Source organism: Vigna angularis, chromosome 11 (genome assembly GCF_016808095.1).
Source record: "Vigna angularis cultivar LongXiaoDou No.4 chromosome 11, ASM1680809v1, whole genome shotgun sequence".
In the NCBI taxonomy this organism is placed as follows: Eukaryota; Viridiplantae; Streptophyta; class Magnoliopsida; order Fabales; family Fabaceae; genus Vigna; species Vigna angularis.
The window spans coordinates 17,160,980-17,233,068 of NC_068980.1; the positions used below are offsets into that span (position 1 = coordinate 17,160,980).

A 72,089-nucleotide genomic window follows, 5' to 3' on the forward strand; every position below is an offset into this window, starting at 1 on the left:
CAACTTCGTCCACTTTGTCCACTTCTTCAACTTCGTCAACTTCATCCAATTCGTCCATCACTTTGTCCACCACTTCGTCCAATTCGCCGATTTCATCCACTTTGTCAACTACGTCAACTTCGTCCCCTTCGTCCACTTTGTCCACTTCGTCCACTTTGTCCACTTCGTCCACTTCGTCTACTTCGTCCACTTCTTCCACTTCTTCCACTTCTTCTTTTTCTTCTTCTTCTCCTTCGTCCACTTTTGTCCACTTCGCCCACTTCCTCCACTTCGCATACTTCGCCCTCTTCGTCCACTTCTTCCACTTCTTCCACTTATTCCACTTCTTCCACTTCGTCCAATTCGTCCACTTAGTGCCCTTCGTTCGTCCACTTCGTTCATACACTTCATCCACTTCGTCCACTTCTTCTACTTGTTCCACTTCGTCAACAACTTCGTCCACCACTTTGTCCACCACTTTGTCCAATTCGTCCACTTCGTCAACTTCGTCCACTTCGCCCATTTCTTCCACTTCTTCCACTTCTTCTTTTTCTTCTTCTTCTCCTTCGTCCACTTCGTCCACTTCGTACACTTTGTCCACTTCTTCGACTTATTTCACTTCGTCGACCACTTCGTCCTCCACTTCGTCCACATTTTCCACTTGTTCCACTTTGTCCACCACTTCGTCCAATCCGTCCACTTCGTCAAAAGTAACAAAAAATCGGTCCAAGCCCATTACAATGGCGCTCAGCGCTATTTTACCGCTGAGCGGTACTAGCGCATGATCCATTTTGCCCCCCAGCTGCTGTTTTGCCCCTCAGCGGTGATTTCGGCACCTAAAAGCTGCCGCTCAGCGCCACTCGGTCACACTTTTTCTGCGTTCTGGTTGATTTTTCAGCATTCTGGTTGACTGGTTGACTTTTCTGGTTGACTTTTCTAGTTTCTGGTTGACTTTTCAGCACTCCAATCATTTGGTACTTCAACTCTTCTTTCAAATCATTCAATTAGCCTACAAAATCAAGGGAATCTTGCACAAAACCATTAAATTCACTTTCAACTTTCTTATTCACAAAACTAAAGCAAAAATATGAGTTCAAGCTAGTTTCTAAGTCTTAGAGGTTGCTTTTGGTATCCATTTTAAGCATAAAAATAACGGTTTTTCAACCGTTATCACAACCCCAAACTTAAAACTTTGCTTGTCGTCAAGCAAACAAGATGTAACTCAATCTTCTTCCAATCAATACAATGGTTCACTCCATTAAAAATGCTCTTTTCAAGATAAGTAAAAACTTCAATTAAACTCATGACAAAGATTTTAATCAAGACATGCACATGCTTTGGGTGTTCACTAAATCACTTAATATCCAACAAATGCTATTTTTCATGAATGATCAATCAACTAAGCAAAGATGTTCATGTGCTCATGGAATCTTTCCTCACTAAGTAAAGTGTTTCACTCAAACACAAGTGTATAAGAGGTAATCACTCATTCACTCTACTATCACAATGTCACATGAATTGACTTTGCCTTTCATTTAACCATAATCAAATACATTCACAAGCATGCATCATCACAAGGACTTTTCAATGGCTTATAATGTGGCTGGGCTAACAAGAAAATTGGTTTTTTCTAGATCACAAAACCCTTGAGTTAAGAGAATCATATCGACACAATCATTCTTATTTATTCCCAACTTTCTTTTGCATTGAGCTTTGCTTTTTCTTTTCTTTTCTTTTCTTTCTCTTTTTCTTTTTCTTTTCACATTCTTATTTCTTAGCTCTTAGCTCAATGCTTTCAATTTCCCTTTCTATTTTCCAACAACCCCAAACTTGAACATTTATCAATACCACAAAATATTTTATACTTAACTCAAGGTAAAGATTTTTACAAGGGTTTTCAAATTATGTTCAAGGCTAAGGGTTCAAATGATGGAACACAAAGTGCTCTCTTTTAGTGGACTAAATTCATGAATTTGGCTAATAAAAGGGTTACCAATAAATGGCCTTGATCATATGATGCAAAACAAGCAATTGATTCAATCATAGAAAACCTGGGCAAAATCATTCATGCTTTCAAAGTAATAGCATTCAATCTCAAAAACTCTGGAGCTCAAAACCTCACAAATAGGCTCATTCTCATTCCACATACACATCCTGCTTAGCATCATAATCACAATCACAACATCTTGCATTTGTTCACAAAGCTTGTGAATCACCTGTATAAGCATCTAATGTGCACATCTCAACATCAATCAATATCAAAGCATCATCGGGCATTACTTATCAAACAACAATCATAAGCAAACCATCATAACAGACAAAGTTTCCAATTGAGTACATTAAACCCTATTCTAAAAACAAAAATGATTCATAAAACAAATCATGCTCTAGTGCTTTGAAAAACTCAGCCAGCCCCATCAATGATGCTCTCTCCCAACCCCAAACTTAGATGGAAAACTAGTGAGAAAGTGAGTGGAAGGGAGATTTTCTAAAGAGGAATGAAAGGAAAAGTGTAGAGAACCTTTGGAAAAGTGTTTAGGAGTGTGTGTGCATAGAAGAATATGAAAATAGAGGCCAAAGCGTGACTTAGGGTATAAAAATACCCCAATTGGCTCGGGTTCTGCTAAGGGGCAATCCTAAGCCCAACCTGCGATACCACCGCTCAGCGGCACTTTCGTGATGTGCTTTTCTTCTTCCTAGCTTGACCTAGGTGCCTTCTACTCATACCCCTCACTTGCTCCCTGCAATTAAGGTCTCAGATTATGATAACAGTTGAAAAACTGTTATTTTCATGCTTAAAATTGATACTTAAAGCAACCTTTAACACTTAGAAACTAGCTTGAAATCATGCTTTTGGTCATATTTTTAGAAATAAGAGAGCTGGACAGGTTTATGCTTGATTTTAGTGTTTTATGCAGGTTTTAAGGTGAATTTGGTGAAAGAAGTGAAGAAGGATAGAGATGGAATCAGAAAAGACATCAAAAAGTGCAAAAGGAGAAGCCGCAACTACCGCTCAGCGGCAGTTTACCGCTGAGCGGCACTCAACAACCCACGTTGGCTCCGCTGAGGGGTGAAAAGGCCGCTGGGGGGAGGAAAACAACTCACGCACTTACCGTTGAACGGTAGTTTACCGCTGAGCGGCACTATTTTGGGCTTGGGCTCACTTTTATGTAATTTTACGAGTAATATATAAGCTTTAGGTGTTCCTAGGGTTTGTATCTTTGGCGGGGACGAAGCAAACACTCTCTTTTCCACCCCTTGAAGGAAGATCTAGGATGCTCAGGCTACCTCTTCACCTTTCTAGGGTTTTATCTTTCATTCTTTCATTATGTTCATCTAGATTCACCATGAAAATGGTGAACTAAACCTTGTATTTTTGTTGGAGAATCAATGTAGTCTTATGAAACTCTCATATATGGAATTTGTGTTTTAACATATTATTTTAAGATACATGCTTTCTTTCATCATTAGTTAGGGTTTTTCCTCTTTGCTTAATGCTTGCTTTGTTTAACTCATTCATTGCCATGATTATTGATTTTGTCGATATGGGAACGTACGGGGAAATCTAGATCCGGGGAATTTCTCCCAATAGCATATTGGTTGCCTTTAAGCTTCTCCACTTAAGAATTAATTACTAGGAATGTTAGGAATTGTATGAACTCGTAATTAAGGATAGGCCTTCTTGCAAGGTGATTTAGAGAGTGGCATTAGCATTGATGAAAAGAATGATGAATTCCTATAGTATATGAGAGTGGATAAGATGAAATTGATAACCCCAACAACATACTCATCCATCTAATTCATTACGTGTTTGTTTTACTCTTTTCCATTGATCAAATTCATGCATACATGTTTAATTATTGTCTTTTGCATTTAAAACCTACAATCAATTGTTCACAAGTCTTAAATAATCAATAAATCATATAGCTAACTAGGCCATGAGTCCTTTGGGAAAACGATACTTGGTCTTACCTAGTTTTATTACTTGATACGATTCGGTCACACTTGCCAATTGTTAAACATGTTTGTGGCGCCGTTTTTCGGTGTTCATAAATTTGTCATCAAGTTTTTGGTGCCGTTGCCGGGGACTCGTGGTTTAACTAGTTTATTTGTGTGATTATTGATTATCTGAGACTTGAATTTTGAATTTTGAAATTTGAATTTCTGTTTTTATTTTTTGTTTTTATTTTTCGGTTTTTATTTTATTTTATTTTATTTTATTTTCTGTTTTTATTTTTCGGTTATTATTTTTTTCTGTTTTCTGTTTTTATTTTTCTGTTTTTATTTTATCTTCTCATCTCTGATCTTATATCTTCTTTTATATCTTTTTGTGTTAACCAATTCTTTTAGGGATTTGTTTTCTTGTGTATGCAGGAAGCAATCCGAACTAGGAGCAAGAAAACTGCAGAACCTCTTCTTGAAGGTTTGGACGAGAGTAGACGGAGGAGAAGAATCTGTACATCTAGAGAACTATTTCCTTCTCCGGAAACTCTATTACAACCATCACCACAAAGTTCTGACCATAGCATTCAGGAGATGGAGAATAATAATATCAGAAGAACTCTTGCTGATTATACTAATGTAGCTGGACCTCAGCATTTCAACAGCATAGCAAGACCAAGGGTCAATGCGGCTAATATGGAGGTGAAACCAGCACTAATCCAATTGGTTAAGAGTAACCAGTTTAATGGGTTGTCTCACGAAAGCCCATATGAACACCTCACAACGTTTAACGAGATTTGCAACACAGTAAAGATAAATGGGGTGTCGGACGAAGCAATCAAACTTAGCCTGTTTCCATTCTCACTAGGAGGCAACGCTAAGATTTGGTTGAACTCTTTTCCAGAAGGAAGCTTTACAGAGTGGAAAGCGGTGGTAACAAAGTTCCTAAACAAATACTTTCCACAATCAAAGGTAAATAAAGGAAAGCAAGAGATTTCATCTTTCAAGCAAGGCATGGAGGAATCACTAGGTCATGCATGGGACAGATATAAAAACTTACTGAGAAAAACTCCCACACATGGTTTTGGCGAAGTGGAAGTAGTCTTGGCCTTACTTACAGGTCTTGGTTCCCAAACCAAGATGATGCTTGACGCCACAGCTGGAGGAAATATCAAATGGAAGACTCTAGAGGAAGCTACAGAAATAATTGAAAACATGGCTACTAGTGATAATGAGCTGAACAGTGAAAGAGGAGCTCCTATACAACAAAAAGGAGTTCTACAGTTACAAACCCATGATGCCTTGCTAGCACAGAACAAGATACTAACTCAACAACTTGAGACTCTTACAAAAACACTTGCACAACTGCCGAAAGAGTTAAAGACTGTTGCACAGGTTCAATCACAATTATGTGAATTATGTGGAGGTGACCATATCAATGGTCAATGCACTTTTCCAGCAGAAGCCTTAGAGGATGTTAACTTCATGGCCAATCAATACCGTCAGGGGAATTTTAATCAAGGGTGGAAACCACACCCAAGCATTGGTCACGGACAAACTGGGCAAGCTGGACAAACTGGGCAATTCAATAAGCAACAGCAAGAACCAACCTTATGGCAACAGATTTCTATACTTAACGAAAGGTCAATAAGGATGGAAGAAACTCTTCATCAGTTCATACCGAAAACTGAGTCTACTCAAAAGAGCACTGAAGCTGCTATTAAGAATTTGGAGATTAAAATGGGTCAGATTACCAAGCAAGTGGAAGAAAGGCCTGACAAAATTTTTGGGGCTAATACTGAGGTTAACCCCAGGGAAGAATGTAAAGTGGTGGAGAGTACAAATGATGAGAGAGTTGAGTTAGAAGAAGGAGAGCAAGAAAAAGAAGAGAGAGAAAAGAGAGAAAAATAAAAAGAAGAGAGAAAAGAGAAAGGAGAGAGACAAGAGATAAAAAGTAATGATATTTTTGCTTTTCCAATAAATCAAGAGAAACAATTTGATTTTACAGAATTATTCAAGATGGTGGACAATGATGTACCTTGGAATCAGATATTACAACAAATTGTAGTTTATATTAAACCTGAGGAAGAAATCTCTACAAAGAAAAGACGTAGAGATGATGATACAAAGAAGTATAAAGCTGTTAAAAAGGAGCCATTCCCTCCAAAAGCAAAAGATCCAGGAAGCTTTTCCATTCCATGCACAATAGGGAAGAAAAGGATTAAAAAAGCTTTACTTGATTTAGGATCAAGTGTTAACTTGATACCTTATTCTTTACTGGAGCAAATCGGTGATGTTGATGTGAAGCCTATAAAAGTTAATTTAGTAATGGCAGATGGATCTTCAAAGGAACCCTATGGAATAGCAGAGGATATTATAGTTTGTGTAGGCAAACTATAGTTCTTGGCAGACTTTGTGGTGATGGAGATGGAGACTGAAAAGATACCCATTATTCTCGGAAGACGTTTATGAAAACGACCAAAGCCATCATTGATGTGAACAAAGGTATAGTGGTGCTCCAAGACCGAGAAGAAAGGGTTGTTGTAGATGTCTTCAAAGAAGAGAGACAGATGCAAGAGGAAGAAGCTAGTCATAAAGCTGCATTTCAAGATGTACTCATGACTAGCCCTGAAGATGAAAAGCTCAAGGTTAAAGGTAAACATTGTTTGTTGTTTCAGGTACATGAAAAAGAAAAGATTGGCAAAGGAAGAAAAGTTCCTGATGACTGGATGAAAGAGCAACTCCAACTTGGTACACCTGTGAGATTCAAAAACAAGTTGTGGGTTGTGAAAGGCTACAAAGAAAAGGAGATGATAGAGATAGAGTCTCCATATTCTAGAAGAGTCAAAACAGTACACCGGAAGCAGTTGAGGAGTTGGTGGGATACGAACATCAACCATGAAGAAGGAACTTGAACTTTATTGAGTCAAGCTAGTGACGTTAAAAGAGCGCTTGCTGGGAGGCAACCCAGTGATTTAAGAACTCTTTAATTTTTAGTTTGGTGATGTAATTTTGAACTTTTGGGTATTTTTGTTCTTGTTATAAGTTTGTTACAGGGTTTACATCTACTGATGGATGTTAGGCGAAAGAGTATCTACTGAAGGATACTATGTTTGTACACACCTACTGATGGGTGTTGGTAAGAAAGATTTGCATCTACTGAAGGGTGCTGGAGGATTTTGGGTCAGGCTCGTGACGTTAAACAAGCACTACCGTGGAGGCAACCCAGTTGATTGATTTTATTTGTATTGTTTGTTTTGATTCTACTTTAGTTGCATGATAGGGACTGAATATATGAGTGATCTGAGAATTTAATTGCAGGGAGCAAGTGAGGGGCATGAGTAGGAGGCACCTAGGTTAAGCTAGGGAGAAGAAGAACACTTCCCGAAAGTGCCGCTAAGCGGTAGTGTCGCAGACTGGGCTTAGGCTGCCCCTTAGCGGAACCCGAGCTCATTAGGGTATTTTTATACCCTAAGCTACGCCTTGGCCTCTCCTTTTAGATTCTTCTCTGCACACACACTCCTACATACTTTTCCAAGGTTTTCTACAACTTTTCCCTCATCCCTTTTGAGAAAATCTCTTTTCCACTCACTTTCTCACTTGTTGTCCATCTAAGTTTGGGGTTGGGAGAGAGCATCATTGATGGGGATGAGTTTTTCAAAGCACTAGAGCAGGATTTGTTTTATCATTCATTTTTGTTTTTAGAATAGGGTTTGATGTACTCAATTGGAAACCTTGTCTGTTATGATGGTTTGCTTATGATTGTTGTTTGATAAGTAATGCCTGATGATGCTTTGATATTGATTGATGTTGAGATGTGCACATTACATGATTATACAGGTGGTTCACAAGCTTTGTGAACAAATGTAAGTTATTGTGATTGTGATTGTGATATTAAGCAGGATGTGTATGTCAAATGTGAATGAGCTTATATGTGAGGTTTTGAGCTCCAGAGTTTGTGAGAATGAATGCTATTACTTTGGGAAGCATGAATGACTTTGCCCAGTTTTTATATGATTGAATTAATTGCTTGTTTGTATCATATGATCAAGGCCGTTTGTTGGTAACCCTTATATTAGCCAAATTGCATGAAATAAGCCACTAAAAGAGAACACTATGTGTTCTATCATTTGAACCTTTAGCCTTGAACATGACTTGAAAACCCTTACTGAAAAGCTTTACCTTGAGTTAAGTAGAAAATATTTTGTGGTATTGATAAATGTTCAAGTTTGGGGTTGTTGGAAAATGGAAAGGGAAATTGAAAGCATTGAGCTAAGAGCTAAGAATTAAGTATGTGAAAAGAGAAAGAAAAAGAGAAAGAAAAGAAAAGAAAAAGCAAAGCTCAATGCAAAAGAAAGTTGGGGAAAAGTAAGAATGATTGTGTTTATATGATTTTCTTAACTCAAGGGTTTTGTGATCTAGAAAAACCAATTTTCTTGTTAGCCCAGCCACATTATAAGCCATTGAAAAAGTCCTTGTGATGATGCATGCTTGTGAATTTATTTGATTGTGGTTAAATGAAAGGCAAAGTCAATTCATGTGACATTGTGATAGTAGAGTGAATGAGTGATTACCTCTTATACACTTGTGTTTGAGTGAAACACTTTACCTAGTGAGGAAAGATTCCATGAGCACATGAACATCTTTGCTTAGTTAATTGATCATTCATGAAAAAAATAGCATTTGTTGGATATTAAGTGATTTTGTGAACACCCAAAGCATGTGCATGTCTTGATTGAAATCTTTGTCATGAGTTTAATTGAAGTTTTTACTTATCTTGAAAAGAGGATTTTTGAATGAGTGAACCATTATATAGATTGGTAGAAGATTGAGTTACATTTTGTTTGCTTGAGGAAAAGCAAAGTTCTAAGTTTGGGGTTTTGATAATGATAACAGTTGAAAAACCGTTATTTTCATGCTTAAATTTGATACTAAAAGCAACCTTTAACACTTAGAAACTAGCTTGAAATCATGTTTTTGGTTATATTTTCAGAAATAAGAGAGCTGGACAGGTTTATGCTTGATTTCAGTGTTTTATGCAGGTTTTAAGGTGAATTTGGTGAAAGAAGTGAAGAAGAACAGAAAGGGAATCAGAAAAGACATCAAGAAGTGCAAAAGGAGAAGCCGCAACCACCGCTCAGCGGTACCGCTGAGCGGCACTCAGAAACCCACGTTAGCTCCGCTGAGGGGTGAAATGGCCGCTGAGGGGAAGAATCGAGCTCGCGCACTTACCGCTGAGCGGTAGTTTACCACTGAGCGGTACTATTTTGGGCTTGGGCCTAATTTTCTGTAATTTTACAAATAGTATATGAGCTTTAGGGTTTCCTAGGGTTTGTATCTTTGGCTGGGACGAAGCAAACACTCTCTTTTCCACCCCTTTGAAGGAAGATCTTGGATGCTCAGGCTACCTCTCGACCTTTTTAGGGTTTTATCTTTCATTCTTTCATTGTTATTCATCTAGTCTCACCATGAATATGGTGAACTAAACCTTGTATTGTTGTTGGGGGATCAATGTAATCTTGTGAAACTCTCATGTATGGAATTTGTGTTTAAACATCTTATTTGAGATCCATGCTTTCTTTCATCAGTAGTTAGGGTTTTTCGTCTTTGCTTAATGCTTGCATTGTTTAACTCATTCGATGTCATGATTATTCATTTTGTCGATATGGGAACGTACGGGGAAGTCTAGATCCGGGGAATTTCTCCCAATAGTATATTGGTTGCCTTTAAGCTCCTGCACTTCAGAACTAATTACTAGGAATGCTAGGAATTGTATGAACTCGTAATTAAGGATAGGCCTTCTTGACAAGGTGATTTAGAGAGTGGCATTAACATTGATGAAAAGATTGTTGAATTCCTAAAGTATATGAGAGTGGATAAGATGAAATTGATAACCCCAACAACATACTCATCCATATAATCCATTACGTGTTTGTTTTATTCCTTTTTGCCATTGATCAAACTCATGCATACATATTTACTTATTGTCTTTTGCATTTGAAACCACAAGAATTTGTTCACAAGTCTTAAATAATCAACGAATCAAATAACTAACTAGGTCGTGAGTCCTTTGGGAGAACGATACTTGGTCTTACCGAGTTTATTACTTGATACGATTTGGTCACACTTGCCGAGGGTCAAACAAGTTTGTGGCGCCGTTTTTCGGTGTTCATAAATTTGTCATCAGATAACAGTTGAAAAACTGTTATTTTCATGCTTAAAATTGATACTAAAAGAAACCTTTAACACTTAGAAACTAGCTTGAAATCATGCTTTTGGTCATATTTTTAGAAATAAGAGAGCTGGACAGGTTTATGCTTGATTTCAGTGTTTTATGCAGGTTTTAAGGTGAATTTGGTGAAAGAAGTGAAGAAGGATAGAGATGGAATTAGAAAAGACATCAAAAAGTGCAAAAGGAGAAGCCGCAACTACCGCTTAGCGGCAGTTTACCGCTGCGCGACACTCAGCAACCCACGTTGGCTCCGCTGAGAGGTGAAAAGGCGCTGAGGGGAGGAAAACAACTCACGCACTTACTGCTGAGCGGCTCTATTTTGGGCTTGGGCTCACTTTTATGTAATTTTACGAATAGTATATAAGCTTTAGGTGTTCCTAGGGTTTGTATCTTTGGCGAGGACGAAGCAAACACTCTCTTTTCCACCCCTTGAAGGAAGATCTGGGATGCTCAGGCTACCTCTTCACCTTTCTAGGGTTTTATCTTTCATTCTTTCATTATTGTTCATCTAGATTCACCATGAATATGGTGAACTAAACCTTGTATTCTTGTTGGGGAATCAATGTAGTCTTGTGAAACTCTCATATATGGAATTTGTTTTAAGATCTTACTTTAAGACTTATGCTTTCTTTCATCATTAGTTAGGGTTTTTCCTCTTTGCTTAATGCTTGCTTTGTTTAACTCATTCATTACCATGATTATTGATTTTGTCGATATGGGAACGTACGGGGAAATCTAGATCCGGGGAATTTCTCCCAATAGCATATTGGTTGCCTTTAAGCTTATGCACTTAAGAATTAATTACTAGGCATGCTAGGAATTGCATGAACTCGTAATTAAGGATAGGCCTTCTTGCAAGGTGTTTTAGAGAGTGGCATTAGCATTGATGAAAAGAATGATGAATTCCTAAAGTATATGAGAGTGGATAAGATGAAATTGATAACCCCAACAACATACTCATCCATCTAATTCATTACGTGTTTGTTTTACTCTTTTACATTGATCAAATTCATGCATACATGTTTAATTATTGTCTTTTGCATTTAAAACCTACAATAAATTGTTCACAAGTCTTAAATAAACAATAAATCATATAGCTAACTAGGCCGTGAGTCCTTTGGGAAAACGATACTTGGTCTTACCTAGTTTTATTACTTGATACGATTCGGTCACACTTGCCGATTGTTAAACAAGTTTGTGGCGCCGTTTTTCGGTGTTCATAAATTTGTCATCAGATCACTCAAACATTCAATCCCTATCATGCAACTAAAGCAGAATCAAAACAAACAATACAGATAAAATCAATCAACTGGGTTGCCTCCCAAGTAGTGCTTGTTTAACGTCACGAGCCTGACCCAAAATCCTCCAGCACGCTTCAGTAGATGCAAATCTTTCTTACCAACACCCATCAGTAGGTGTATACAAACATAGTATCCTTCAGTAGATACTCTTTCGCCTAACATCCATCAGTAGATGTAAACCCTGTAACAAACTTATAACAAAAACAAAAATACCCAAAAGTTCAAAATTACATCACCAAACCAAAAATTAAAAGTTCTTAAATCACTAGGTTGCCTCCTAGCAAGCGCTCTTTTAACGTCACTAGCTTGACCCAATAAAGCTCATGTTCTATCTTCTTTTTCTTCTTTCTACTGAACTTCTTCAGAAATTTGATCAAACCAGGAACTTGTTGCAATGTCTCAATCATAGGAACTTTAATCTCAAATTTCTTGAAGATTTCCATAAAACGCTCAAATTCCTTCTTCCTATGATACTTCTTTGGATGAGGAAGAGGTTTTTCATATGATTCTTTCTTTTTTTCTCTCATCCTCTTTTTCTTTTCTCTCACTTTCTTTTTCTTCACACAAATTTTCTCTTCTTCTTTCTCTTCTTCTTTCTCTTCTCTCTCTTTTCTCTCTTCTTTTTCCAACTCAACCTTTTCAACATTTACACTCACTAGCACTTTACACACTTCCCTGGGGTTAACCTCAGTATTAGCCCCAAAATTCTTGTCAGGCCTTTCTTCCAACAGCTTATTAATTTGACCCATTTGAATCTCCAAGTTTGTAATAGCAGCTTTAATTCTCTTTTGAGTGGATTCAGTTGCCTGTATGAATTGTTGAAGAGTGTCTTCCATCCTTATTGATCTTTCATTAAGTGTAGACATTTATTGCCATAAGGTTGGTTGTTGCTGTTGCTTGTTAAATTGCCCTGATTGTCCAGCTTGCCCACTTTGTCCTTGACCAATACTTGGGTGTGGTTTCCACCCTTGATTGAAGTTTCCCTGACATTATGGAAATTGATTGGCCATGAAGTTAACATCCTCTAAAGCTTCCACTAGAAAGGTGCATTGACCATTGATATGGTCACCACCACATAATTCACACATATGTGGTTGAACCTGTGCAACAGTCTTTAACTCTTTTGGCAGCTGTGCAAGTATCTTTTGTGAGATTCTCCAATTGTTGAGTTAGTATCTGGTTCTGAGCTAGCAAGGCATCATTGGATTGCAACTGTAGAACTCCTTTTTGTTGAATAGAAGCTCCTCTTTCACTGTTCAGCTCATTATCATTAGTAGCCATGTTTTCAATTATTTCCGTGGCTTCCTCTAGAGTCTTTCATTTGATATTGCCTCCAGCTGAGGCGTCTAGCATTAACTTGGTTTGTGAACCAAGACCTCCAAGTAAGATTAGGACTACTTCTACTTCGTCCAATCCATGCGTGGGAGTCTTTCTTAATAAGCTTTTGTACCTGTCCCATGCATGACCTAGTGATTCCTCCATACCTTGCCTGAAAGATGAGATCTCTTGCTTTCCTTTGTTTACCTTGGATTGTGGGAAGTATTTGTTCAAGAACTTTGTCACCACATCTTCCCACTCTGTAAAGCTCGCTTCTGGAAAAGAGTTCAACCAAAACTTAGCGTTGCCTCCTAATGAGAATGGAAACAGGCTAAGTTTGACTGCTTCGTCAGGCACCCCATTTATCTTCACTGTATTGCAAATTTCATTAAATGTTGTGAGGTGCTCATATGGGCTTTCATGTGACAACCCATTACATTGGTTACTCTTCACCAGTTGGATTAATGCTGGTTTCACCTCCATATTAGCTGCATTGACCCTCAGTCTTGCTATGTTATTGAAATGCTGAGGTCCAACAACATTAGTATAATCAGCAAGAGTCCGTCTGACATTATTATTCTCCATCTCCTCAATGCTATGGTAAGAACCTTGTTGTGAAGGTTGTAAAAGGATGTCCATAGGAGGAAAAAGTTCTCTAGATGTACGAATTCTTTCCTCTGTCTACTCTCGTCTAAACCTTCAAGAAGAGGTTCCGAAGTTTTCTTGCTTCTAGTTCGAATTGCCTCCTGCATACACAAGAAAACAAATCCCTAGAAAAATTTGTTAGCACAAAAAGATATAGAAGAAATAATATAAGAAGATAAAAACTGATAATAGAAAAATAAAAACAGAAAACAGAAAAATAAAAACAGAAAACAAAATAAAATAAAAACTGAAAAAAACAGAAAATAAAATAAAATAAAAACAGAAAATAAAATAAAATAAAAACCGAAAATAAAATAAAATAAAATAAAAACCGAAAAATAAAAACAGAAAATAAAAACAGAAATTCAAATTTCAAAATTCAAAATTCAAGTAAAAGATAATCAATAATCACACAAATAAACTAGTTAAACCACGAGTCCCCGGCAACGGCGCCAAAAACTTGCTGACAAATTTATGAACACCAAAAAACGGCGCCACAAACTTGTTTAACCCTTGGCAAGTGTGACCGAATCGTATCAAGTAATAAAACTAGGTAAGACCAAGTATCGTTTTCCCAAAGGACTCACGGCCTAGTTAGCTATATGATTTGTTGATTATTTAAGACTTGTAAACAATTGATTTTAGGTTTTTAATGCAAAAGACAGTAATTAAACATGTATGCATGAATTTGATCAATGGAAAAGAGGAATACAAACACTTTAATGAATTAGATGGATGAGTATGTTGTTGGGGTTATCAATTTCATCTTATCCACTCTCATATACTTTAGGAATTCATCATTCTTTTCATCAAATGCTAATGCCACTCTCATATACTTAATTACGAGTTCATACAATTCCTAGCATCCCTAATAATTAATTCTGAAGTGCAGAAGCTTAACGGCAACCAACCCTCATATTCCTATGTCTAGGCAATATGCTATTGGGAGAAATTCCCCGGATCTAGATTTCCCATTACGTTCCCATATCGACAAAATCAATAATCATGGCAATGAATGAGTTAAACAATGCAAGATTTAAGCAAGGAGGAAAAACCCTAACTAATGATGAAAGAAAGCATGTATCTTAAAATAAGATGTTAAAACACAAATTCCATATATGAGAGTTTCATAAGACTACATTGATTCCGCAACAACAATACAAGGTTTAGTTCACCATATTCATGGTGAATCTAGATGAACAATAATGAAAGAATGAAAGAGATAGAAAACCCCCAGAAAGAGAAGAGGAGAGTCGTCACCATCTCCCAATCTACCCCCAAGGGGTGAAAAGTGTGTTTCTGCTTCCTCCTAGCCAAAGATACAAACCCTAGGACATCCTAAATCTTATATACTATTCTAAAAAATACAGAAAATTAGGCCCAAGCCCGTAAAAGTAACAAAAAACCGGTCTAAGCCCATTACAATGGCGCTCAGCGCTATTTTACCACTGAGCGGTACTAGCGCATGATCCATTTTGCCCCCCAGCTGCTGTTTTGCCCCTCAGCGGTGATTTCTACACCTAAAAACTGCCGCTCAACGCCAAATTACCGCTCAACGCCACTCAGTCACACTTTTTCTGCGTTCTGGTTGATTTTTCAGCATTCTGGTTGATTGGTTGACTTTTCTGGTTGACTGGTTGACTTTTCTGGTTGACTGGTTGACTTTTCTGGTTTCTGGTTGACTTTTCAGCACTCCAATCATTCGGTACTTCAACTCTTATTTCAAATCATTCAATTAGCCTACAAAATCAAGGGAATCTAAACAAAACCATTAAATTCACTTTCAACTCTCTTATTCACAAAACTAAAGCAAAAATATGAGTTCAAGCTAGTTTCTAAGTCTTAAAGGTTGCTTTTGGTATCAATTTTAAGCATAAAAATAATGGTTTTTCAACCGTTATCAGTCCACCACTTCGTCCACGACTTCGTCCACTTTGTCAACTTCGTCCACCACTTCGTCCACCACTTTGTCCGCTTTGTCCACTTCGTCCACTTCGTCCACTTCGTCAACTTCGTCCACCACATCGTCCATAACTTCCTCAACAACTTCGTCCAATTCGTCCACTTCGTCCACTTCTTCCACTTCGTCAACTTCGTCCACTTCGTTCAATTGGTCCACTTCGTTCTCCACTTCGTTTGTCCACTTCGTCCACCACTTCGTCCAATTCCTCCATTTCGTTCACTTCGTCCACTTCGTCAACTTCGTCCATTTCGTCCTCTTCGTCCACTTCGTCAACATTTTCCACTTTGTCAACTTCATCCACTTTGTCCACTTCATACACTTCGTCAATTTCGTCCACTTCGTCCACCACTTCGTCCACTTCGCCAACTTCATCCACTTCGTCCACTTCTCACCTTCGTCAACTACGTCAACTTCGTCCACCACTTCGTCCAATTCCTCTATTTCGTCCACTTCGTCAACTTTGTCCACTTTCTCAACTTCGTCATCTTCAACCACTTCGTCAACTTCATAGAGAAACCCTAATCCAGCAGAACCCTAGCCGCCAATGCCGTCAGCCGCCGTTCCGCTTTCGCCGCTCCCGCCACTGCCGCAAGTCGCTGCCACGGCATGAACACCATCTCCTTCGTTTCTCGCCGGGGCATCAATGGACCACCACGGTGCCTCAACCAAGACGCCGCCACCATCTCCAACCTTGCCGTTAACCTCCACCGCGACCATCGCTCCACCATGTCGCGCATCTCCTCGCGGGACACCTTGCCGCCTCCTATGAAATCACCACCATCAACCACCTTCTTCCACGGCCAATAACCACAGCAACCGCGCAACCACCAAGGCCGCCGCCATCAAACCAGCGAGCTCCTCCTCCATTCGCGAAAGGGCCGCCGCTTTTGAAACCACCATCTCCAAGTCGCGCCGCAGATCGCAACCTTCAACGCAGATCACCATCATCAGACCACGCTTCTCGACGCCACCACAACGCCTCTCCACCCAAAGCCGCCACCACCAAACTACGATTCATGTTCATCACCATCAACACCATTGCGAGTTCTTCATTGCCCCAGCAATCGCAATCGCGATTCCGCCCTGGACGCCATCAATGAGCATCATCGCCGCAAGACCTTCATCTCGGATTTTCATTCGCAACCGGACCACATAGCAAAACCCAATCTCCTCCATTGACGCGCACCTGCAAACAGCAAACGCAGAAAAACCACAGCAGCGGAAGTGGGAACGGAGGGGCAAGCCCTTTCCTCAAATCTGAAACCCTAATTGGGGAAGGAAGAGGGCAGCCACGTGGCGAGCTCCCATTGGTGCGTCCTTCTCTGGTCAAAGCTGGTCAATAAGCCTTCTCTAGTCAAAGTCTGGTCAACTGAGGGGCTTTCTTGCAATTTCAGAAACTCAGAAGGGGCTAAAGTGCAGATAGAGACAATTTCAGGGCATTTTGCAATTTTGGAAAGTTAGAAAAAGCTAAAAGATAAAATTCAGTTGTTGAATTAATTTGATTTGGGAATATCAACAGAAAATATCTTCCAAATAATGTTATAATTATCTAAATCTTTTAGTTATTTGGAAGATATAAGTAAAAGATTTTGTCAACTGAATACTCAGAGTCCAAGCCCAATCAAGCTCTATATAAAGAGACCTAGAGGACTTCACTTAAAAAAATTCATTCTCTCATACTCCTCTCACTTTTCTTTCATCTTGTATTCAACTCCATTCATGGAGAACTAAGCATCTAGGGCTATTCTGCTGTAATTCCATGATGGATTCTGAGGTTACGTTTAGTTAATGCAATTGTTTATTTTGATTATTAGTTTAAGTTGTTCTTTCTCTATGTCTTTCATCTCTCTATCTTGTTAAAAGTAAAGATTGTCGCATCATAATGTGTTTGAATCTACATGCATATTGATTATATGAGTTCTAGGGTTTCTAGGTTTAATTGAGAATTTACTTTGATTTAATTTAGGAACTTTCATATGATTAAATGGTTTTTACTATCAATTGAGAATCTACTTTGGTTGGTAGTAATAATTTCAACTATAATCAATTGAGAATTTACTTTGATTGATTAACTTTTAACTTGATTAGGAGATTTAAGAATAGACATGATTAAACATAATAGAATTTGATTGAGAATGTACTTTGGTTGAATTTATTGTGAATAATCTAGAAAGGTTTTGCATTTGATTGAGAATTTACTTTGGTTAAATGCATGATCGCCCTCAAATCAATTAAGAATGTACTTTAATTAATTTGAAACTTAAACAATAATCAATTGAACAATTATCCGTGAATAACCGATGATGAATCTATCTTGGAAAAGCAGTGGAATTAGCCTATTTCATCGTAACTGTTTTTAAGTTTCTTATTTATTCTTTAAACACTCTTCAACCATTACTTTTATTCATAAGCATTGCATAACATTCGTAAGAGTCAAAGATATTCAAAAGCAATTTCGTGTTCGTTGGGAGACGACTCAGGGTTACTTTAGCCCTATCTACTTTCTTAGATACTACTTGGCAATACTGAAGTTTCCTTGAAAAGTAGTATTAATTTGATAGCTTCAACGATAGCTTATCAGTCCACTTCGTCCACTTCGTCAACTTCGTCCACTTCGTTCACTTCGTTCATCCACTTCGTTCATGCACTTTGTTTGTCCACTTCGTTCGTCCACTTCGTCCGTCCACTTTGTTCACCACTTCGTCCACCAGTTCGTCCAATTCGTCCATTTCATCCACTTCGTCCATTTCGTAAACTTCGTCCACTTCGTCCACCACTTCGTCCACCACTTCGTCCACCACTTCGTCCACAACTTCGTCCACGACTTCGTCCAATTCGTCCACTTTGTCCACTTCATCCACTTCGTCAACTTCGTCCACTTCGTCCAATGGGTCTACTTCGTTCGTCCACTTCGTCTACTTCGTCCACCATTTCGTCCAATTTGTCCATTTCGTCCACTTCGTCAACTTCGTCAACTTCGTCCATTTCGAACGCTTCGTCCTCTTCGTCCTCTTCGTCCACTTTGTCAACTTTGACCACTTTGTCAACTTCGTCCACTTGGTCCACTTTGTACACTTTGTCAATTTCGTCCACTTCGTCAACTTCGTCCACCACTTCGTCCACTTCGTACACTTCGTCAACTTCGTCCACTTCGTCAACTTCCTCAACTACGTTAACTTCGTCCACGTCGTTAACTTCGTCCACTTCGTCAACTTCATCAACTTCGTCCACCACTTCGTCCACCACTTTGTCCACTTCGTCCACCACTTTGTCCACTTTTTCCACTTCGTCAACTTCGTCCACTTTGTTATCTTTGTCCACTTCATCAACTTCGTTCACTTCGTCCACCACTTCGTCCACCACTTCGTCCACTTTGCGAACTTCGTCCACTTCGTCCACTTCGTGAACTTCGTCCACTTCTTCAACATTGTCAACTTTGTCAACTTCGTCCACTTCGTCCTCTTCGTCGACTTTGTCAACTTTTTCTACTTTGTCAACTTCGTCCACTTTGTCCCTTTCGTCCACTTCGTCAACTTCGTCCACTTCTTCCACTTCATACACTTCATACACTTCGTCCACTTCGTCCACTTCGTTCGTCCACTTCGTTCGTCCACTTCGTTCGTCCACTTCGTTCGTCCACTTCGTTCGTCCACTTCGTTCGTCCACTTCGTTCGTCCACTTCGTTCGTCCACTTCATCCGTCCACTTCGTCCACCACTTCGTCCAATTCGTCCACTTTGTCCACTTCCTCCACTTCGTCAACTTCGTCAACTTCGTCAACTTCGTCCACTTCGTCCAATTGGTCCACTTCGTTCGTCCACTTCGTCTACTTCATCCACCAATTCGTCCATTCCGTCCACTTCGTCCACTTCGTCAACTTCATCCATTTCGTACGCTTCGTCCTCTTCGTCCACTTCGTCAACTTTGTGCACTTTGTCAACTTCGTCCACTTGGTCCACTTCGTACGCTTTGTCAAATTCGTCCACTTCGTCAACTTCGACAACTTCATCCACTTCGTCCACCACTTCGTCCACCACTTCCTCCACTTCATCAACTTCGTCCACTTCGTCAACTTCCTCAACTACTTCAACTTCGTCCACTTCGTCCACCACTTCGTCCAATTCCTCCATTTTGTCCACTTAGTCCATGTCGTCAACTTCGTCCACTTCATCCAATGGGTCTACTTCGTTCGTCCACTTCGTCTACTTCGTCCACCATTTCGTCCAATTTGTCCATTTCGTCCACTTCGTCAACTTCGTCAACTTCGTCCATTTCGAACGCTTCGTCCTCTTCGTCCTCTTCGTCCACTTTGTCAACTTTGACCACTTTGTCAACTTCGTCCACTTGGTCCACTTTGTACACTTTGTCAATTTCGTCCACTTCGTCAACTTCGTCCACCACTTCGTCCACTTCGTACACTTCGTCAACTTCGTCCACTTCGTCAACTTCCTCAACTACGTTAACTTCGTCCACGTCGTTAACTTCGTCCACTTCGTCAACTTCATCAACTTCGTCCACCACTTCGTCCACCACTTTGTCCACTTCGTCCACCACTTTGTCCACTTTTTCCACTTCGTCAACTTCGTCCACTTTGTTATCTTTGTCCACTTCATCAACTTCGTTCACTTCGTCCACCACTTCGTCCACCACTTCGTCCACCACTTCGTCCACTTTGCGAACTTCGTCCACTTCGTGAACTTCGTCCACTTCTTCAACATTGTCAACTTTGTCAACTTCGTCCACTTCGTCCTCTTCGTCGACTTTGTCAACTTTTTCTACTTTGTCAACTTCGTCCACTTTGTCCCTTTCGTCCACTTCGTCAACTTCGTCCACTTCTTCCACTTCATACACTTCATACACTTCGTCCACTTCGTCCACTTCGTTCGTCCACTTCGTTCGTCCACTTCGTTCGTCCACTTCGTTCGTCCACTTCATCCGTCCACTTCGTCTACAACTTCGTCCACCACTTCGTCCAATTCGTCCACTTTGTCCACTTCCTCCACTTCGTCAACTTCGTCAACTTCGTCAACTTCGTCCACTTCGTCCAATTGGTCCACTTCGTTCGTCCACTTCGTCTACTTCATCCACCAATTCGTCCATTCCGTCCACTTTGTCCACTTTGTCAACTTCATCCATTTCGTACGCTTCGTCCTCTTCGTCCACTTCGTCAACTTTGTGCACTTTGTCAACTTCGTCCACTTGGTCCACTTCGTACGCTTTGTCAAATTCGTCCACTTCGTCAACTTCGACAACTTCATCCACTTCGTCCACCACTTCGTCCACCACTTCCTCCACTTCATCAACTTCGTCCACTTCGTCAACTTCCTCAACTACTTCAACTTCGTCCACTTCGTCCACCACTTCGTCCAATTCCTCCATTTTGTCCACTTCGTCCATGTCGTCAACTTCGTCCACTTCGTCAACTTCATCAACTTCGTCCACCACTTCGTCCACCACTTTGTCCACTTCGTCCATTTCGTGCACTTCGTCCACTTCATCAACTTCATCCACTTCGTCCACTTCGTCCACTTCGTCCACCACTTCGTCCACTTCGTCAACTTCGTCCACTTCGTCCACCACTTCGTCAACTTCATCCACCACTTCGTCCACTTCGCCCACTTCATCAAATTCGTCTAGTTCGTCAACTTTGTCCACCACTTCGTCCAACACTTTGTCCACTTCTTCCAATTCCTCAACTTCGTCCACTTAGTCCACTTCGTCCACGTCGTCCACTTCGTCCACTTCGTGAACTTCGTCAACTTCGTGAACTTCGTCCACCTCTTCGTCCACTTCGTCCACCACTTCGTCCACTTCGTCAACTTCGTCCACTTCGTCAACTTCGCCACTTCGTCCCCTTCGTCCACTTCGTCCACCACTTGGTCCTCTACTTCGTCCACAACTTCCTCCACCACTTCGTCGAATTAGTCCACTTCGTTCTTCCTATTCGTTCGTCCACTTTGTCCACCACTTCGTCCAATTCGTCCATTTCGTCCACTTTGTCCCCTTCGTGATCTTCATCCACTTCGTCAACTTTGTCCACTTTGTCAACTTCGTCCACTTTGTCCATTTCGTACACTTCGTCAACTTCGAGAACTTTGTCTACTTCATCCACTTCGTCCACCTCGTCAACTTCAACCACTTTGTCCACTTGGCCCACCACTTCGTCCAATTCGTCCAATTCGTCGACTTCGTCCACTTCGTCCACTTCGTCAACTTCTTCAACTTCTTCAACTTCGTCCACTTCATTGATCCACTTCGGTCGTCCACTTCGTTCGTCCACTTCGTCCACCACTTCGTCCATTTCTTCCACTTCGTCCACTTCGTCAACTTTGTCCACTACGTCCTCTACTTCTTGCACAACTTCCTCCACCACTCAATCGAATTAGTCCACTTCGTCCAATTCGTCCACTTCGTTCTTCCTATTCGTTCGTCCATTTCGTCCACCACTTCGTCCACCACTTCGTCCATTTCTTCCATTTCGTCCCCTTCGTCCTCTTCATCCACTTCGTCAACTTTGTCCACTTTGTCAACTTCGTCCACTTTGTCCATTTCGTACACTTCGTCAACTTCGAGAACTTCGTCCGCTTCGTCCACTTTGTCAACTTTGTCCACTTGATCCACCACTCCGTGCAATTCGTCCAATTCGTCGACTTCGTCCACTTCGTCAACTTCTTCAACTTCGTCCACTTCGTTGATCCACTTCGGTCGTCCACTTCGTTCGTCCACTTCGTCCAGTTCGTCCATTTCTTCCACTTCGTCCACTTCGTCAACTTTGTCCACTTTGTCATCTTCGTCCACTTTGTCCACTTCGTCCACTTCGTGAACTTCATGCACCACTCCGTCCACTTCCTCCACTTTGTCAACTTCGTCCACTTCGTCAACTTCGTGAACTTCGTCCACGTCGTCCACCACTTCGTCCAATTCCTCCAATTCGACCACTTCCTCCATTTCGTCCTCTTCGCAACTTCGTTAACTTCGTCCACTTCCTCCATTTCGTCCACTTCGTCAACTTTGTCCACTTCGTCAACTTCGTCCTCTCCATCCTCTTCGTCGCCTTCGTCAACTTTGTCCACTTTGTCAACTTCGTCCACTTCGTCAACTTCATCAATTTCGTACACTTCGTCAACTTCTCCACTTCGTCCACGTCGTCCACTTCGTCAACTTTGTCCACTTCCTCAACTTCGCCCACTTCGTCCTCTTCGTCGCCTTCGTCAACTTTGTCCACTTTGTCAACTTCGTCCAATTCGTCCACTTCGTCAACTTCGTCCACTTCGTCCCTTTCGTCCACTTTGTCCATTTCGTCTACCACTTCGTCCAATTCCTCTAATTCGTCCACTTCGTGCACTTCGTCAACTTCGGCAACTTTGTCCACTTCATCAACTTCATCAATTTCGTACACTTTTTCAACTTTGTCAACGTCTACCCTTTGTCTATGTCGTCCTCTTCCTCCACTTCGTGAACGTTGTCCACTTCGTCAACTTTGTCCACTTCGTCAACTTCGTCCACTTCCTCCACTTTGTCAACTTCTTCCACTTCGTGAACTTTGTCCACTTTGTCCATGATGACAAATTTATGAACACCGAAAACAGCGCCACAAACTTGTTTAACATTCGACAAGTGTGACCGAATCGTATCAAGTAATAAAACTAGGTAAGACCAAGTATCGTTTTCCCAAAGGACTCACGGCCTAGTTAGTTATCTGATTTATTGATTATTTAAGACTTGTGAACAATTGATTGTAGGTTTTTAATGCAAAAGACAGTAATTAAACATGTATGCATGAATGTGATTAATGGCAACAAGAGTAAAACAAACACGTAATGAATGATATGGATGAGTATGTTGTTGGGGTTATCAATTTCATCTTATCCACTCTCATATACTTTAGGAATTCATCAATCTTTTCATCAATGTTAATGCCACTCTCTAAATCACCTTGTCGAGAAGGCCTATCCTTAATTACGAGTTCATACAATTCCTAGCATTCCTAGTAATTAGTCCTGAAGTGCAGGAGCTTAGAGGCAACCAATATGCTATTGGGAGAAATTCCCCGGATCTAGACTTCCCCGTACGTTCCCATATCGACAAAATCAATGATCATAGCAATGAATGAGTTAAACAAAGCAAGCATTAAGCAAAGAGGAAAAACCCTAACTAATGATGAAAGAAAGCATGTATCTTAAAATAAGATGTTACAACATTAATTCTGTATATGAGAGTTTCACAAGACTACATTGATTCCCCAACAACAATACAAGGTTTAGTTCACCATATTCATGCTGAATCTAGATGAATAATAATGAAAGAATGAAAGATAAAACCCTAGAAAGGTGAAAAGGGAGCCTGAGCATCCAAGATCTTCCTTCAAAGGGGTGGAAAAGAAAGTGTTTGCTTCGTCCCAACCAAAGATACAAACCCTAGGAAAACCTAAAGCTTATATACTGTTCGTAATAATACTGAAAATTAGGCCCAAGCCCAAAATAATGCCGCTCAGCGGTAAACTACCGCTCAACGGTAAGTGCGTGAGTTGGTTTCCTCCCCTCAGCGACCTTTGCACCCCTCAGCGGAGCCAACGTGGGTTTCTGAGTGCCGCTCAGCGGTAAATTGCCGTTGAGCGGTGGTTGCGGCTTCTCCTTTTTCACTTTTTAATGTCTTTTCTGATTCTATTCCAATCCTTCTTCACTTCTTTCACCAAATTCACCTTAAAACCTGCATAAAACACTGAAATCAAGCATAAACCTGTCCAACTCTGTTATTTCTAAAAATATAACCAAAAACATGATTTCAAGCTAGTTTCGAAGTGTTAAAGGTTGCTTTTAGTATCAAATTTAAGCATGAAAATAACAGTTTTTCAACTGTTATCACAACCCCAAACTTAGAACTTTGCTTGTCCTCAATCAACCAAAATGTAACTCAATCTTCTACCAATCTGTACAATAGTTCACTCCATTCAAAAATCCTCTTTTCAAGATAAGTAAAAACTTCAATTAAACTCATGACAAAGATTTCAATCAAGACGTGCACATGCTTTGAGTGTTCACAAAATCACTTACTATCGAACAAATGCTATTTTTCATGAATGATCAATCAACTAAGCAAAGTTGTTTATGTGCTCATGGAATCTTTCCTCACTAGGTATAAAAGGTAATAAAAGTGTTTCTCTCAAACACAAGTGTATAAAAGGTAATCACTCATTCACTCTACTATCACAGTGTCACATGAATTGACTTTGCCTTTCATTTAACCACAATCAAATAAATTCACAAGCATGCATCATCACAAGGACTTTTTCAATGGCTTATAATGTGGCTGGGCTAACAAGAAAATTGGTTTTTCTAGATCACAAAACCCTTGAGTTAAAAGAATCATATAAACACAATCATTCTTACTTTTCCCAACTTTCCTTTGCATTAAGCTTTGCTTTTTCTTTTCTTTTCTTTTCTTTCTCTTTTCACATACTTAATTCTTAGCTCTTAGCTCAATGCTTTCAAATTCCCTTTCTATTTTCCAACAACCCCAAACTTGAACATTTGTCCATACCACAAAATATTTTCTACTTAACTCAAGGTAAAGCTTTCAACAAGGGTTTTAAATTTATGTTCAAGGCTAAGGGTTCAAATGATAGAACACATAGTGTTCTCTTTTGTGGCTTATTTCATGCAACTTGGCTAATATAAGGGATACCAACAAACGACCTTGATCATATAATGCAAACAAACAAGTAATTCAATCATAGAAAACCTGGGCAAAGTTATTCATGCTTCCAAAGTAATAGCACTCAATCACAAAAACTCTAGAGCTCAAAACCTCACATATAAGCTCATTCTCATTCCACATAATAACTTGCATTTGTTCACGAAGCTTGTGAACCACCTGTATAAGCATGTAATGTGCACATCTCAACATCAATCTATATCAAAGCATCATTCAAGCATTACTTATCAAACAATCACAATCATAAGAAAACCATCATAACAGACAAAGTTTCCAATTGAGTACATCAAACCCTATTCTAGTAACAATGAATTATAAAACAAACCCTGCTCTAGTGTTTTGAAAAACTCATCCCCATCAATGATGCTCTCTCCCAACCCCAAACTTAAATGGACAACAAGTGAGAAAGTGAGTGGAAAAGAAATTTTCTCAAAAGGGATGAGAGAAAAGTTGTAGAAAACCTTGGAAAAGTATGTAGGAGTGTGTGCAGAGAAGAATCTAAAAAGAGAGGCCAAGGCACAGCTTAGGGTATAAAAATACCCCTAATGGGCTCGGGTTCCGCTGAGGGGCAACCCAAGCCCCTTCTGCGACACTACTGCTCAGCGGTAGTTTGCCGCTCAGCGGTACTTACGGGAAGTGTTCTTCTTCTTAGCTTGACTTAGATGCGTTCTAAATATACCCCTCACTGGCTCCCTGCAATAAAATTCTCAGATCACTCATGCACAACCCTATTATGCAACTAAAGCAGGATCAAAACAAAAAATACAGAAAAATCAAATCAACTGGGTTGCCTCCCAGGTAGCGCTTGTTTAACGTCACGAGCCTGACCCAAAATCCTCCAGCACCCTTCAGTAGGTGCAAATTTTCCTTACCAACACCCATCAGTAGGTGTATACAAACATAGTATCCTTCAGTAGATACTCTTCCGCCTAACATCCATCAGTAGATGTAAACCCTGTAACAAACTGATAACAGTTGAAAAACTGTTATTTTCATGCTTAAAATTGATACTAAAAGCAACCTTTAGACTTAGAAACTAGCTTGAAATCATACTTTTATCCATATTTTCAGAAATAAGAGAGCTGGACAGGTTTATGCTTGATTTCAGTGTTTTTGTGCAGATATTAAGGTGAATTTAGTGAAAGAAGTGAAGATGAGAGAGAGGGAATCAGAAAAGGAATCAAAGAGTGCAAAAAGAGAAGCCGCAACTGCCGCTCAGCGGCAGTTTACCATTGAGCGGCACTCAGAAGCTCACGGGAGGACCGCTGAGGGGCAAAATGGCCGCTGAGGGGAAGAACCGAGCTGACGCACTTACCGCTGAGCGGTAGTTTACCGCTGAGCGGCACTTTAATGGGCTTGGACCTAAAATTTTGTAATTTACGAATGATATATAAGCCTTAGGGTTTCCTAGGGTTAGGCATCTTTGGCTGGGAGGAAGTAGAAACACACTTTTCACCCCTTGGGGGTAGATTGGGAGATGGTGACGGCTCTCCTCTTCTCTTTCTAGGGTTTTTCTATCTCTTTCATTCTTTCATTGTTATTCATCTAGGTTCACCATGAATATGGTGAACTAAATTCTGTATGTTTGTTGGGGAATCAATGTAATCTTTTGAAGCTCTCATATATGGAATCTGTTTTTACATCTTTTAATTAAGACTTATACTTTCTTTCATCATTAGTTAGGGTTTTTCCTCTTTGCTTAATGCTTGCATTGTTTAACTCATTCGATGCATGATTATTGGTTTTGTCGATACGGGAACGTTGATGGACAAATTTGTAAGCACCAAAATATGATGTCACAAACTTGTTTCACAATCGGCAAGTATGACCGAATCGTTCAAGTAATAAACTTGGTAAGACCAAGTATCGTTCTTCCCAAAGGACTCACGGCCTAGTTTAGTTATGTGATTTGTTGATTAGCTAAGACTTACAAACGAAATATTTGGATTATATTATGCAAAAGACGAAAATAAACATGTATGCATGAAGTTTGATCAATGGTAAAGACAAAAGATAAACACTTTCAATGAAATATATGAATGAATATGTTGTTGGGGGTCAATTTCATCTCATCCACTCTCATACATTTTAGGAATTCAACATTCAAATCATCATTGTTAATGCCACTCTCTAAAGTACCATTCTAGATGGCTTCTCCCTAATCAAATAGTTCATACAATTCCTAGCATTCCTAATGATTAGTTCATAAGTGCAGGAGCTTAACGACAACCAATATAACATTGGGAGAAATTCCCCGGATCTAGACTTCCCCGTACGTGTCCGTATCGACAAAACCAATAATCATGCAATAGAATGAGTTAAACAATGCAAGCATTGAGCAAAGAGGAAAAACCCTAACTAATGATGAAAGAAAGCATAAGTCTTAGATTAAGATGCAAGCATAAATTCCATATATGAGAGCTTCAAGAGATTACATTGATTCCCCAACAAACATACAAGGTTTAGTTCACCATATTCATGGTGAACCTAGATGAATTACAATGAAAGTATGAAAGAATAAACCCTGAAAAGGTGAAGAGGTAGCCTGAGCATCCAAGATCCTCCTTCAAAGGGGTGGAAGAGAGAGTGTTTGCCTCGTTTCTGCCAAAGATGTCTAACCCTAGGACGTGCAAGTCCTTATATACTATTCTAGAGTTACAAAAGATTACAAAAGCCCAAGCCCAAAAAGTGCCGCTCAGCGGTGACCTCGCTTCACTTTTCTTCCCCTCAGCGGCCAGTTTGCCCCTCAGCGGACCTCCCGTGACCTCCTGAGTGCCGCTCAGCGGTAAAATGCCGCTGAGCGGTGCCTTCGACTTCTCTTTTTGCACTCTTTGCTTCCTTTTATGATTCCACTTCTCTTCTTCTTTACTTCTTTCACTAAATTCACCTCAAAACCTGCACAAAAACACTCAAATCAAGCATAAACCTGTCCAGCTCTCTTATTTATGAAAATATAGATAAAAGCATTGATTTCAAGCTAGTTTCTAAGTCTAAAGGTTGCTTTTAGTATCAATTTTAAGCATGAAAATAACAGTTTTTCAACTGTTATCACAACCCCAAACTTAAAACTTTGCTTGTCCTCAAGCAAACAAAATGTAACTCCATCTCCAACCAATTCATATGATGGTTCACTCATTCAAAATCCTTTTCTCAAGATAAGTAACAACTTCACTCAAACTTATGCCTAAGAGTTCAATCATGATGTGCACATGCTTTAGTATTCACAAAATCATTTAATTCAAACAAATGCTATTTTTCATGAATGATCAATCAATTAAGCATGGATGTTCATGTGTTTATGAAATATTTCCTCACTAGGTAAAGTGTTTCACTCAACACACAAGTGTATAAGAGGTACAGTGTTTCGCTCATTCACTCCACTATCACAATGTCACATGAATCAACTTTGCCTTTCATTTTACCACAATCAAAAACATTCACAAGCATGCATCATCACAAGGACTTTTCAATGGCTTATAATGTGGCTGGGCTAACAAGAAAATTGGTTTTTCTGGATCACAAAATCCTTGAGTTAAGAGAATTATAACAACACAATCATCTTATTCATTCCCAACTTGCCTTTTTGCTTTTGCATTTGCATTTGCATTTGCATTGAGCTTTGCTTCTTTTTTTTTTTTTTTTTCTTTGCATATTCTTACTTTTTAGCTTTTAGCTCAATGCTTTTCTTTTCATGTTTTCCCAACGACCCCAAACTTGAACATTTAACAATACCATACAAGATCTTCTACTTAACTCAAGGTAAAGATTTTCAATCAAAGGTTTTCAGTGTATGTTCAAGGCTAAGGGTTCAAAGGATAGAACACAACGTGTTCTCTTTTAGTAGGCTAACTTTATGAATTTGGCCAATAAAAAGGGTTCCAACAAATGGCCTTGATCACATGATGCAAAACAAGCACTTGATTCAATCATAGAAAACCTGGGCAAAATCATTCATGCTTTCAAAGTAATAGCATTCAATCATACCAAAAACTCTGGAGCTCAAAACCTCACATATAAGCTCATTCACATTTGACATACACATCCTGCTTAATCTCACAACCACAATCATAATTTCATGCATTTGTTCACAAAGCTTGTGAATCACCTGTATAAGCATTTTAATGTGCACATCTATCTCAACATCAATCAATCAATAAGCATCATCAAGCAGTACTTATCACACAATCACAGTTAATAGCAAACCATCATACCAAACCAGGTTTTCAATAGAGTACAGCAAACCCTAATCTAAACAAAAACAAATAAGTTCAGAAAACTTAAACCACAAAAGCATAATCATATGATAGCATTCATCAGTAAATGCTATCTCAGCTCCTCATCAGTCTGAGCTGTCCTCTGTATCTTCCTCTTCCTCCTCATCTTCATCATCATCAAATGCATCCTCCTCCTCAGCTTCATCTTCTTCCATATCTCTAGCTGAAGCTTCAGCTGCTCCAGCTCCTCCTCCATGTACTGGTTCTTCTGGCCAAGCTACTACATTGTGGAATTCATCCATAGTCCACCTGTGGGCTGGAGGATTATCATACATCCCCACTATCATCTCAGCAGTGGCCACCTGCCCTCTGTGAATGGACTGCAACTGAGCACCTATAAGAGACATATACATGTCCCTCATCTGGAATGGTTCTGCTTCATGTGTTTCTTTGTGAGAAGTTCCTTCAAGAATTTTGCATATGCTGGCATCTGTTGCAATGCTTCAGAGAATGGTATAGTGATCTCCAACTTCTTAAACAGTTCCATGAATCTTTCCAACTGCTTTTCTTTCTCCTTCCTTGAATAACCCTTTGGATAAGGAAGTGGCTTTTCATACTCTTTTTCTTTCTGTCTCTCTTCTCTCTCATTTTTTTCTCTCTTCTCATCTTCTTCTTTTTTCTTTTTCTCTCTCTCAACTCTTTCTTTCCACTCACATGTTTCTTTTTCACTCTCACTCTCATTTTCTTTCTCCTTTCTCTCTTTTTTTCTCTCTTCTAACACTCTACCACTTCTAGTCACAACAGATTTACATTCCTTTCCCAGATTATCATGTTTCATTTCGTCAACTATTCTCTCAACATAGACCTCCATTTTTTTAAATGCAGCATCCACATTATGACAATAAGACGCATTTGTCTTTAAGAATCTCTGGAAAGTCTCTTCAAGCGTTGTTGATTTCTCAACTGGAGTAGATTGCATCTGCCATTTTTGGTGCTCTTGAACCATTGAAACCTGTTGTACTTCCTGTGGTGTTTGAGAAAGTTTCATGGTCACTTCTTCAAGCTGTTGAGAGATAATTCTATTTTGGATAAGCAAGGCCTCATTTAATTGTGACAACTCCTTCTGACTAGGATCTCCTTTTTCAATATTGAGTTCGTTGTCACTAGTAGCCATATTTTCAATAAGTTCAGTTGCTTCCTCTGGAGTTTTCCAGTTAATATTGCCTCCTGCTGATGCGTTCAGTATCATCTTGGTTTGTGAACCAAGCCCTCCAAGGAAAGTTAGGACTACTTCTGCTTCTTTGAAACCATGCATAGGGGTTTTACGTAACAAGCTCTTATACCTGTCCCATGCATGCCCAAGTGACTCCTCCATGCCCTGCTTGAAAGAAGATATCTCTTGCTTACCTTTGGTCACCTTAGATTGTGGAAAGTACTTGTTTAGAAATTTTGTGACCACTGCTTCCCACTCTGTGAAACTTTCTTCTGGAAAAGAGTTTAACCAAAGCTTAGCATTGCCCCCCAACGAGAAGGGAAACAAGCTAAGTTTGATAGCTTCGTCTGGCACCCCATTAATCTTGACCGTATTGCAGATCTCATTGAAAGTCGTAAGGTGCTCATATGGGCTTTCGTGAGATAACCCATTAAATTGATTACTCTTCACCAGTTGAATTAATGCTGGCTTGACCTCCATGTTGGCTGCATTGACTCTAGGTCTTGCTATGCTGTTAAAGTGTTGAGGTCCAGCAATATTAGTGTAATCTGCAAGAGTTCTTCTAGCATTGTTATTCTCCATACTTCTTGTGCTGTGAACAGAACCTTGTGGTAATGTTTGTAGGAGAGTTTCTGGAGAAGGGAAAAGTTCTCTGGACGTTCTGATTCTTCTCCTCCTTCTACTCTCTTCTAGACCTTCAAAAAGTGGTTCTGTTGTTTTCTTACTCCTAGTCCGAATTGCTTCCTGCATACACAAGAAAACAAAACCCTAGAAAAGATTTGTTAGCACAAAAAGATATAGAAGAAGATATAAATTCAGAAGATACAAAGATTTAGAAGATAGAATCAAATAAGATAGAATAAAATAAAACCTAATCTAAAAAATAAAATCTAACCTAATCTAAAAGATAGAATAAAATAAAATAAAATCTAACCTAATCTAAAAAGATAAAATAAAATAAAATAAAATCTAATCTATCCTAATCAAATAAAATAAAATAAAAAACAGAAAAATAAAATAAAAACAGAAAAAATAAAAACAGAAATTCAAAAAGTCAAAGATAATCAATTATCACACAAATTAACCAGTTAAACCACGAGTCCCCGGCAACGGCGCCAAAAACTTGATGGACAAATTTGTAAGCACCAAAATATGATGTCACAAACTTGTTTCACAATCGGCAAGTATGACCGAATCGTTCAAGTAATAAACTTGGTAAGACCAAGTATCGTTCTTCCCAAAGGACTCACGGCCTAGTTTAGTTATGTGATTTGTTGATTAGCTAAGACTTACAAACGAAATATTTGGATTATATTATGCAAAAGACGAAAATAAACATGTATGCATGAAGTTTGATCAATGGTAAAGACAAAAGATAAACACTTTCAATGAAATATATGAATGAATATGTTGTTGGGGGTCAATTTCATCTCATCCACTCTCATACATTTTAGGAATTCAACATTCAAATCATCATTGTTAATGCCACTCTCTAAAGTACCATTCTAGATGGCTTCTCCCTAATCAAATAGTTCATACAATTCCTAGCATTCCTAATGATTAGTTCATAAGTGCAGGAGCTTAACGACAACCAATATAACATTGGGAGAAATTCCCCGGATCTAGACTTCCCCGTACGTGTCCGTATCGACAAAACCAATAATCATGCAATAGAATGAGTTAAACAATGCAAGCATTGAGCAAAGAGGAAAAACCCTACACTACAAGAAATATGGCTATTACATACGGATTATTATATACGGATTATAATCCGTATATAATATATATATTACATACGGATATTATATACGGATTTTAAAAAGAAAATTATATACGGATATTATATATGGATTTTTACATACGACAAATCCGTATATAAAAGTCGTATATAATGTTGACGCGTGATGGTGAAAAAGTTATCTAAGGATAAATCCGTATATAGTTCCAATTATTTGTACGTAACTCTATCCACGTTTTAGCTACCAATGTTACATACGGAAAAATGATTTACTTAAAAAAATTCTGATTAAAATGAAGCCAACCGAACCTCAAAGCCTATTCTTCTCAAAACCCTCTAGGTTTTCTCTCTTCCTCGAACCCTATTCTTCTCAAAACCCCTGATCTTCTCTCTATCCCTTGAACCCTATTTGATCTCTCTCTCAAACCCTCGCGATTTCACATCTCTCTCTGGAGCCCTCTTTGCTCTCATTGTCCCTCTCTCAAGCCCTATTCGCCTCGCTGTCCCTCTCCCGAGCCCTCTTCACTGTCGCTGTCCCTCTCTCGAACCCTTGCTTCTTCCCCCTTTCTCTCTCGAACTGTCGTCGCATAATAACACAGCAATGTCGTTGTCCTTCGTTGATGAAGCAATCACCTTCATCGTTCGTTTCGGAGTCGTAGTTCGACGCTGAGAGAGTACCTTCATCCACCCTAGGTTCGTGATAATACTCCAGGAGCGGGAAGGGTTCGGAGAGGAGTGAAAAATAGGAAGATTGTTCGGTGAGAAATGCGAATTAGGTCACGTGTTCGGTGGAAAAGGAAGATTCAACGGCTGAATCGGTGAAATGGTGCAAAAATGAGGATGTAATCGGTGGATTCGATGGAGAAGGCTATAGTGATTTATCAGAAAATATTCCGGAATTTATGTTCTTTCTCTTCTCTTCGACATTTATGTAAATGTTTTTGTGCAGGTTCAAGAAGTGTACGAAATTTCAGCTGAGTATGAAGAAAAGCGTGACCCTAAGAAACTGGAAGAATTTGGAAATATGATAACTAGTTTGGATGCAGGGGACTCTATTGTTGTTGCCATGTCCTTTTCCCACATGCTTAACTTGGCCAACTTGGCTGAGGAGGTCCAGATTTCTCGTCGTCGAAGGAAAAAGGTGAAGAAAGGACATTTTGCAGATGAGAACAATGCAACTACAGAATCAAACATTGAAGAAACTCTCAAGAAACTTGTATTTGGCTTGAAGAAGTCTCCTCGGGAAGTTTTTGATGCACTGAAAAACCAGACTGTTGATCTGGTTCTTACTACTCATCCTACTCAATCAATTCGTAGATCTTTGCATCAAAAGCACGCAAGGTTTGTTACAAAAGTATAGTGTTTTTCAGCTTCATTATTCAATTTAATACTTTCTTTGTTTAAGTTGGTTCAGGACACCAAAATTGAGCTTTCTGGTTTTGATCTGCATTGTAGGATAAGGAATTCTGTCTAAATTTTATGCCAAAGACATAACTCCTGATGATAAGCAGGAGCTTGATGATGCCTTGCTAAGGGAAGTAAGTATCAAAACACTAGGATTATCTTTGTTGGTTTAGCAAACTGCATTAACCACGCCTTTGTTTGGAGTTTATTCTGCAGAAGAAGAAATGTTCAAGGTGAAAAGAAACAAAGGCTTCGTTGAGTCAATGACATTGTTGACAATTTTCTTTTATTACTTTTGTCTATGTTGTGCAGATTCAAGCTGCCTTCCGTACAGATGAAATCAAGAGGACCCCCCTAAGACCACAAGATGAGCTGAGACCAGGGATGAGCTACTTCCATGAAACAATTTGGAATGGTGTTTCCAGATTTCATCAAGCAATCTGGTATGATTTTAAGCATGATTTTTTAATATGATTTTAAGCATGATTTATCAAAAAATAACCAAGGTTGGAATTTCATCAAGCAAAGTTTCATTGTTAAGCAAAGTTTGTTGATGTTATCTCACAATTTGGCAGTCACATGTGCACGTTTCATTGTTAAGCAAAGTTCTCAGATAGTTTGAAAATTCTGATACCTCGGGATCAAGAACCCAAACAATTTCTAACTACTGTGACAAGCTTTGGGATTAAGATAGTTTTTGGCCTAACTTATTTCTAATTTTCTTCTCCTTATAAGAAGAAACAGTATATATAAAACTTAAAAAAAAGTAGTATAGTTTTTAGAAGAAATTATGAAGTATTAAATAAGCTAATTGGTGGAGCTTCTCTGAAGTGTTTATGGAGCTTCTTAAGTTGGATATCATAATCCTGTCCACCGATGTTTTATGCTTTCCTTTATTTGTTGCATGTTTATATCTAGTAGAAGTAGCAACAAAGGTATACTCTCACATTTTAAACTTAGAATTGAAATTTGTACTTATCATGCTTTTTCTGTAAATTCAGAGTACTTATTTTTCCACTGAAAATTGGCTCTGGCACTGTTAGTTTTTTCTCATTTGTAGTCCCAAAATGGACTTGGCATGCTTTTTCTATAAGCTTTGATTGTGTAATTACTACTCTATAAATAACGAATTCTGCCAAAGTTCAATGGTTCATTGATTTGAATTCCATTGCAGGATTTATTTGAGAAGAAAGAGATGTGGCCTTGTGAAGCTTGTGGGTTGAACATTCCTTATAAGATGTTAAAGAAGAAAAAGGATTTAAGGGTCGGGGCCAATTCCTATGAAGAACATAAAAGAGTTTGTATATCATTTTCTTCTCATAGATTGTATTTAGTTTTGGAACTAAAACATCATAATTCAAGTTCTGGACTTGTTTAGAATTTTTTTCCAGTCTCTAAAATCACTTTGTTTTTCAGTTAACAAAATCAAAGCATTATTGTGGCATATGCAAGAAAGTTTGGGATCTTCAGATAGTGGAAGTTGGGTAAGTAGCTAAATCTTGTTAACTAATTAAGGTTACTCTGTTATGCTCAAAAGACTATATTGGTTAATATTAACCTTTTCCTTTTACCTTTGCGGATGTCCCCTCCAAATTAGGTGCACTGTGATGGATGGAGAGGAGTGTGAGTGCATGCATAGGGAATACCCATTCCTTGGTATTTTGTCTCTTTGGAGGAAGAGGGTAGAGGACCATGAAGAACATTGGAAGAAGTTGTTAAAAGGGATGTCACAGGGAATAATTCTCTAAGGATTTGTTTTTTGACTGTACCCAATGGTGTAATCCATATAGTTGACATAGTTTAATGAATTAAGAATTTTGTTGTTGTTTTCAGCTTAATAGTATGGCATTTTAGCATTATGATAAACTGGAAAAAAAGAATTTTATAATTCTTTCATGATGAATCAACCATTGATAAAATATAATTCATTATCTTTGAAGACTAGTTGCTTCCATTTTTATAATCTAGAGCTGGAACAAGATCCAGATTTCATAATGTTGTCTCGCCAATTCAAAGCTACTGTTATGGAGCTTATTTATGTTTTGGAGCTGGTAAAGCTTTTACCTTCAGCACTTAACATTTACTGATAATATAGAATTTTGATTTGAGTATTTAGCTCTAGAAAACCTAGGATAATATAAATATTAGTTGAATATTACCATTTCAGTCTATGCTTGCCTAAAATATTTTGGGTTATTCATGTTAACTTCTGTTTTATAGTTATATGTATAAACTATTAATTTTAATATTTTGGGATTGTCATCTTTTTGTGTTGCATTTGTATTTAATTACTAAAAATTCCTTGCTTGTTTGTAGAAACAAAGAACTGGTTGAAGGGTTGCAATTAAGGGTCACCTTATGAGTGGCAAGTTTACAGGTGAGTAATCTTCCTTTTGTGTTTGAACATGATTATTAAGAAAAGTAATTAGAACAGGTGAGTAATCTTCCTTCATGTTACTTTCTAGTTATATATTTATGATTTAATTGTCTTTCTTCTCTTAATAATTAGAAAAGTACTTAATATGGTGTATTTTTTGGTAACGGGTAACAACTATTTGAAATTCTCTAATGCTTCTGTGCCATTTCGAATTGATACATAACATGTTTGACCATACTTATTTTCTGCAGGTTAATTCTATATGGATGGTACAATTTTAAGATTTGGGGAGTTGAAGGGACCAGGGGCAATGATTGAACAAGTTAAAATGTTTTCGTATTCAGTTTTTTCTCTTCATGGTGCAAGCCCTTTCCTTCCAACATCAGATGGTGATGTGCAAGAGAAGCATAATGAATCAATAACAACTACTTAGAAGAGCAAGAAGTCATGGTGGGGAGTTTTGAAATATTAGTGTTAGTAGGTATGAACATTCTTTTAGATATTTTTCTCTTTTTCATATTTTTCTTAATATTTTATATTTTATTGTAAAAGTTAAATTTGAGTGTTATGAGATATTAATATTAAGGAGTTGTATTTATTTCTTTGAACTCTCTTTATAGAGTATTCAAATAAAATTTTCATGTTTTAATTATTTGATTTTCAACACAATTATATATTATAAATTCTTAACATTTATAATCTGGTAGTAATTATTTATAATTTTATGAGAAGTCTTAATGTGTAAAAATTTTAATATTAATTATATAACTATTAGAAAAAATCAATCTAATTAAATATGTTATAAACAATAAATACATATGTACATACTATATGTAATTACATACAGAATTATTCGTATATAATATCCGTATGTAAATTATATACGGATTTATCCGTATATAATATCCGTATGTAATTTACATATGGATTTATCCGTACATAATATTCATATGTAATTTACATACGGATTTATCCGTATGTAATATCCGTATGTAATTTATATACGAATTTTTCCGTATATAATTTAGCTACGCCTTTTTTATATACGGATTTTTGTCCGTATATAATTCGTATGTAAAATCATTTTATATACGGATTTTTGATGTTATATACGGATTTTTGCGGTATGTAATAGTGATTTTTCTTGTAGTGCTAACTAATGATGAAAGAAAGCATAAGTCTTAGATTAAGATGCAAGCATAAATTCCATATATGAGAGCTTCAAGAGATTACATTGATTCCCCAACAAACATACAAGGTTTAGTTCACCATATTCATGGTGAACCTAGATGAATTACAATGAAAGTATGAAAGAATAAACCCTGAAAAGGTGAAGAGGTAGCCTGAGCATCCAAGATCCTCCTTCAAACGGGTGGAAGAGAGAGTGTTTGCCTCGTTTCTGCCAAAGATGTCTAACCCTAGGACGTGCAAGTCCTTATATACTATTCTAGAGTTACAAAAGATTACAAAAGCCCAAGCCCAAAAAGTGCCGCTCAGCGGTAAATACCGCTCAGCGGTGACCTCGCTTCACTTTTCTTCCCCTCAGCGGCCAGTTTGCCCCTCAGCGGACCTCCCGTGACCTCCTGAGTGCCGCTCAGCTGTAAAATGCCGTTGAGCGGTGCCTTCGACTTCTCTTTTTGCACTCTTTGCTTCCTTTTATGATTCCACTTCTCTTCTTCTTTACTTCTTTCACTAAATTCACCTCAAAACCTGCACAAAAACACTCAAATCAAGCATAAACCTGTCCAGCTCTCTTATTTCTGAAAATATAGATAAAAGCATTGATTTCAAGCTAGTTTCTAAGTCTAAAGGTTGCTTTTAGTATCAATTTTAAGCATGAAAATAACAGTTTTTCAACTGTTATCAAACGTACGGGGAAGTCTAGATCCGGAGAATTTCTCCCAATATGATATTGGTTGTCGTTAAGCTCCTGCACTTATGAACTGATCATTAGGAATGCTAGGAATTGTATGAACTCGTGATTGGGGAGAAGCCTTCTAGAAAGGTACTTTAGAGAGTGGCATTAACAATGATGATTTGAATGTTGAATTCCTAAAATATATGAGAGTGGATAAGATGAAATTGACCCCCAACAACATATTCATACATAAATTTCATTGAAAGTGTTTATCTTTTGCTTTTTGCCATTGATCAAAACTTCATGCATACATGTTTATTTTCTGTCTTGCATATTAAACTCCAAATATTTCTTCTTTAAGTCTTAGCTAATCAAGAAACCACATAACTAAACTAGGCCGTGAGTCCTTTGGGAAGAACGATACTTGGTCTTACCAAGTTTATTACTTGAACGATTCGGTCATACTTGCCGATTGAAAAACAGATTTGTGACATCATATTTTGGTGTTCATAAATTTGTCCATCACAAACTTATAACAAAAATACCCAAAAGTTCAAAATTACATCACAAAAAATTAAAAAGTTCTTAAATCACTGGGTTGCCTCCCAGCAAGCGCTCTTTTAACGTCATTAGCTTGACCAAATAAATTTCAAGTTCCTTCTTCAATGTTGATGTCCGTATCCCACCAACTCCTCAACTGCTTCCGGTGTACTGTTTTGATTCTTCTAGAATATAGAGACTCTATCTCTATCATCTCCTTTTCTTTATAGCCTTTCACAACCCACAACTTGCTTTTGAATCTCACAAGTGTACCCAATTGGAGTTGTTCTTTCATCCAGTCTTCAGGAACTTTTCTTCCTCTACCAATCTTTTCTTTATCATGTACCTGAAACAACAAACAATGTTTACCTTTAACCTTGAGCTTTTCATCTTTAGGGCTAGTCATGAGTGCATCTTGAAATGCAACTTTATGACTAGCTTCTTCCTCCTGCATTTGTCTCTCTTCTTTGAAGACATCTACAACAACCCTTTCTTCTCGGTCTTGGAGTGCCACTATAGCTTCATTCACATCAATGATGGCTTTGGCCGTTTTCATAAACGGTCTTCCGAGAATACTGGGTATCTTTTCGGTCTCCATCTCCATCACCACAAAGTCTGCCAAGAATTGTAGTTTGCCTACACAAACTATAATATCCTCAGCTATTCCAAAAGGTTTCTTTGATGATCCATCTGCCATTACTAAGTCAACCTTTATAGGTTTCACATCAACATCACCGATTTGCTCCAATAAAGAATAAGGTATCAAGTTAACACTTGATCCTAAATCAAGCAAAGCTTTTTTAACCCTTTTCTTCCCTATTGTGCATGGAATGGAAAAACCTCCTGGATCTTTTGCTTTTGGAGGGAATGACTCCTTTTTAACAGCTTTATACTTCTTTGTATCATCATCTCTATGTCTTTTCTTTGTAGAGATTTCTTCCTCAGGTTTAGTATAAATTGCAATTTGCTGTAGTATCTCCTTCCAAGGTGCATCATTGTCCACCATCCTGAATAATTCTGTAAAATCAAATTGATTCTCATGATTTATTGGAAAAGGAAACATATCATTACTCTTTATCTCTTTTCTCTCTCTCTTCTCTTTTCTCTCTTCTTTTTCTTTTTCTCTCTTTTCTCTCTTTTCTTTTTCTTCCTCTTTTTTTTCCTTCTCTTTGTCTAACTCAACTATTTCATCATTTGTACTCTCCACCACTTTACATTCTTCCCTGGGGTTAACCTCAATAGTAGCCCCAAAATTTCTATTAGGCCTTTCTTCCACTTGCTTGGTAATCTGACCCATTTGAATCTCCAAATTCCTAATAGCAGCATCAGTACTCTTTTGAGAAGATTAAGTTTTCTGTATAAATTGATTAAGAGTTTCTTCCATCCTTATGGACCTTTCATTAAGTGCAGAAATCTGTTGCCATAAAGTTGGTTGTTGCTGTTGCTTGTTAAATTGCCCAGTTTGTCCAGCCTGCCCACTCTATCCTTGACCAATGCTTGGGTGTGGTTTCCACCCTTGATTGAAGTTCCCCTGACGGTACAGAAACTGATTGGCCATGAAATTAACATCCTCCAAAGCTTCTGCTGGAAAGGCACACTAACCATTTATATGGTCACCTCCACACAATTCACACAACTGTGATTGAACCTGTGCAACATTCTTTAACTCTTTCGGCAACTGTGCAAGTGTTTTGGAAAGAGTTTCCAATTGTTGAGTTAGTATCTTATTTTGTGCTAGCAAGGCGTCATGGGATTGCAGCTGTAGAACTCCTTTTTGTTGAGTAGGAGCTCCTCTTTCACTATTCAGATCATTATCACTAGTTGCCATATTATCAATGATTTCTGTAGCTTCCTTTGGAGTTTTCCATTTGATGTTTCCTCCAGCTGTGGCGTCAAGCATCATCTTGGTTTGGGAACCAAGACCTGTAAGGAAAGCCAAGACTACTTCCCCTTCGTCAAAACCATGTGTGGGAGTTTTTCTAAGTAAGCTTTTATATTTGTCCCATGCATGTCTTAGTGATTCCTCAATACCTTGCCTGAAAGATGTAATCTCTTGCTTTCCTTTATTTACTTTTGATTGTGGAAAGTATTTGTTTAGGAACTTTGTTACCACCTCTTCCCACTCTGTAAAGCTTCCTTATGAAAAAGAGTTCAACCAAATCTTAGTGTTGCCTCCTAGTGAGAATGGAAACAAGCTAAGTTTGATCGCTTCGTCCGGCACCCCATTTATCTTTACTGTGTTGCAAATCTCGTTAAATGTAGTGAGGTGCTCATATGGGCTTTCGTGAGACAACCCATTAAACTGGTTACTCTTAACCAATTGGATTAGTGCTGGTTTCACCTCCATATTAGCCGCATTGACTCTTGGTCTTGCTATGCTGTTGAAATGCTGAGGTCCAGCTACATTAGTATAGTCAGCAATAGTTCGCATGTTATTATTGTTCTCCATCTCCTCAATGCTATGGTCAGAAATTTGTGGTGATGGTTGTAACAGAGTTTCCGGAGAAGGAAAGAGTTCTCTAGATGTACGGATTCTTCTCCTCCGTCTACTCTCGTCTAAACCTTCAAGAAGAGGTTCTGCAGTTTTCTTGCTCCTAGTTCGGATTGCTTCCTGCATACACAAGAAAACAAATCCCTAAAAGAATTGGTTAGCACAAAAAGATATAAAAGAAGATATAAGATCAAAGATAAGAAGATAAAATAAAAACAGAAAAAATAAAAACAGAAAAAATAAAAACAGAAAACAGAAAAAAAAAACCGAAAAAATAAAATAAAATAAAATAAAAGAAGAAAAATAAAATAAAATAAAATAAAATAAAATAAAATAAAAACAGAAAACAAATCAAAGATAATCAATAATCAAACAAATAAACTAGTTAAACCACGAGTCCCCGGCAACGGCGCCAAAAACTTGATGACAAATTTATGAACACCGAAAACGGCGCCACAAACTTGTTTAACAATCGACAAGTGTGACCGAATCGTATCAAGTAATAAAACTAGGTAAGACCAAGTATCGTTTTCCCAAAGGACTCACGGCCTAGTTAGTTATCTGATTTATTGATTATTTAAGACATGTGAACGATTGATTGTAGGTTTTTAATGCAAAAGACAATAATTAAACATGTATGCATGAATGTGATCAATGGCAACAAGAGTAAAACAAACACGTAATGAATGATATGGATGAGTATGTTGTTGGGGTTATCAATTTCATCTTATCCACTCTCATATACTTTAGGAATTCATCAATCTTTTCATCAATGTTAATGCCACTCTCTAAATCACCTTGTCGAGAAGGCCTATCCTTAATTACGAGTTCATACAACTCCTAGCATTCCTAGTAATTAGTTCTGAAGTGCAGGAGCTTAAAGGCAACCAATATGCTATTGGGAGAAATTCCCCGGATCTAGACTTCCCCGTACGTTCCCATATCGACAAAATCAATGATCATAGCAATGAATGAGTTAAACAAAGCAAGCATTAAGCAAAGAGGAAAAACCCTAACTAATGATGAAAGAAAGCATGTATCTTAAAATAAGATGTTAAAACATTAATTCCATATATGAGAGTTTCACAAGACTACATTGATTCCCCAACAACAATACAAGGTTTAGTTCACCATATTCATGGTGAATCTAGATGAATAATAATGAAAGAATGAAAGATAAAACCCTAGAAGGTGAAAAGGGAGCCTGAGCATCCAAGATCTTCCTTCAAAGGGGTGGAAAAGAAAGTGTTTTGCTTCGTCCCAACCAAAGATACAAACCCTAGGAAAACCTAAAGCTTATATACTGTTCGTAATAATACTGAAAATTAGGCCCAAGCCCAAAATAATGTCGCTCAGCGGTAAACTACCGCTCAGCGGTAAGTGCGTGAGTTGGTTTCCTCCCCTCAGCGGCCTTTGCACCCCTCACCGGAGCCAACGTGGGTTTCTGAGTGCCGCTCAGCGGTAAACTGCCGCTGAGCAGTGGTTGCGGCTTCTCCTTTTGCACTTTTTAATGTCTTTTCTGATTCTATTCCTATCCTTCTTCACTTCTTTCACCAAATTCACCTTAAAACCTGCATAAAACACTAAAATTAGGCATAAACCTGTCCAACTCTCTTATTTCTAAAAATATAACCAAAAACATGATTTCAAGCTAGTTTCTAAGTGTTAAAGGTTGCTTTTAGTTTCAAATTTAAGCATGAAAATAACAGTTTTTCAACTGTTATCACTTCGTCAACTTCGTCCATTTCGTACGCTTCGTCCTCTTCGTCCACTTCGTCAACTTTGTGCACTTTGTCAACTTCGTCCACTTGGTCCACTTCGTACACTTTGTCAAATTCGTCCACTTCGACAACTTCATCCATTTCGTCCACCACTTCGTCCACCACTTCCTCCACTTCGTCAACTACGTCAACTTCGTCCACTTCGTCCACCACTTCGTCCACCACTTCGTCCAATTCCTCCATTTTGTCCACTTCGTCCACGTCGTCCACTTTGTCCACGTCGTCAACTTCATCAACTTCGTCCACCACTTCGTCCACTTCGTCCATTTCGTCCACTTCGTTCACTTCATCAACTTCGTCCACTTCCTCCACTTCCTCCACTTCGTCTACCACTTCGTCCACTTCGTCAACTTCGTCCACCACTTCGTCCACTTCATCAACTTCGTCAACTTTGACCACCACTTCGTCCAACACTTTGTCCACTTCTTCCACTTCCTCAACTTCGTCCACTTCGTCCACTTCGTCCACTTAGTCTACTTCGTTCACTTCGTCAACTTCGTCCACTGATAACAGTTGAAAAACTATTATTTTCATGCTTAAAATTGATACTAAAAGCAACCTTTATACTTAGAAACTAGTTTGAAATCATTCTTTTAGCCATATTTTCATAAATAAGGGAGCTGGACAGGTTTATGCTTGATTTCAGATTTTTTGTGCAGGTTTTAAGGTGAATTTGGTGAAAGAAGTGAAGAAGGAGAGAGATGGAATCAGAAAAGACATCAAAAAGTGCAAAAGGAAAAGCCGCAACTGCCGCTCAGCGGTACTCAGGAGTTCACGGGGGATACGTTGAGGGGCAAAATGGCCGCTGAGGGGAGGAACCGAGCTCGCGCACTTACCGCTGAGCGGCACACTTATGGGCTTGGGCCTAATTTTTCTGTAATTTACGAATAGTATATAAGCTTTAGGGTTTCCTAGGGTTTGTATCTTTGGCTGTGACGAAGCAAATACTCTCTCTTCCACCCCTTTGAAGGAGGATCTTGGATGCTCAGGCTACCTCTTCACCTTTTTAGGGTTTTATCTTTCCTTATTTCATTATTGTTCATCTAGTTTCACCATGAATATGGTGAACTAAACCTTGTATTGTTGTTGGGGAATCAATGTAGTCTTATGAAACTCTCATATATGGAATTTGTTTTTACATCTTACATTTAAGACCTATGCTTTCTTTCATCATTAGTTAGGGTTTTCCTTCTTAGGTCAATGCTTGCTTTGTTTAACTCATTCACTGCATGATTATTGATTTTGTCGATACGGAAACGTACGAGGAAGCCTAGATCTGGGGAATTTCTCGCAATAGTATATTGGTTGCCGTTAAGCTCCTGCGCTGAATGAACTAATTATTAGGGATGCTAGGAATCGTATGAACTCGTAATTAGGGAGAAGCCTTCTTGAAAGGTAATTTAGAGAGTGGCATTAACAATGATGAATTGAATGTTGAATTCCTAAAATATATGAGAGTGGAAAAGATGAAATTGATAAACCCCAACAACATACTCATCCATTTATTCCATTGAAAGTATTTGTATTTTGTTTTAGCCATTGATCACCCTCATGCATACATGTTTATTTTCGTCTTTTGCATAGTAAAATCCAATTATTTCGTTCTTAAGTCTTAGCTAATGAACGAATCACATAACTAAACTAGGCCGTGAGTCCTTTGGGAGAACGATACTTGGTCTTACCAAGTTTATTACTTGAAACGATTCGGTCATACTTGCCGATTGTAAAATAAGTTTGTGACGCCGTATTTCGGTGTTCATAAATTTGTCCATCATCCACCTCTTCGTCCACTTCGTCCACCACTTCGTCCACTTCGTCAACTTCGTCCACTTTGTCAACTTCGCCACTTCGTCCCCTTCGTCCACTTCGTCCACCACTTGGTCCTCTACTTCGTCCACAACTACCTCCACCACTTCGTCAAATTAGTCCACTGCGTTCTTCCTATTCGTTCGTCCACTTCGTCCACCACTTTGTTCACCACTTCGTCCAATTCGTCCATTTCGTCCACTTCGTCCCCTTCGTCCTCTTCATCCACTTCGTAAACTTTGTCCACTTTGTCAACTTCGTCCACTTTGTCCATTTCGTACACTTCATCAACTTCGAGAACTTTGTCTACTTCGTCCACTTCGTCAACTTCGTCCACTTGGCCCACCACTTCGTCCAATTCGTCCAATTCGTCGACTTCGTCAACTTCTTCAACTTCGTCCACTTCGTATATCCACTTCGGTCATCCACTTCGTTCGTCCACTTCGTCTACCATTTCGTCTATTTCTTCCACTTCGTCCACCACTTCGTCCTCTACTTCGTCCACAACTTCCTCCACCACTTCATCGAATTAGTCCGCTTCGTCCAATTCGTCCACTTCGTTCTTCCTATTCGTTCGTCCACTTCATCCTCTTCATCCACTTCGTCAACTTTGCCCACTTTGTCAACTTCGTCCACTTTGTCCATTTCGTACACTTCGTCAACTTCGAGACCTTCGTCCACTTCGTCCACTTTGTCCGCTTCGTCCACTTCGTCCACTTGATCCACCACTTCGTGCCATTCATCCAATTCGTCGACTTCGTCCACTGATAACAGTTGAAAAACTGTTATTTTCATGCTTAAAACTGACACAAAAAGCAACCTTTACACTTAGAAACTAGCTTGAAATCATGCTTTTATCCATATTTTCAGAAATAAGAGAGGTGGACAGGTTTATGCTTGATTTCAGTGTTTTTGTGCAGGTTTTAAGGTGAATTTAGTGAAAGAAGTGAAGAAGGAGAGAGATGGAATCAGAAAAGTCAACCATCAACCAGAAAAGTCAACTAGTCAACCAAAAAGTCAACCAGTCAACCAAAATACGAAAAAAGTCAACCAGACGAGTTTTAGGCAAGTTTTATGCAATTTTATGATCTGTTTGGGCCTGGACCCGTTTTCTATTATTTTTATGTCCTATTTAAAGACCTAGATGTCTTAGGGTTGGTATCTTTGGCAGAAACAAAGCAAACACTCTCTCTTCCACCCCTTTGAAGGAGGATCTTGGATGCTCAGGCTACCTCTTCACCTTTCTAGGGTTTTATCTTTCATTCTTTCATTATTGTTCATCTAGGTTCACCATGAATATGGTGAACTAAACCTTGTATGTTTGTTGGGGAATCAATGTAATCTTTTGAAGCTCTCATATATGGAATTTGTGCTTGCATCTTAATCTAAGATTTATGCTTTCCTTCATCATTAGTTAGGGTTTTTCCTCTTTGCTTAATGCTTGCTTTGTTTAACTCATTCATTGCTATGATCATTGATTTTATCGATATGGGAACGTACGGGGAAGTCTAGATCCGGGGAATTTCTCCCAATAGCATATTGGTTGCCTTTAAGCTCCTGCACTTCAGAACTAATTACTAGGAATGCTAGGAATTGTATGAACTTCGTCAACAACAATACAAGGTTTAGTTCACCATATTCATGGTGAAGCTAGATGAATAATAATGAAAGAATGAAAGATAAAACCCTAGAAAGGTAGAGAGGTAGCCTGAGCATCCAAGATCTTCCTTCAAAGGGGTGGAAAAGAGAGTGTTTGCTTCGTCCTAGCCAAAGATACAAACCCTAGGAAAACCTAAAGCTTATATACTATTCGTAAATTACAGAAAATTAGGCCCAAGCCCATAAAAGTACCGCTCAGCGGTAAGTGCGCGAGCTCGATTCTTCCCTCAACGGCCATTTCACCCCTCAGCAGAGCTAACGTGGGTTTCTGAGTGCCGCTCAGCGGTAAACTGCCGCTCAGCGGTGGTTGCGGCTTCTCCTTTTTGCACTTTTTGATGTCTTTTCTGATTCCCTTTCTGTTCTTCTTCACTTCTTTCACCAAATTCACCTTAAAACCTGCATAAAACACTTAAATCAAGCATAAACCTGTCCAGCTCTCTTATTTCTGAAAATATAACCAAAAACATGATTTCAAGCTAGTTTCTAAGTGTTAAAGGTTGCTCTTAGTATCAAATTTAAGCATGAAAATAACAGTTTTTCAACTGTTATCAGTCAACTTCTCCACTTCATCCACGTCGTCCACTTCGTCCACTTCGTCAACTTTGTCCACTTCGTCAACTTCGCCCACTTCAGCCTCTTCGTCCTCTTCGTCACCTTCGTCAACGTTGTCCACTTTGTCAACTTCGTCCACTTCGTCCAATTCGTCCACTTCGTCAACTTCGTCCACTTCGTCAGCTTCGTCCCCTTCGTCCACTTCGTCCATTTTGTCCACCACTTCGTCCAATTCCTCTAATTTGTCCACTTCGTCAACTTCGGCAACTTCGTCCACTTCGTCAACTTCATCAAATTCGTACACTTTGTCAACTTCTCCCCTTTGTCCATGTCGTCCTCTTCTTCCACTTTGTCTACTTCATCAACGTTGTCCACTTCGTCAACTTTGTCCACTTCGTTAACTTCGTCCACTTTGTCCACTTCGTCCACTTCCTCCACTTTGTCAACTTCGTCCACTTCGTGAACTTCATCCACTTCGTCCACCACTTCGTCCAATTCCTCCAATTCGACCACTTCGTCCATTTCGTCCACTTTGCAACTTCGTCCACTTTGCAACTTCGTCCACTTCGTCCATTTCGTCCACTTCGTCAACTTCATCAATTTCGTACACTTCGTCAACTTCTCGACTTCATCCACATCATCCACTTCGTCAACTTTGCCCACTTCATCAACTCCGTCCACTTCGTCCGTTCCGTCCACTTCCCCCACTTCGCCCACTTCGTCCACTTCTTCCACTTCTCCCATTTCGTCCACATCGTCCACTTTGTCCACCACTTCGTCCACCACTTTGTCCAATTCGTCCAATTCGTCAAATTTGTCCACATTGTCAACTTCGTCCACTTCGGCCACTTCGTCTACATCGTTCGTCCACTTCGTTTGTCAAATTCAATCGTCCACTTCGTTTACTTCTTCAACCACTTCGTCCACCACTTCGTCCACTTCGTCAACTTTGTCCACTTCGTCCAACTTTGTCCACTTTGTTAACTTTGTCAACTTCTTCAACTTTGTCCAATTCGTCCACTTCGTCCACTTTGTCCACTTCCTCAACTTCATCAATTTCTACACTTCATTAACTTCGTCAACTTCTCCACTTTGTCCATGTTGTCCACTTCACCCACTTCTTCCACTTCTTCCACTTCGTCTACTTCGTCCACTAATTTCTCCACCACTTCGTCCAATTCGTCCACGACTTCGTCCACTTCGTCAGCTTCGTCAACTTCGTCCACTTAGGCCACTTCGTCTACTTCGTTAGTCCACATCGTTCGTCAACTTCATTTGTCGACTTCGTTCGTCCACTTCGTTCACTTGGTCCACCACTTTGTCCACCACTTCGTCCAATTCGTCCACATCGTCCACTTCGTCAACTTCGCCAACTTTGTCCACTTTGTCCTCTTCGTCCTCTTCGTCCTCTTCCTCCACTTCGTCAACTTTGTCCACTTTGTCAACTTCTTCCACTTTGTCCAATTCGTCCGCTTCGTCAACTTCGTCCACGTCATCCACTTCGTCAACTTTGGCCACTTCGTCAACTTCGTCCACTTCTTCCACTTCGTCCACCACTTCGTCCACCACTTCGTCCAATTCGTCCACTTTGTCCACCACTTCGTCCAATTCGTCCACTTCGTGAGTTTCGTCAACTTCGTGACCTTCATCAATTTCGTACACTTCGTCAACTTCTCCACTTCGTCCTCTTCGTCTACCTCTTCGTCCACCACTTCGTCCAATTCGTCCATTTCGTCCACTTCGTCCCCTTCGTCCAGTTCGCCCACTTCGTCAACTTTGTCCACTTTGTCAACTTGGTCCACTTTGTCCACTTTGTACACTTCGTCAACTTCGTCCACTTCGTCAACTTCGTCAACTTCGAGAACTTCGTCCACTTCGAGAACTTCGTCCACCCCTTCCACTTCGTCAACTTCGTCCACTTCGCCCACCACTTCGTCCAATTCGTCCAATTCGTCCACTTCGTCCACTTCATTTACTTCGTCAACTTCGTCCACTCGTCCACCACTTCGTCCACCACTTCGTCCACAACTTCGTCCACCACTTCCTCCAATTCGACCACTTCGTTCGTCCTATTCGTTCGTCCACTTCGTCCACTTCGTCTTCCACTTCGTCCATCACTTCGTCCAGTTCGTCCATTTCGTCCACTTGGTCCACTTCTTGACCTTCATCAATTTCGTACACTTCGTCAACTTCTCCACTTCGTCCACGTCGTCAACTTCGTCCACTTTGTCCCCTTCATCCACTTCGTCCACCACTTCGTCCAATTCGTCGACTTCGTCAACTTCGTCAACTTCGTCCAGTTCGTCCTCTTCGTCCTCTTCGTCCACTTCATCAACTTTGTCTACTTTGTCATCTTCGTCAACTTCGTCCATTTCGTCAACTTTGTCCACTTCGTCAACTTCGTCCATCCACTTCGTTCAGTTCTTCAACTTCTTCCACTTCTTATACTTCTTCCACTTCTTCTTTTTCTTCTTCTTCTGCTTCGTAAACATCGTCAACTTCGTCAACTTCGTACAGTTCGTCCATTTCGCCCACTTCGTCCACTTCCTCCACTTCCTCCACTTCACCACTTCCTCCACTTTGTCCACTTCGCCCACATCGCCCACTTCGTCCGTTTCTTCCGCTTCGTCCACTTCGGCCACTTCGGCCACTTCGGCCACTTCGGCCACTTCGTCCACTTCGTCAACTTCATCCACCACTTCATCCACCACTTCGTCCACTTCATCAACTTCGTCCACTTCGTCAACTTCGTCCACTTGGTTCGTCCACCACTTCGTCCAATTCGTTCACTTCGTCCTGTTCCTCAACTTCGTCCACATCGTCCACTCGTCCACCACTTCGTCCCCCACTTCGTCCACCACTTCCTCCAATTCGTCCAATTCGTTCGTCCTATTCGTTCGTCCACTTCGTCCACTTCGTCTACCACTTCGTCCACCACTTCGTCTAATTCGTCCATTTCGTCCACTTTGTCCCCTTGGTCCAGTTCGTCCACTTCGTCAACTTTGTCCACTTTGTCAACTTCGTCCACTTTGTCCACTTCGTACACTTCGTCAACTTCGTCAACTTCGAGAACTTCGTCTACTTCGTCCACCCCTTCCACTTTGTCAACTTCGTCCACTTCGTCCAATTCGTCCACTTCGTCCATTTTGTCCACCCCTTCCACTTCCTCCACTTCGCCCACCACTTCGTCCAATTCGTCCACTTCGTTCATCCACTTCGGTCGTCCACTTCGTTCGTCCACTTCGTCCACCACTTCGTCCAATTCGTCCAGTTCTTCCACTTCGTCCACTTCATCAACTTTTTCCACTTTGTCATCTTCGTCCACTTTGCCCACTTCGTCGACTTCGTCAACTTCATCCACTTCGTCAACTTCGTCAACTTCATCCACTTCGTCAACTTCATCCACTTCGTCAACTTCGTCCACTTCGTCAACTTCATCCACCACTTCGTCCACTTTCTCCACTTCCTCCACTTCGTCAACTTCGTGAACTTCGTCCACCACTTCGTCAAATTCCTCCAATTCGACCACTTCCTCCACTTCGTCCTCTTCGCAACTTCGTCAACTTCGTCCAGTTCGTCCATTTCGTCCACTTGGTCCACTTCTTGACCTTCATCAATTGCGTACACTTCGTCAACTTCTCCACTTCGTCCACGTCGTCAACTTCGTCCACTTTGTCCCCTTCGTCCACTTCGTCCACCACTTCGTCCAATTCGTCGACTTCGTCAACTTCGTCAACTTCGTCCACTTCGTCCAGTTCGTACTCTTCGTCCTCTTCGTCCACTTCATCAACTTTGTCTACTTTGTCATCTTCGTCAACTTCGTCCATTTCGTCAACTTTGTCCACTTCGTCAACTTCGTCCATCCACTTCGTTCAGTTCTTCAATTTCTTCCACTTCTTATACTTCTTCCACTTCTTCTTTTTCTTCTTCTTCTGCTTCGTGAACATCGTCAACTTCGTCAACTTCGTACAGTTCGTCCATTTCGCCCACTTCGTCCACTTCCTCCACTTCGCCACTTCCTCCACTTTGTCCACTTCGCCCACATCGCCCACTTCGTCCGTTTCGTCCGCTTCGTCCACTTCGGCCACTTCGACCACTTCGGCCACTTCGGCCACTTCGTCCACTTCGTCAACTTCATCCACCACTTCGTCCACCACTTCGTCCACTTCAACAACTTCGTCCACTTCGTCAACTTCGTCCACTTGGTTCGTCCACCACTTCGTCCAATTCGTCCAATTCGTTCACTTCGTCCTGTTCGTCAACTTCGTCCACATCGTCCACTCCGTCAACTTCATGAACTTCGTACACTTCGTCAACTTCGTCAACTTCTCCACTTCGTCCATGTCGTCAATTTCGTCCACTTCGTCAACTTTGTCCACTTCGTCAACTTCGTCCACTTCAACCACTCTGTCCACTTCGTGCACTTCTTCCGCTTATTCCACTTCTTCCACTTCGACCACTTCGTCCACTTCGTCGACTTCGTTCGTCCACTTTGTTCGTCCACTTCGTCCACCACTTCATCCACCACTTTGTCCAATTCGTCGACTTCGTCCACTTCGTCAACTTCGTCATCTTCGTCAACTTTTTCAACATCGTACACTTCATCCACTTCGCCCAGTTCGTCCACTTCCTCCACTTCCTCCAATTAGTCCACTTCCTCCACTCCGTCCACTTTGTCCACTTCGTCCACTTCGCCCACTTCGTCAACTTCGTCCACTTCGTCCACTTCGTCCACTTCGTCAACTTCGTATAGTTTGTCCACTTTGTCAACTTCGTCCACTTGGCCCACTTCGTCCACTTCGTCAACTTCATCCACTTCGTCAACTTCATCCACCACTTCGTCAACTTCCTCCACTTCGTCGACTTCGTCCACTTCATCCACTTCGTCAACTTCGTGAACTTCGTCCAACTCCTCCAATTCGACCCCTTCATCCACTTCGTCCACTTCGCAACTTTGTCCACTTGATCCACTTCATCCACTTCGTCCACTTCGTGACCTTCATCAATTTCGCACACTTCGTCAACTTCTCCACTTCGTCCATGTCGTCAACTTCGTCGACTTTGACGACATCGTCAACTGCGTCACTTCTTCCACTTCGTCCAATTCGTCCACTTTGTCCACCACTTCGTCCAATTCGTCCACTTCGTAAACTTCGTCAACTTCGTCCATTTCGTTAACTTCGTCCTCTTCGTCCACTTCATCAAGTTTGTCTACTTTGTCATCTTCGTCAACTTCGTCCACTTCGTCAACTTCTTCCACTTCGTCCACTTTGTCCACATCCACTTCGTCCATCCACTTCGTCCACTTCTTCAACTTCTTCCACTTCTTATACTTCTTTCACTTCTTCTTTTTCTTCTTCGCCTGCTTCGTAAACATCATCTTTTTCGTCAACTTCATACAGTTCGTACAGTTCGTCCACTTCGCCCACTTCGTCCACTTCCTCCACTTCGTCCATTTCGCCCACTTCGCCCACTTCGTCCGCTTCGTCCGCTTCGTCCACTTCGTCCACATCAGCCACTTCGGCCATTTCGTCCACCACTTCGTCCACCACCTCGTCCACCACTTCGTCCACTTCATCAACTTCGTCCATTTCGTCAACTTCGTCCACTTCATTCGTCCACCACTTCGTCCAATTCGTCCAATTCGTTCAATTCGTCCTCTTCGTCAACTTCGTGAACTTCGTCCACATCATCCACTTCGTCAATTTAATCAATTTTGTACACTTCGTCAACTTCTCTACTTCGTCCACTTTGTCCACTTCTTCCACTTCGACCACTTTGTCCACCACTTCGTCGACCTCTTCGTCCACCACTTCGTCGACTTCGTCCACTTCGTGAACTTCGTCATCTTCGTCAACTTTTTCAAATTCGTACACTTCGTCCACTTCGCCCAGTTCGTCCACTTCGTCAACTTCCTCCACATCCTCCACTCCGTCCACTTCGCCAACTTCGTCCACTTCCACCACTTCCTCCACTTCTTCAACTTCGTCAACTTCGTCAACTTCGTCAACTTCGTCAACTTCGTCAACTTCGTCAACTTCGTCAACTTCGTACACTTCGTCGACTTTGCCCACTTCGTCCATTTCCTCCACTTCGTCCACTTCGCCCACTTCGCCTACTTCGTCCACTTCGTCCACTTCGGCCACCTTGGCCACTTCGTCCACTTCGGCCACTTCGGCCACTTCGTCGACCACTTCGTCCACTTCATCAACTTCGTCATCTTCGCCAACTTTGTCAGCGTCGTCCACATCGTCCACTTCGTCCACTTCGTCAACTACACTAATTTCGTAAACTTCGTCAACTTCTCTACTTCGTCCACGTCGTCCACTTCGTCAACTTTGTCCACTTCGTCAACTTCGTCGACTTCCTCCACTTCCTCCACTTCGTCGAATTCTTCATCCACTTCGTCAACTTCGTCCACTTTGTCCACTTTGTTCGTCACGTTCGTTAGTCCACTTCGTTCATCCACTTCGTCATCCACTTCGTCCACAACTTCGTCCAATTCGTCCACTTCGTCCACTTTGTCCACTTCGTCCACTTCGCCCACTTCGTCATCTTCGTCTACTTCGGCCACTCTACCCACTTCGTCCACCACTTCGTCCACTTCGGCCACTCTACCCACTTCGTCATCTTTGTCCACTTCTTCAACTTCGTCCACTTCATCCACTTCGCAGACTTCGTCTACTTCGTCCACCACTTTGTCCAATTCTTCGTCCACTTCCTCAACTTCGTCCACTTCGGCCACTTCGTCCACTTCGTTCGTCCACTTCGTTCGTCCAATTCGTTAGTCCACTTCGTTCGTCCACTTCGTCCACCACTTCGTCCACCACTTCGTCCCTCACTTCGTCCTCTTCGTCCACTTCGGCCACTTCGTCCACCACTTTGTCCACCACTTCATCCAATTCATCCACTTCGTCAACTTTTTCAACTCCGTCCACTTCGTCCATTTTGTTCGTCCACTTCGTTCGTCCACTTCGTTAGTCCACTTCGTTCGTCCACTTCGTCCTCCACTTTGTCCACCACTTCGTCCAATTCGTCCACTTCCTCCACTTCCTCCACTTCGTCCACTTCGTCCACTTCGTCATCTACGTCAACTTTGTCAACTTCATACACTTCGTCCACTTAGCCCACTTCGTCCACTTCCTCCACTCCGTCCACTTTGTCCACTTCGTCCACTTCGCCCACTTCGTCGACTTCGCCCACTTCGTCCATTTCGTCCTCTTCGTCCACTTCGTGCACCTCGTCCACTTTGTCCACTTCGTCCACTTCGCCCACTTCATCCCCTTCGCCCACTTCGTCCACTTCCCCCACTTATTCTACTTCTTCCACTTTGTCCAATTCGTCCACCACTTCATCCACCACTTCGTCCACATCGTCCACTTCGTCCACCACTTCGTCCAATTCGTCCACTTCCTCCACTTCGTCATCTATTTCAACTTTGTCCACTTCGTTCGTCCACTTCGTCCACCATTTCGTCCACCATTTCGTCCACGACTTCGTCCACCAATTCGTCCACTACATCGTCCAATTCGTCAACTTCGTCCACTTCGTCCACTTCGTCAACATTCTCCACTTTGTCAACTTCTTCAACTTCGTCCACTTCGCCCACTTCGCGCACTTCGTCCTCTTCGTCCACTTCGTCCACTTCGTCAACTTCGTCAACTTCGTACACTTCCTCCACTTCGCCCACTTGGTCGAACTCGTCCACTTCGTCCACTTCCTCCACTTTGTCAACTTCATCAATTTCGTACACATCGTCAACTTCGTACACATCGTCAACTTCGGCAACTTTTCCACTTCGTCCACGTCGTCCACTTCGTCCAATTCGCCAACTTTGTCCACTTCGTCAACTTCACCCACTTCATCCACTTCGTCCACTTCGTCCACTTCACACACTTCGTCCACTTCTTCCTCTTATTCCGCTTCTTCCATTTCGCACACGTCGTCCACCACTTCGTCCAGCACTTTGTCCAATTCATCCACTTCGTCCAACACTTTGTCCAATTCATCCACTTCGTCCACTTCGTCAACTTCGTCAACTCCTTCCACTTCGGCCACTTCGTCCACTTCGTTCATCCACTTCGTCCACTTCACACACTTCGTCCACTTCTTCCATTTCGCACACGTCGTCCACCACTTCGTCCACCACTTTGTCCAATTCATCCACTTCGTCCACTTCGTCAACTTCGTGAACTCCTTCCACTTCGTCCACTTCGTTCGTCCACTTCGTTCGACCACTTCGTCCACCATTTCGTCCACGACTTCGTCCACAACTTCGTCCACTACTTCGTCCAATTCGTCAACTTCGTCCCCTCCGTCCTCTTCGTCCTCTTCGTCCACATCGTCAACATTGTCCACTTTGTCAACTTCTTCAACTTCGTCCACTTCGCCCACTTCGCGCACTTCGTCCTCTTCGTCCACTTCGTCCACTTCGTCCACTTCGTCCACTTCGTCAACTTCGTCAACTTCGTACACTTCCTCCACTTCGCCCACTTGGTCCAACTCGTCCACTTCCTCCACTTCGCTAACTTCATAAATTTCGTACACATCGTCAACTTCGGCAACTTTTCCACTTCGTCCACGTCGTCCACTTCGTCCACTTCGCCAACTTTGTCCACTTCGTCAACTTCATCCACTTCATCCACTTCGTCCACTTCACACACTTCGTCCACTTCTTCCTCTTATTCCACTTCTTTCATTTCGCACACGTCGTCCACCACTTCGTCCACCACTTTGTCCAATTCATCCACTTCGTCCACTTCGTCAACTTTGTCAACTCCTTCCACTTCGGCCACTTTGTCCACTTCGTTCGTCCACTTCGTTCGTCCACTTCGTCCACCACTTCGTCCACCACTTCGTCCACCACTTCGTTCAATTCGTCCACTTCGTCCACTTCGTCAACTTCGTCATCTTCGTCAACTTTGTCAACTTCGTACACTTCGTCCACTTCACCCAATTCGTCTACTTCGCCCACTTCTTCCACTTATTCCACTTCGTCCACCACTTCGTCCAATTCGTCCACTTCGTCCACTTCGTCAACTTCATCATCTACGTCAACTTTGTCAACTTCATACACTTCGTCCACTTCGCCCGCTTCGTCCACTTTGTTCACTTCGTCCACTTCCTCCACTTCGTCCACTTCATCCACTTCCTCCACTTCATCCACTTCGACCACTTCATCCCCTTCACCCTCTTCGTCCACTTCGTCAACATTGTCCACTTTGTCAACTTCTTCAACTTCGTCCATTTCGCCCACTTCGCGCACTTCGTCCTCTTCGTCCACTTCGTCCACTTCGTCAACTTCGTCAACTTCGTACACTTCCTCCACTTCGCCCACTTGGTCGAACTCGTCCACTTCGTCCACTTCCTCCACTTCGTCAACTTCATCAATTTCGTACACATCGTCAACTTCGTACACATCGTCAACTTCGGCAACTTTTCCACATCGTCCACGTCGTCCACTTCGTCCAATTCGCCAACTTTGTCCACTTCGGCAACTGTTATTTTCATGCTTAAAATTGATATTAAAAGCAACCTTTAGACTTAGAAACTAGCTTGAAATCAATGCTTTTATCTATATTTTCATAAATAAGAGAGCTGGACAGGTTTATGCTTGATTTGAGTGTTTTTGTGCAGGTTTTGAGGTGAATTTAGTGAAAGAAGTGAAGAAGGAGAGAAGTGGAATCATAAAAGGAAGCAAAGAGTGCAAAAAGAGAAGTCGAAGGCACCGCTCAGCGGCATTTTACCGCTGAGCGGCACTCAAGAGGTTGCGGGAGTCACGCTGAGGGGCAAAATGGCCGCTGAGGGGAAGAAAAGGACGCGCAACCACCGCTGAGCGGTATTTACCGCTGAGCGGCACTTTTTGGGCTTGGGCTTTTGTAATCTTTTGTAACTCTAGAATAGTATATAAGGACTTGCACGTCCTAGGGTTAGACATCTTTGGCAGAAACGAGGCAAACACTCTCTCTTCCACCCCTTTGAAGGAGGATCTTGGATGCTCAGGCTACCTCTTCACCTTTTTAGGGTTTATTCTTTCATACTTTCATTGTAATTCATCTAGGTTCACCATGAATATGGTGAACTAAACTTTGTATGTTTGTTGGGGAATCAATGTAATCTCTTGAAGCTCTCATATATGGAATTTATGCTTGCATCTTAATCTAAGACTTATGCTTTCTTTCATCATTAGTTAGGGTTTTTCCTCTTTGCTCAATGCGTGCATTGTTTAACTCATTCTATTGCATGATTATTGGTTTTGTCGATACGGACACGTACGGGGAAGTCTAGATCCGGGGAATTTCTCCCAATATTATACTGACAATATTATATTGGTTGTCGTTAAGCTCCTGCACTTATGAACTAATCATTAGGAATGCTAGGAATTGTATGAACTATTTGATTAGGGAGAAGCCATCTAGAATGGTACTTTAGAGAGTGGCATTAACAATGATGATTTGAATGTTGAATTCCTAAAATGTATGAGAGTGGATGAGATGAAATTGACCCCCAACAACATATTCATTCATATAATCCATTGAAAGTGTTTATCTTTAGTCTTTGCCATTGATCAATTCATGCATACATGTTTAGTTTTCGTCTTGCATAATATAATCCAATTATTTCGTTTGTAAGTCTTAGCTAATCAACAAACCACACAACTAAACTAGGCCGTGAGTCCTTTGGGAAGAACGATACTTGGTCTTACCAAGTTTATTACTTGAACGATTCGGTCATACTTGCCGATTGTGAAACAAGTTTGTGACATCATATTTTGGTGCTTACAAATTTGTCCATCAAGTTTTTGGCGCCGTTGCCGGGGACTCGTGGTTTAACTGGTTAATTTGTGTGATTATTGATTATCTTTGACTTTTTGAATTTCTGTTTTTATTTTTTCTGTTTTTATTTTATTTGATTAGGTCAGATTTTATTTTATTTTATTTTATTTTATTTTATCTTTTAGATTAGGTTAGATTTTATTTTTAGATTAGATTTTATTTTATTCTATCTTTTAGATTAGGTTAGATTTTATTTTTTAGATTAGGTTTTATTTTATTCTATCTTATTTGTTTCTATCTTCTAAATCTTTTTATCTTCTGAATTTATATCTTCTTCTATATCTTTTTGTGTTAACAAATCTTTTCTAGGGTTTTGTTTTCTTGTGTATGCAGGAAGCAATTTGGACTAGGAGTAAGAAAACAACAGAACCACTTTTTGAAGGGCTAGACGAGAGTAGAAGGAGGAGAAGAATCAGAACGTCCAGAGAACTTTTCCCTTCTCCAGAAACTCTCCTACAATCATCACCACAAGGTTCTGTTTACAGCACAAGAAGTATGGAGAACAATAATGCTAGAAGAACTCTTGCAGATTACACTAATATTGCTGGACCTCAACACTTTAACAGCATAGCTAGACCTAGAGTCAATGCAGCCAACATGGAGGTCAAGCCAGCATTAATTCAACTGGTGAAGAGTAATCAATTTAATGGGTTATCTCACGAAAGCCCATATGAGCACCTTACAACTTTCAATGAGATCTGCAACACGGTCAAGATTAATGGGGTGCCAGACGAAGCTATCAAACTTAGCTTGTTTCCCTTCTCATTGGGGGGCAATGCTAAGCTTTGGTTAAACTCTTTTCCAGAAGAAAGTTTCATAGAGTGGGAAGCAGTGGTCACAAAATTTCTAAACAAGTACTTTCCACAATCTAAGGTGACCAAAGGCAAGCAAGAGATTTCGTCTTTCAAGCAGGGCATGGAGGAGTCACTTGGACATGCATGGGACAGGTATAAAAGCTTGTTACGTAAAACTCCCACGCATGGTTTTGAAGATCAAGAAGTAGTCCTAACTTTCCTTGGAGGGCTTGGTTCACAAACCAAGATGATGCTGGATGCCTCAGCTGGAGGCAATATCAAATGGAAGACTCCAGAGGAAGCAACTGACATTATTGAAAATATGGCTACAAGTGATAATGAGCTGCACAGTGAGAGAGGAGCTCCTATGCAACAAAAAGGAGTTCTTCATTTACAAACACATGATGCCTTGCTAGCTCAGAACAAAATTCTAACTCAACAGCTGGAGACTTTGACGAAAACTTTGGCTCAATTACCTAAAGAGTTGAAATCTGCTGCACAGGTACAAACCCAGTTATGCGAATTATGTGGAGGTGACCATGTCAATGGTCAATGTGCTTTGCCAGTGGAAGCCGTGGAGGATGTTAATTTCATGGCTAATCAATTTCCATACCGTCAAGGGAATTACAATCAAGGGTGGAAACCACATCCAAGCATTGGCCAAGGACAAACTGGGCAAGCTAATCAATATAACAAGCAGCAGCAGCAACCAACCTTGTGGCAACAGTTATCTACGCTTAATGAAAGGCAAACAAGGTTGGAAGAAACTCTTAATCAATTTATACAGAAAACAGAATCTTCTCAAAAGAGCACTGAAGCTGCTATAAAGAATTGGGAGATTCAAATGGGTCAGATTATCAAGCGATTGGAAGAAAGACCAGATAGAAATTTTGGGGCTAATACTGAGGTTAACCCCAGAGAAGAGTGCAAAGTGATAAAGAGTGTTAATGAAGAGATAATTGAGTTAGAAGAAGACGAAACAGAAGAAAGAAGAGAAGTAGAAAGAAAGAATAATTTTCCTTTTCCAATCCATCAAGGGAAACAACTAGACTTCACAGAATTATTCAAAATGGTGGATAATGATGCACCTTGGGAACAGATTCTACAACAGATTACGGTTTACACTAAATCTAATGAAGAAATCTCTACAAAGAAAAGACGTAGAGATGATGAGGCAAAGGAGTGTATAACTGTTAAGCAAGAGTCATTCCCTCCTAAAGCACCAGATCCAGGTAGTTTTTCTATCCCTTGCACTATAGGGAAGAAAAAGGTGAAGAAAGCTCTCCTTGATTTAGGTTCAAGTGTTAACTTGATACCTTATTCTTTACTGGAGCAAATTGGCAATGTTAAAGTGAAACCTGTAAAGGTTAATCTAGTAATGGCTGATGGATCTTCAAAGGAGCCATGTGGGATTGCTGAGGATATTATAGTTTGTGTTGGCAAACTTCAGTTTTTAGCAGACTTTGTGGTGATGAAAATGGAGACCGAGAAGATACCTATCATACTTGGAAGACCGTTTATGAAAACGGCCAGGGCCATCATTGATGTACATGAAGGTATAGTGGTGCTCCAAGACAGAGAGGAGAGAGTGGTGGTGGATGTATTCAAAGATGAAACACAAGCAAAGGAGGAAGAGGCTAGTTATAAAGCTGCATTTCGAGATGCACCCATGACTAGAAGTCAAGATGAAAATCTTGAGGTTTCAGGTAACCATTGTTTGTTGTTTCAGGTACCCAAGGATGAAGAAGAAACTGAAAGAGGAGAAGAGATTCCTAGGCACTGGAAGAAAAGAGAACCCCAACTTGGCACACCTGTGAGACTCAAGAACAAGTTGTGGGTTGTAAAGGGCTTCAAAGAAAAGGAGATGATAGAGATAGAGTCTCCATATTCTAGAAGAACCAAAACAGTCCAAAGGAAGCAGTTGAGAAGTTGGTGGAAAGACTACATCAACTATACAGAAGATGGAACGTGAACTTTATTGGGTCAAGCTAATGACGTTAAAAGAGCGCTTGCTGGGAGGCAACCCAGTGATTGACAAACTTTTAATTTTGATTTGGTTTAATTTGTGAACATTATTTTGTAAATATTTTGTGGAATTTAGCATCTACTGAAGGATGCTAGGTGGTTAAGTATCTACTGAAGGATACTAGGTTTGTAACACCTACTGATGGGTGTTGGTAAGAAATTTCGCACCTACTGATGGGTGCTGGTAAGTTTGAAACACCTACTGATGGGTGTTGATGGATTTTGGGTCAGGCTCGTGACGTTAAACAAGCGCTACCTGGGAGGCAACCCAGTTGATTGATTGTTTTTGTTTGTTTATTTTTAGTTAGGATTTGCATAAGCATTTTTAACATTGAATTGCAGGGAACCCATGAGGAACATGTAGGGAAGGCACGTAGGTCAAGAAAAGAAGGAGGGGAGCACTTCACGAAAGTGCCGCTGAGCGGCAATTACCGCTGAGCGGTACTATCGCAGATGGGCTTAAGTTCCCCTTAGCGGGACCCGAGCCCATTAGGGTAATTTTATACCCCAAGCTGCGTTTTAGGGTTTATTTTCTGGCTTCTCTCTGCACAAACGCTTCCACACACATTCTCTTAGGTTTTCCACATCTTTTCACTCTTCCCTCTTTAGAAAATCTCTCTTTCACTCACTTTTTCACTAGTGTGCCATCAAAGTTTGGGGTTGGAAGAGAGCATTCTAGTTTGGAAGCATTCTCATATCATCTTGCATCTCCACCCAAGTAAGTAAAATGCATTTGGTTCATTCTAGGTTCTTGAATTTGAATGTGATTGTCAAAGCATGAATATTTAGGGGTTTTGATTTCTATGCATGATTTGATGATATATTTGATGTTTGAACCGATTAAACTGCATGATTATGAACTGGAAATATGAAAATTGCATTTGGGTGGAGTTAGGAAAGCTTCAAAACAAGATTTTCAAAAATCTGCAGAGTCACCGCTGAGCGGCATTTACCGCTGAGCGGCACTCTGCCAGATTTGATTTTTCTGGTCTTTTGCGTGGTACTGGTGGCGCTGAGGGGAAATTCTGACCCTCAGCGGTGGTTTAGCTTCGAAAGGAGTTGTGTTCTGTGTTTTACTAATGATTAACATCATGTTCTGTGGTTTTGGTTTGTGTTTTGAATGCAGGAATGGCATCCTCTTCAGGAAAGAGATTGAAAACCATGGCAACTAAGAGGAAAGAAAAGGAACCAGAGCAACCCCACTCTAGCAGGTTCCTCTCTAGGAAACATGAGAAGCACTTTAGGGTGGTTCAGGACAGGAGACTTCTAATGGAGAGAAAGGTTGGAATGATACCTAACTTTGCTCCTCAATTTGGAGAGCAAGTGTTAGGGAATGATTGGGGAAAGCTAGCCACTTATCCAGCACCTGCCAACATAGCTGTGGTCAAGGAATTCTACACCAATGCAAAGAAGATTGGTGATCATCCAGCTGAGAATTATTTGGGCTATGTCAGAGGCCATCCTATCAGGTTTGATCCTGATTCTATAAACAACTTCCTGGATACTGTGTGGGCTGGTGAGCAATGTCAGTTTGCTCTTAGCATGGAGGAAGGTGCTGACTTTGAGGATGTTGAGAGAGTACTGTGTATATCTGAAGGACACTTCCAAAGGAATAGATCTGGCGCAGTGGTTAACATTAGGAGGACAGATTTGACTCCTCTTGCAAAGTATTGGATGGCATTTTCTCATGCCAACATTCAGCCATGTTCACATGTGTCAGATATCACTCTCAGCAGGGCATTATTCATCTACTGTGCTATCAGAAATTTGAATGTTAATATTGGGCAGGTGATAGCTGATGAGATTAGTGTGTGTGCTAACACCTCGAACAACAAAGCACCACTAGGACATCCTTCTTTGATCACTCACCTTTGCAAGCAAGCTGGGGTGGATACTTCTGTTCCACCATTTGAGAGGCCAAGAAAAGTTATTGATGAGGCTTATTATAGACAGTACTGTGGAGGTGAGGATGCAGCTCAGCCAGTTCCACCACGCCATGCTCGTAGAGAGAGAGGGCCAGCACAGAGCCGGACATCTGCTGATGCGCATGAAGCAGAACCATTCCAGATGAGGGACATGTACATGTCTCTCATAGGTGCTCAGTTGCAGTCCATTCACAGAGGGCAGGTGGCCACTGCTGAGATGATAGTGGGGATGTATGATAATCCTCCAGCCCACAGGTGGACTATGGATGAATTCCATAATGTCGTAGCTTGGCCAGAAGAACCAGTATATGGAGGAGGAGCTGGAGCAGCTGAAGCTTCAGCAAGAGATATGGAAGAAGATGAAGCTGAGGAGGAAGATGCATTTGATGAAGATGAAGATGAGGAGGAAGAGGAAGATACAGAGGACAGCTCAGACTGATGAGGAGCTGAGATAGCATTTACTGATGAATGCTATCATATGATTATGCTTTTGCGGTTTAAGTTTTCTGAACTTATTTGTTTTCGGTTTTAGATTAGGGTTTGATGTACTCTCTTGAAAACCTGGTTTGTGTGATGGTTTGCTATTAACTGTGATTGTTTGATAAGTAATGCTTGATGATGCTTATTGATTGATTGATGTTGAGATGATGTGCACATTAAAATGCTTATACAGGTGATTCACAAGCTTTGTGAACAAATGCAGGATATCATGATTGTGATTGTGAAATTAAGCAGGATGTGTATGTCAAATGTGAATGAGCTTATATGTGAGGTTTTGAGCTCCAGAGTTGTTATTGTCAAATGCTATTACTTTGAAAGCATGAATGATTTTGCCCAGGTTTTCTATGATTGAATCAATTGCTTGTTTGCATCATATGATCAAGGCCGTGTTGTTGAAACCCTTTTTATTGGCCAAATACATAAAATTAGCCCACTAAAAGAGAACACTTTGTGTTCTATCTTTTGAACCCTTAGCCTTGAACATATACTTGAAACCTTTGATTGAAAATCTTTACCTTGAGTTAAGTAGAAGATCTTGTGTGGTATTGTTAAATGTTCAAGTTTGGGGTTGTTGGGAAAACATAAAAAGCATTGAGCTAAGAGCTAAAAAGTAAGAATATGCAAAGAAAAAGAAAAGAAAAGAAAAAGAAGTAAAGCTCAATGCAATTGCAATTGTAAAAGGCAAGTTGGGAATGAATAAGATGATTGTGTGTTATGATTCTCTTAACTCAAGGATTTTGCGATCCAGAAAAACCAATTTTCTTGTTAGCCCAGCCACATTATAAGCCATTGAAAAGTCCTTGTGATGATGCATGCGTGTGAATGTTTTTGATTATGGTAAAATGAAAGGCAAAGTTGATTCATGTGACATTGTGATAGTAGAGTGAATGAGTGATTACCTCTTATACACTTGTGTGTTGAGTGAAACACTTTACCTAGTGAGGAAATATTCCATAAGCACATGAACATCCATGCTTAATTGATTGATCATTCATGAAAAATAGCATTTGTTGGAATTTAAATGACTTTGTGAACACTAAAGCATGTGCACATCTTGATTGAATCTTGGTCATAAGTTTGAGTGAAGCTGTTACTTATCTTGAGAAAAGGATTTTGAATGAGTGAACCATCATATGAATTGGTTGGAGATGGAGTTACATTTTGTTTGCTTGAGGACAAGCAAAGTTCTAAGTTTGGGGTTGTGATAACAGTTGAAAAACTGTTATTTTCATGCTTAAAATTGATATTAAAAGCAACCTTTAGACTTAGAAACTAGCTTGAAATCAATGCTTTTATCTATATTTTCAGAAATAAGAGAGCTGGACAGGTTTATGCTTGATTTGAGTGTTTTTGTGCAGGTTTTGAGGTGAATTTAGTGAAAGAAGTGAAGAAGGAGAGAAGTGGAATCATAAAAGGAAGCAAAGAGTGCAAAAAGAGAAGTCGAAGGCACCGCTCAGCGGCATTTTACCGCTGAGCGGCACTCAAGAGGTTGCGGGAGTCACGCTGAGGGGCAAAATGGCCGCTGAGGGGAAGAAAAGGACGCGCAACCACCGCTGAGCGGTATTTACCGCTGAGCGGCACTTTTTGGGCTTGGGCTTTTGTAATCTTTTGTAACTCTAGAATAGTATATAAGGACTTGCACGTCCTAGGGTTAGACATCTTTGGCAGAAACGAGGCAAACACTCTCTCTTCCACCCCTTTGAAGGAGGATCTTGGATGCTCAGGCTACCTCTTCACCTTTTTAGGGTTTATTCTTTCATACTTTCATTGTAATTCATCTAGGTTCACCATGAATATGGTGAACTAAACTTTGTATGTTTGTTGGGGAATCAATGTAATCTCTTGAAGCTCTCATATATGAAATTTATGCTTGCATCTTAATCTAAGACTTATGCTTTCTTTCATCATTAGTTAGGGTTTTTCCTCTTTGCTCAATGCGTGCATTGTTTAACTCATTCTATTGCATGATTATTGGTTTTGTCGATACGGACACGTACGGGGAAGTCTAGATCCGGGGAATTTCTCCCAATATTATACTGACAATATTATATTGGTTGTCGTTAAGCTCCTGCACTTATGAACTAATCATTAGGAATGCTAGGAATTGTATGAACTATTTGATTAGGGAGAAGCCATCTAGAATGGTACTTTAGAGAGTGGCATTAACAATGATGATTTGAATGTTGAATTCCTAAAATGTATGAGAGTGGATGAGATGAAATTGACCCCCAACAACATATTCATTCATATAATCCATTGAAAGTGTTTATCTTTAGTCTTTGCCATTGATCAATTCATGCATACATGTTTAGTTTTCGTCTTGCATAATATAATCCAATTATTTCGTTTGTAAGTCTTAGCTAATCAACAAACCACACAACTAAACTAGGCCGTGAGTCCTTTGGGAAGAACGATACTTGGTCTTACCAAGTTTATTACTTGAACGATTCGGTCATACTTGCCGATTGTGAAACAAGTTTGTGACATCATATTTTGGTGCTTACAAATTTGTCCATCATCCACGTCGTCCACTTCGTCCAATTCGCCAACTTTGTCCACTTCGTCAACTTCACCCACTTCATCCACTTCGTCCACTTCGTCCACTTCGTCCACTTCACACACTTCGTCCACTTCTTCCTCTTATTCCGCTTCTTCCATTTCGCACACGTCGTCCACCACTTCGTCCAGCACTTTGTCCAATTCATCCACTTCGTCCAACACTTTGTCCAATTCATCCACTTCGTCCACTTCGTCAACTTCGTCAACTCCTTCCACTTCGGCCACTTCGTCCACTTCGTCCACTTCGTTCATCCACTTCTTTCTCTTCACACACTTCGTCCACTTCTTCCATTTCGCACATGTCGTCCACCACTTTGTCCAATTCATCCACTTCGTCCACTTCGTCAACTTCGTGAACTCCTTCCACTTCGTCCACTTCGTTCGTCCACTTCGTTCGACCACTTCGTCCACCATTTCGTCCACGACTTCGTCCACAACTTCGTCCACTACTTCGTCCAATTCGTCAACTTCGTCCACTCCGTCCTCTTCGTCCTCTTCGTCCACATCGTCAACATTGTCCACTTTGTCAACTTCTTCAACTTCGTCCACTTCGCCCACTTCGCGCACTTCGTCCTCTTCGTCCACTTCGTCCACTTCGTCCACTTCGTCCACTTCGTCCACTTCGTCCACTTCGTCAACTTCGTCAACTTCGTACACTTCCTCCACTTCGCCCACTCGGTCCAACTCGTCCACTTCCTCCACTTCGTCAACTTCATAAATTTCGTACACATCGTCAACTTCGGCAACTTTTCCACTTCGTCCACGTCGTCCACTTCGTCCACTTCGCCAACTTTGTCCACTTCGTCAACTTCATCCACTTCATCCACTTCGTCCACTTCACATACTTCGTCCACTTCTTCCTCTTATTCCACTTCTTTCATTTCGCACACGTCGTCCACCACTTCGTCCACCACTTTGTCCAATTCATCCACTTCGTCCACTTCGTCAACTTCGTCAACTCCTTCCACTTCGGCCACTTTGTCCACTTCGTTCGTCCACTTCGTTCGTCCACTTCGTCCACCACTTCGTCCACCACTTCGTTCAATTCGTCCACTTCGTCCACTTCGTCAACTTCGTCATCTTCGTCAACTTTGTCAACTTCGTACACTTCGTCCACTTCACCCAATTCGTCCACTTCGCCCACTTCTTCCACTTATTCCACTTCGTCCACCACTTCGTCCAATTCGTCCACTTCGTCAACTTCATCATCTACGTCAACTTTGTCAACTTCATACACTTCGTCCACTTCGCTCGCTTCGTCTACTTTGTTCACTTCGTCCACTTCCTCCACTTCCTCCACTTCGTCCACTTCCTCCACTTCCTCCACTTCATCCCCTTCGCCCACTTCATCCCCTTCACCCTCTTCGTCCACTTCGTCCTCTTCGTCCACTTCGGCCATTTCGTCCACTTCGTCCACCATTTCATCCACCACTTGGTCCAATTCGTACACTTCCTCCACTTCGTCAACTTTGTCATCTATGTCAACTTTGTCCACTTCATACACTTCGTCCACTTCATACACTTCGCCCACTTCGTCCACTTTGTCCACTTCGTCCACTTTGTCCACTTCCTCCACTTCCTCCACTTCCTCCACTTCCTCCACTTCCTCCACTTCCTCCACTTCCTCCACTTCCTCCACTTCGCCCACTTCATCCGCTTCACCCTCTTTGTCGACTTCGTCCTCTTCGTCCACTTTCTCCACTTCGGCCACTTCGTCCACCTCTTCGTCCACCACTTCGTCCACTTCATCAACTTCGTCCACTTCGTCAACTTCATCCACTTCGTCAACTTCGTCCATTTCGTCCACTTCGTTCGTCCCCTTCGTTCGTTCCCTTCGTTCGTCCACTTCGTTCGTCCACTTCGTTCGTCCACTTCGTTCGTCCACTTCGTTCGTCCACTTCGTTCGTCGACTTAGTTAGTCCACTTCGTTCGCCCACTTCGTCCATGATTTCGACTACGACTTCGTCCACCACTTCGTCTACTACTTCGTCCAATTCGTCAACTTCGTCCATTTCGTCCTCTTCGTCCTCTTCGTCCACTTCGTCAACTTTGTCCACTTTGTCAACTTCCTCGAATTCGTCCACTTCGTGAACTTCTTCAACTTCGTCCACTTCGCCCACTTCGCGCACTTCGTCCTCTTCGTCCACTTCGGCCACTTCGGCCACTTCGTCCACTTCGTCAACTTCATCAACTTCGTACACTTTGTCCACTTCGCCCACTTGGTCCAACTCGTCCAATTCGTCCACTTCGTCCACTTTGTCCTCTTCGTCCACTTCGTCAACTTTGTCCACTTTGTCAACTTCGTCCACTTTTTCCACTTCGTCCAATTCGTGAATTTCGTGAACTTCTTCAACTTCGTCCGCTTTGCCCAATTCGCCCACTTCGTCCTCTTCGTCCACTTCGTCGACTTCGCCAAGTTCGCCCACTTCGTCCAATTCGTCAACTTTGTCAAATTCGCACACTACGTCAACTTCGCTCACTTGGTCCAATGATGGACAAATTTGTAAGCACCAAAATATGATGTCACAAACTTGTTTCACAATCGGCAAGTATGACCGAATCGTTCAAGTAATAAACTTGGTAAGACCAAGTATCGTTCTTCCCAAAGGACTCACGGCCTAGTTTAGTTGTGTGGTTTCTTGATTAACTAAGACTTAAAGACGAAATTTAAATATGTATGCATGAAATTTGATCAATGGCAAAGACAAAAGATAAACACTTTCAATGAAATATATGAATGAATATGTTGTTGGGGGTCAATTTCATCTCATCCACTCTCATACATTTTAGGAATTCAACATTCAAATCATCATTGTTAATGCCACTCTCTAAAGTACCATTCTAGATGGCTTCTCCCTAATCACGAGTTCATACAATTCCTAGCATTCCTAATGATTAGTTCATAAGTGCAGGAGCTTAACGACAACCAATATAACATTGGGAGAAATTCCCCGGATCTAGACTTCCCCGTACGTGTCCGTATCGACAAAACCAATAATCATGCAATAAAATGAGTTAAACAATGCAAGCATTGAGCAAAGAGGAAAAACCCTAACTAATGATGAAAGAAAGCATAAGTCTTAGATTAAGATGCAAGCATAAATTCCATATATGAGAGCTTCAAGAGATTACATTGATTCCCCAACAAACATACAGAGTTTAGTTCACCATATTCATGGTGAACCTAGATGAATTACAATGAAAGTATGAAAGAATAAACCCTGAAAAGGTGAAGAGGTAGCCTGAGCATCCAAGATCCTCCTTCAAAGGGGTGGAAGAGAGAGTGTTTGCCTCCGTTCTGCCAAAGATACCTAACCCTAGGAAACCCTAAAGCTTAAATACCATTCGTAAATTACAAAAAGTCAAGCCCAAGCCCATTAGAATGCCGCTCAGCGGTAAAATACCGCTCAGCGGTGATTGCGCGTCTCATTTTCTCCCCTCAGCGGCCATTTTGCCCCTCAGCGGATCTCCCGCAACCTCTTGAGTGCCGCTCAGCGGTAAAATGCCGCTGAGCGGTGACTTCGGCTTCTCCTTTTTCACTCTTTAATTCCTTTTCTGACTCCCTCTCTCTCATTCTTCACTTCTTTCACTAAATTCACCTTAAAACCTGCACAAAAACACTGAAATCAAGCATAAACCTGTCCAGCTCTTTTATTTCTGAAAATAAAGATAAAAGCATGATTTCAAGCTAGTTTCTAAGTCTAAAGGTTGCTTTTAGTATCAATTTTAAGCATGAAAATAACAGTTTTTCAACTGTGATCACAACCCCAAACTTAGAACTTTGCTTGTCCTCAAGCAAACAAAATGTAACTCCATCTCCAACCAATTCATATGATGGTTCACTCATTCAAAATCCTTTTCTCAAGATAAGTAACAACTTCACTCAAACTTATGACCACGAGTTCATTCAAGATGTGCACATGCTTTAGTATTCACAAAGTCATTTAAATTCCAACAAATACTATTTTTCATGAATGATCAATCAATTAAGCATGGATGTTCATGTGCTTATGGACTATTTCCTCACTAGGTAAAGTGTTTCACTCAACACACAAGTGTATAAGAGGTAAAGTGTTTCACTCCTTCACTCTACTATCACAATGTCACATGAATCAATTTTGCCTTTCATTTTACCACAAAAAACATTCACAAGCATGCATCATCACAAGGACTTTTCAATGGCTTATAATGTGGCTGGGCTAACAAGAAAATTGGTTTTTCTGGATCACAAAATCCTTGAGTTAAGAGAATTATAACAACACAATCATCTTATTCATTCCCAACTTTCTTTTACCTTTGCATTTGCATTGAGCTTTACTTCTTTTTCTTTTCTTTTCTTTGCACATTCTTACTTTTTAGCTCTTAGCTCAATGCTTTTCTTTTCATGTTTTCCCAACAACCCCAAACTTGAACATTTAACAATACCACACAAGATCTTCTACTTAACTCAAGGTAAAGATTTTCAATCAAAGGTCTTCAGTGTATGTTCAAGGCTAAGGGTTCAAAGGATAGAACACAACGTGTTCTCTTTTAGTAGGCTAACTTTATGAATTTGGCCAATAAAAAGGGTTCCAACAAATGGCCTTGATCACATGATGCAAAACAAGCAATTGATTAAATCATAGAAAACCTGGGCAAAATCATTCATGCTTTCAAAGTAATAGCATTCAATCATACCAAAAACTCTGGAGCTCAAAACCTCACATATAAGCTCATTCACATTTGACATACATATCCTGCTTAATCTCACAATCACAATCATAATATCATGCATTTGTTCACAAAGCTTGTGAATCACCTGTATAAGCATTTTAATGTGCACATCTATCTCAACATCAATCAATCAATAAGCATCATCAAGCAGTACTTATCACACAATCACAGTTAATAGCAAACCATCATAACAAACCAGGTTTTCAATGGAGTACATCAAACCCTAATCTAAAAACAAAAACAAATAAGTTCAGAAAACTTAAACCACAAAAGCATAATCATATAATAGCATTCATCAGTAAATGCTATCTCAGCTCCTCATCAGTCTGAGCTGTCCTCTGTATCTTCCTCTTCCTCCTCATCTTCATCATCATCAAATGCATCCTCCTCCTCAGCTTCATCTTCTTCCATATCTCTAGCTGAAGCTTCAGCTGCTCCAGCTCCTCCTCCATGTACCGGTTCTTCTGGCCAAGCTACTACATTATGGAATTCATCCATAGTCCACCTGTGGGCTGGAGGTGTATCATACATCCCCACTATCATCTCAGCAGTGGCCACCTGCCCTCTGTGAATGGACTGCAACTGAGCACCTATAAGAGACATATACATGTCCCTCATCTGAAATGGTTCTGCTTCATGTGTATCAGCAGATGTCTGGCTCTGTGCTGGCCCTCTCTCTCTACGAGCACGGCGTGGTGGAACTGGCTAAGCTACATCCTCACCTCCACAGTACTGTCTATAGTAGGCCTCATCAATTAGCTTTTCTTGGCCTCTCAAATGGTGGAACAGAAGTGTCCACCCCAGCTAGCTTGCAAAGGTGAGTGATCAAAGAAGGATGTCCTAGTGGTGCTTTGTTGTTTGAGGTGTTAGCACATACACTAATTTCATCAGCTATCACCTGCCCAATATTAACATTCAAATTTCTGATAGCACAGTAGATGAATAGTGCCCTGCTGAGAGTAATATCTGACACATGTGAACATGGCTGAATGTTGGCATGAGAAAATGCCATCCAATATTTTGCAAGAGGATTCAAATCTATCCTCCTAATGTTAACCACTGAGCCAGATCTATTCCTTTGGAAGTGTCCTCCAGGTATACACAACACTCTCTCCACATCCTCAAAATCAGCACCTTCCTCCATGCAAAGAGCAAACTGACATTGCTCACCAGCCCACACCGTATCCAGGAAGTTATTGATAGAATCAGGATCATACCTGATAGCATGGCCTCTGACATAGCCCAAATAATTCTCAGCTGGATAATCACCAATCTTCTTTGCATTGGTGTAAAATTCCTTCACCACAGCTATGTTGGCAGGAGCAGGATAAGTGGCTAGCTTTCCCCAATCATTCCCTAACACTTGCTCTCCAAATTGAGGAGCAAAGTTAGGTATCATTCCAACCTTTCTCTCCATCAGAAGTCTCCTGTCCTGAACCACCCTAAAGTGCTTCTCATGTTTCCTAGAGAGGAACCTGCCAGAATGGGGTTGCTCTGGTTCCTTTTCCTTTCTCTTGGTTGCCATGGTTTTCAATCTTTTTCCTGATGAAGATGCCATACCTACATTCAAAACACAAACAAAACCACAGAACATGATGTTAATCATTAGTGAAACACAGAACACAACTCCTTTCGAAGCTAAACCACCGCTGAGGGCCAAAATTTCCCCTCAGCGCCACCAGTACCAAATTCCAACTCGCAAAATTTCATAAAAACCAAATCTGGCAGAGTGCCGCTCAGCGGCAGTTTACCCCTCAGCGGTAACTCTGCAGATTTTTGAAAAACCTGTTTTAAAGCTGGCCTAACTCCACCCAAATGCAATTTTCAGTTTTCCAGTTCATAATAATGCAATTTAATCGGTTCAAACATCAAATATATCATCAAATCATGCATAGAAATCAAAACCCCTAAATATTCATGCTTTGACACTCACATTCAAATTCAAGAACCCTAGAATGAATAAAATGCATTTTACTTACTTGGGTGGAGATGCTAGATGATATGAGAATGCT

At 40.6% G+C, this 72,089-nt stretch overlaps 1 pseudogene; it reads left to right on the top strand.

Annotated features, from left to right (window-relative positions):
- The first annotated feature begins 32,594 nt into the window (after positions 1-32,594).
- LOC108345997 (phosphoenolpyruvate carboxylase-like) lies at positions 32,595-36,690 on the top strand (annotated as a pseudogene).
- Positions 36,691-72,089: the final 35,399 nt, after the last annotated feature.